The 72,089-nt window shown below is 46.0% G+C and overlaps 1 protein-coding gene across 1 annotated transcript; it reads left to right on the top strand.

Moving 5' to 3' along the window:
* The first annotated feature begins 44,394 nt into the window (after positions 1-44,394).
* VTCN1 (V-set domain containing T cell activation inhibitor 1) lies at positions 44,395-71,771 on the top strand. The gene is made up of 6 exons (XM_081122124.1): positions 44,395-44,647; positions 60,043-60,107; positions 66,014-66,361; positions 67,060-67,338; positions 69,732-69,901; positions 70,201-71,771. Exons 1-5 carry the CDS (start codon positions 44,616-44,618, stop codon positions 69,854-69,856), a joined length of 849 nt encoding a protein of 282 aa, XP_080978250.1. The 5' UTR covers positions 44,395-44,615; the 3' UTR covers positions 69,857-69,901; positions 70,201-71,771.
* The last annotated feature ends 318 nt before the right edge of the window (positions 71,772-72,089 follow it).

Genomic DNA, 72,089 nt, shown 5'->3' with positions numbered 1-72,089 from the left:
TGCCCCCAGCTTTCCCATCACTCCTCCAGTGCCAGGCTATTGTCTTATTTATCTTCACACCCAGATCCTAGCTTAGTCGCTGGAACAGTGGTAAATGCCCAATACACAGTAAATGAATGCTGTCTCTCTCACCCGTTTTCTATTTGATCACGAGAAGGGCTGGGACAGAAAGAACTGGGCTGCAGAAGAAAATGGGAGGAAGAGCTCTGGGGCCCAGGAGCCGGGCAGGTCTGGATGTGGGCCGCCAGCCCGGCAGCTGGGCGAGGGCGGGAAGGCCTGCGCGGAAGGCGGATTTGTTAGCATATGGATCGCTGCGCTCTCCCACTGGCCCAGCCCCTCGGCTCCTTGGTACACAGAGCTGAGCAGAGCCCAGGGGAGAGATAACTCACTCCACCACATTCACTCCTTTTTCCTCTCCTGTTTATCTTAGTTGCTGCTACTCATGTCATATCTGGAAGTTTCTTTCACTGAATGCCTTTTTGGTTTAAATCTTTACGTTATTTTTTTTCCTTCCTGTCCCGGAGATGTATGAACGGGAGCCGATAAAAGAAGAGCTTTCTTTTTCCTTAATGGCTCTGAAGGCTTTACATAAGTGTTTCTTCACTTCTATTTTATGGCCAGGGCCAGATGCAGAAGTGCTAAAATATTTTGATAAGAGCTGTCCTGGCAGTAGTTCTTGCTATTACAGCTATGCAGAGAGAGAGAATCAGCTAGGAAGTCAGCCCACAGAGAGGAGAGGGAGAGAAGCTAGGAAATCTCCCCACTGGCCGAGATTCTCAATTAGTTTTAAAATCAGTTGGATGGGGGGGGGGGGATGTTTAGGACATATCACTCTTTAAATGAAAAACACTAAATTTTATATATAATCCCTGATACTTATGGGGTGGGTTTCTTTGAAGTTTATAAAATGCTTTAACATGCAAAACTATCCTGAGATCTCTTGAGTTAAATACATACTCCTTGACCCCACAATACCTACTAGGTAGGAACTATTAGTATCCCCATGGAAATTTTGAAACTAAGGCCCAGAGACGTTCAGTGACTTGCCCAAGGTCACACAGCTGGTCAGTGGTGATGCTGGTACTTAACCAGTACACTCTACTGCCTTTCCTCTGTTGTGCAGGGAAGGAGTCAGAGGTGCAGGGAGTTCCGAGTGAGTTGCTCAGTCACCTAGAACAGAAGCAGAGGGCTTCAGTCCTCTTTGCCAGTCTGCAATGAGGTCATTGCCTCACCCTGAGCAGGCATCTGCCTCACACTCTTTCCCATCCTCTGTGTTTCCCTTCATTCTGCCCATTCCTTTGTTTCGCTCCATTTCATTCATGCATCCTCTTTGTGTCCTTTGGGGGCTCTGTTTTGATCCCTCCTGGGTTCCACACCCATGGCTGTGTTTCAACTGATGTGCCAGAGTCCTTACCGTATGCCAGGTACAAGTCCACGCCCGTGCAAATATTAACTCACTCTTATTGCCCACAACAAACCTATTTTTTTAAATATATTTTTATTGATTTCGGAGAGAGGAAGGGAGAGAAAGAGAGAGAGAGAGAAACATCAACGATGAAAGAGAGTCAATGATCGGCCGCCTCCAGCACTCCCCAGACTGGGGATCGAGTCCGTAACCCGGGCACGTGCCCTGACAGGAATTGAACCTCGATCTCCCAGATCCTAGGTTGATGCTCAACCGCTGAGCCACACCCGGCCGGGTGAAATCTATTTTGCAGACATTGTGATTATCCTCATTTTACAAATGAGGAAACCAAGTCACCTTACTTGCCCAAGGTCACACAGCTGGTAGGGGAAAGAGCCAACCAAGATCCAAGGCTGAGAAGTCTAACTTCAAAACCCCATCCTAAAGCACATAGTGACAGCTGCCTCTCGCATGGGCCTGGAATGTACGTTCACACCTAGGTTTGCGTGGACACGTTGTTTTCTACTCCTTAGGCTCTACGGGGCATGTAAATGTAGACAGCGTGAGCTGGGACCCTGGGAAGTGGCTGTGGGGAAAGGAATTTCTAAGGTCTAAGATTCTCTAAGCCGAGATGAGATTAAAATTCAGGTTTTCCGAGTCTCAGTCTAGGATTCTATTTTTTCGTTAGCTTGTTCATTCATCAGCCTGCTACCTTCTGAAGAAGTAGCCACAAAAACAAACTCAACAATGAAGCTCCTTGAAGGATTGGTCCATAATGATGAAATAAACTATTTGTTGAATAGGCCATGATATGTTGGCAACCAGAGGAGACATGCTGTTTTCTGAAGGGAGAGAGGCATTTAGCCTGACAGAAGGAAGGATAACCAACGTGGGGATAGTAATGAAATAAAATTCTGGATCCAGTTTCCCTTGGTGAGACGTATTAGATTTTAATTATCTAAACCAAATGGCTAAGGCCCATTTAAAGCCAAATCAGCTACATGTTGCCGTGTATTTGCTGATGTAATACCTCCCTTCATTTGCCACTAGGCTAAAAAAAGCTCCTTGTATATGAAACTGAAGGCTCCTCCTCTTGGTCTCCAAAATGCCTGGCACATAACAAATGCTCAATAAGTGTTTATTGAATTAAACTAAAAAGAAAACATTCACCACTTATCAATTCTGCCCTCATCCCAGGAGAGGAAAGCATAGAGGCGACGCCGTGCTCTGTTAAGTGCAGACATGAGAGCAAATGCCGTGTCAAGGTTGGCAATTTAAGAATATGGGGACTCTGGGACGAAGCCTCTCCGCCACAGGGAGCTGCTTACAAAGCATTTTCTATATCAAGGTTTGCTGTAACAATACCGCAGAACAGCCCAAAGCCTTTCTATTTTAATTCCAACTTTTCCAGGATCAAAGAATAAAAAACTCTCTGAAAACCACAAATAGTCACGCATGATATTTGATCTCAACTTAAAGTTTGTCTTCCAACCCACTCCTATTTGAGGTGGAAGAACTTGGGGATTAGAAGCACACTTGTTCCATTTTCTGGATCTGTTCAGGGGTTTTTTTTGGGGGGGGGGCTGGGAGAATGCCCCCCATTCACAGGCAATATATCATATCCCTTTCCTTCCCGCTGACAGAAGCAATTATGTGAGGCACACAGGGGTCAGGCAGGTGCGAAGCGAAAATATAATCTTTATTTACTCATGAGGAAGGTGGTTTACTTGGAGAGGGTGGTTTCAATCTGCTAGCAAGTGTGCTCGCTGGAAGCCTGGCCCGGGTTATGTTTGCTGCCCCACCCCATTCTGCTACTGCGGCCTGAGTTGGCCAGGCTGCTGATATAGGGGCCTGGCCCTTAAAGCTCCGTGGCAGGGCAGAGCGGATGGGTCTGAGTGCATGCCCCCTGCAGGCATGCAGATCCAGGGGAGGAGTGCCATGGGCTGATCTGAGCACACCCAGTTTGGTCCTCTACATAGAAAGTCACTCCCCTTTCCCCGGTAGTGGGAAGGAAGGGGTCTCGAAATGCTACTCGAAGGGCGGTCCCTCCCCACAGAACACGGAAGAGCAGGGACTAACTGTTCCCGTTCAACTTATAACACATTTTACAACGGATGTCCTCTATGGCCAGTACCTTGTAGGTAATTTGAATTTTACCTTTTAGCAATGATTTATTAAGTCCTTTGTGCCGGGCACTGTACTAAAAGCTTTACAAATGTGTCAGCTCATTTGATTCTGAAAATAACCTGATGAGGAAAAACAGTCTGGTGTTTCCTGAATAAGTTAGGTTAACCCCGTGACCCAGCAATTTCACCCCCCAGTATATGCCCCAAAGAACTGGAAACAGGTGTGGAACTGAAAACTTGTACACCAACGTTCATAGCAACACTATTTACAATAGCTAAACGATGCAGACGACCCAAATGCACACCAACAGAGGAGCAGGTAAACAAAATGTAGTGCATTCCAATGTCCTATTACTCAGGCATAAGAGGAAAGAAGTACTGGTGCATGCTACAGATGGACAGACCTTAAAAATACTGCGCTAAGTGAAAGAAGCCAGACACAAATGGCAACAGACTGCGTGATTCCATTTATATGAAATGTCCAGAATAGGCAAAGCCATAGAGACAGAAAGCTGGTTCATGGTTGTCAGAGGCTAGGGGAGGGGAAAATGGGGAGTAATTGCTTAATGGGTACAGGGGTTCCTTCTTGGGTGATGAAGAAGTCCTGATCAGGATTTATTCCACTCTTTTCAAAACTAGAGCAGGTCTGAAATGTTTCCTTTGTTAACCCATTTCGCTTTACTTGGAAGGTTAACACTACAGACCATTCAAATCCCCAGCTCCTGAGAATCATATTAAGACCACAGCGAGGTCATTAATGATCTGCCTGCAGAAAACCCAGGCTCTGCCTCTCATCCCCAGTGCCCTCCTCTGTGACAGGGCCTTGACTAATCGTGTGAAATAATGTGCCGAGGTTTGGAAGAAAACTGAGTTCTCCCACAGGCTCTCTGGGCTGAGGGGATATTTCACTCTCCTGAATGGTATCTCTGCAGTGGGGACCACTTGGGACACTGCCCCGCTCAACAATTCCCCTGGGCAGCAGGATGGGAAATGGTGATTAAACCCGGGATAGGGGGACACATCACTGGGATGCTCAGCACCCAGTCCAGAGATGTAATCAAGATAAGTACATCTATGGTCTTACAGGAGGAGATTGTAATTCAGTGTAGTACTTGGAGCCGAGTTATAATTATTATAATAGAAATTCACAATGAATTCTTAATTAGCTGATAACAAAGTTCAAGAGAGGACACCAGAAATTGCAGAGCACAGATAAAATAAAAAGCTCATTTCAGATGTATGTTCTTTTTCATCCAACGTTTATCCAGGGTAGTGAATTTACTCTCTAATGGTAATAATAATTCATATTTGTCATCAAAAGAAGAAAAATTTTGTTCACTGTGTATGATGACAGGTGGTTAGTAGACTTATTGTGGTGACCGTTTCATAGTGTATACAAATGTCAATCATTATATTGTACACCTGAAATTAGTATAATGTTATATATGTCAATTGTACCTCAGTAATAACAATTCATGCTTATGCATGGCCCTTTCATGTACATCAGCGGTTTTTAAGGATGTTTTTCACAGCAGATACACAGTTTCAAACAAAACGTCCTTTGGAGCCTCAGTATATAAAGCAGATAAAAGTGGAGCTGCCCCGGTGTAGCCAGGTTGGGGGGCACAGCTCCCGTGGTACACCTACCTTCCTTCCCCCTTGTAGCTGCAGCTTCTGAGGAACCTCTGTGGAACTCTGGAGCCTCAAGAACACAATTTGAGAGCCACTGACATACATTAGCTCTTGACTCTCATGTGCCCTTGACTCTTACGTGCCCTGCGAGGTAGATGGATCAGGGATTGACATCTTTATTTTACAGATAAGAACAGGTTCACGGATGCTGTGGCATGGAGGCAGTAGCCAGTGGGGCTGAACCTTGAACTCAATCTTCTGATGCCAGATATAACATTCTAATTCCAGGTAAACCCTGCCTCTGCTCACTTCCTCGGTCTGCCCTCTCATGGAGGGACGCCATGAGAGGACTCACCAGAGGAAAAGGGAAAAGGGACACGCAGTCAGTTAAACAGAGAGAGAACCTCCGCACTTGGTGAACTGTCCTTTCCCTGCTCCAGAAGCGACAAGTCAGCCAAGGCCTGACGATGGCGATCAGGCTGGAATGAGAGCTGTTCTCACTCACCGATCACCTTCAGTGATTGGAATTTCAATTTCTTAATGATTTCTGTCACTGCTTGGTCATGTCTAAATATTTAGGCATATCTGTACAGACTGGATTTGTCTGTTTGATGTGGTACATGCATTTATGCATTTTGATTGTCAGTCAGTGAGGAAGCCATGCCCCAGGAAACAGATGTGATCTGACAGTCGCCAAGGTGCAGCTCTCATTTCTCCCAGCATTGCCTGCACCTCTCGAAGGCGGAACTGAATCCCCTGCGTTGGGCCACAGACTCCTGCAGAACTTGAGCAGCTGACATTTACCTTCCGTACTCATTTTCTTTGAAATCTTAGGCATATCCATGGATTCAATCACTGTCCCAAACTCTGGTGATTCTCAGGTCTATGTCCTGCTCCCTAACCTCTCCCTTAAGTTCCAGACCTACATTTCTAATTACTTAGACTATGGGGACAAGATCGCCTTCTGAGAAGGCAGAAATCAGGGGTGGGATAACCCAGATTCTGATCCACTGACTCTCTTCTCTGGGGTGCCCTCCCCATTTCCCCGTAAAGCACCAGGAAGGACACAAATGAGAGGCTGAGCTTAGACCTCTTCCTGATGAAGGCACATAAACAGACAAACAGCTGATACCTATAAGGCAAAAAGAAAAAAAAATCAGAAATAAAAGTATCCAGATAGCTGAGGAATACCACTGCTAATAAAAGAAAGGTAATAAGTGGAATTACCCAAACTACAAGAGACAGGCAGATAAAAAACTTGACATAGCCCTGGCCAGTGTGGCTCAGTTGGTTGAGTGTCATCCCATGCACCAAAAGGCTGCTGGGTCTATTCCCAGGCAGGGCACATACCCAGGTTGCGGGTCCGATCCCCGGTCGGGGTGTGTACTGGAGGCAACTGATCGATATTTCTCTCTCCCTTCCTCTCTCTCTAAAATCAATTAAAACACACACACACACATTTTTTAAAAACTTGAAATAAGTATAACACTACCAAAGAGGGACAATAGGATATGGTTAACATGAAGTGAATATAATAATTTTTTAAGAGATCAATATTTTTAAAAATATCTGCTAGAAAAAATATAACAGTCTAATTAAGGAACTCAATTGAAGAGACCACAGAACAGATACATACAAACTTGAATTAGTGAGCAAAAGATTAGGCTGAAGAATATCTCATGAGGCATCAGGAAGAAATAAAGTAGAAAAAAAAATGTATTGGAAAAGGTAAAAGTAATGAAAGCCAGAAATAGAAATTTTAACATCCATGTAATAGGAGTTCCAGAAGGAAAGAAAACAAGTTATCAGAGGGAGATGTGGTGGATTGTAACCCTTTGGCGCCGGATAAGTAACACCTCTCACAATGTATAGTCCATTCCCTCTCGTGGACTTTGACCAACGGGACATCAATAAACTCATGCTTTTAGGGGGAGGGGTGCACATGTGACCATGTGACTCATCCTGACTAATGCAACATCAGTAAATCTGAAGCAAGCAGAGACTTCATAGCTCTTGGGCACACTTCCCTGACCCCGTGAGGAAACCTAGTCCGGTCTTCTTGAGGATGAAAGCCCTCACGGCTGGGCATCCCAGGGTTGGTTTTTATAGGGGTTTTGCTCCCTTGACAGGAAGCAGAAGAAGAGACACCGTAATCTTTGCTTTTGTGGCTATCCATTTCACGCCTCCTCGCAGCAGGCTTCTAGACCCGCATCGTGGTAACACACCAACCCTCGAAAGGGGAGTTGGCCACACACTGCCATACACACCGTTCAGAGCCTGCACAGACCCCTCACGTTCTTGGCTTCAACGCCTTTGTGAAATTCCCTCCTTTTGAGGGCAAATACTTATTAGCAGTTAAACTCTCTGGCTCTTAGAACTGCCATATGTTCTTTGTCTTCCCTCCGTAGCCTTCTGGTCCGGCGGCTTCCTTCTTGTTGGCTCCCTTTGCGGTTAGTTGTCTCTATTTTTGTTGGGGGGGGGGCGACAGGGAGATTAGAAATCACACCAACATAGCCACCATCTTGCCTCGATTCTCCCTCTAGCTCCATTAAAAAAAGAAATCTGCCCTAGCCGGTGTGGCTCAATGATTAGCACGTTGGCCTGAGGACTGAAGGGTCCGGGTTTGATTCCCGCCAAGGGCAAGTACCTTGGTTGCAGGATCTGCTGGAGGCAACCAGTCGATGTGTCTCTTTCACATCAATGTGTTTTTTTTTCTCTCTCTCTCTCTCCCTTCTACTCTCTGAAAAGCAATGGAAAGAATATACTGGAGTAAAGATTTAAAAAAAAATCTTATCTACAGGGCAACTTTTAACACACTAAACTGATGAGGAGATTCTTTCTCACTCAAATACAATCCTGAGCTTTCTTTTCCCTACTGGACAACAACCAAAATCCCTGAGACCTTCCACTATTCCAGGGCCCTTCCTAAGCGACCTTGTTTCTCACGTCACGCACAGCCTTCCCTATCTTGGAGCATAGATGAGGCTCCTTCCTGCCTCTGCCTCGGCCTCTGCTCGGAATGCTCCCATAGCCCGTCCCAGCCTTCCCCCCTAGCTATCTAACTCCTCACCACTCTCCAGGGACCAGTTCAGGGCTCGCCTTTGCCAAGCCTTCCGCTCCCATCCTCGCCCCTTTCCACATCTCATCACTGTGAACAGTTACACTGATTGAGCACTTAAATCTAAATGCCAGGCACCGCAAGATGCTCTACATACATTATCCTGGTTCATTCTGGCAAGAACACTATGAGCTACAATTACCATCCCATCTTAAGAAAACTGAAACTTAGAGGCTAAATGTAACAAGGAAAAGGTAACGTGGCAGAAATTGGGATTTAAACCTACATTGTGTCTTCAGACTACACTCTCCATCGCTTTGCTATTCAGGTCTGAGAGATGGTAGCCATTAACTTTTTTAGTGAACATCCTTCCAGACATTTCTTTCTTTTTTAGAAATACATTCTCTCTCTCTCTCTTATAGATAGAAGGTTTTGCATAAATTTTATATAAAATTTGCGTAAGTCACTCCCTTGATTCTGAAAGTTATTAGCTATAGAATCAGGAGCAGTCCTGTCTAGTTTGCCTTCCAATTAGATTTTAAATGCCTTGGTGGCCTCTTGCTTCTGGATATCTCCCTTCACTGCAATTAACTCAGTACTGAGCACTTCACAGGTGCATTATAAATGCTTGTTGATGGACAAAAATTTGCAGGCCAATTTTTGGGATGTAACTGAAACAGGCCAATTTGCAGATACAGTTACCAATAGGTTGTCACAAAGGCCTAAGGGGCCAGGAGAAATGTCTGTTACCCTTCTCCAGTCCTGCATTTCTAGGTGGCTGTAGGCAGAGAGTTAGGTGGGGAGGTTAGGAAGTGAAGCTCCTATCTCTGCAGCTGTCAAGGAAGGCCAGGCAAGTCCATCATGGTCATCAGCCCACCCCCCCAAGGAGGGAGGTTCGGGGAGAAGGGAGGTAACATCTATCAATTGCTCAGATCATTTGGCAGAAGCCAGACCACACAGGTACCGAGGATAATTGCTGGGGGTGGGGGGAGGCAGGAACAGGAGCCAGTCCTTGTGCTCGCCCAGCAGGATGTGAAAAATTCAGCTGGGTTCTTTTTATAGCTTCAATCATCCCTGGTAATGAAGATTCTGCAATTAGAACTCAGCTGGCAGTTGTGTTGGGGATGTGTGAGGCAGAACAGAATCCTGGGTCTGCAGGAGGGCAGGCCTGTTCTCAGGAAGTCTTGAAAGAGCCGCTGGGAACAAGCGAGGAGATATAAGGACAGGAGCTATTTTTATGGGCCATTTTCTAGCCATAATCACTCCTTAAATAAGTTCCACTTGGGCATTACGGCTCTCACATTTTATTTTGACTACATCCAGCTCTCAGGTATCTGCACAAATGGAGGGGAGTGTTAGCACAGGTAATAGAAACAGCAACACTGCGTTTATTTAAGCCGCCACTAATTTGGAATTTATGATCACTTCGCCTAGGCTTGATTGGAGTTTACTCGTATATATTCTGTGAAGAAAGCATTCATTGGAAATGTTCAAAGGTGGACTATTATCCTATTTAAGAGGACATACTGCTTTCAGATAATGATAAGGACATTTTTTATTGAACGCTTATTCTGTGTGTTAGGTGCTGTGCCAAACCGTTCCCCCGTATTATCATCCATAATCCTCTTAATTGCCTTATCACATAGGCGCTGTTCTCCACCCCATTTTAAAGAGAAGCGAACGGGCCTCTTGTCCCAAGTCACACGGTCGGGAAATGGCAGATCCTGGCTCTGAGCCCCGCCAAACCTGCCCCGGCCTCTCTTGCTTTCAAGTGTGAGGCGGCACGCTGGTTACAAGCCAGGCGCCTCGAGTCACCGAACAGCGCTGGTGGCCTCTGCGTGGCATTGCTGTGAGCACTGGGAACTATCGTCCGTGATTTTCAAAATCTTCCCAGAAAAGGGAAGATTTTTGCTAAATTATGAAACGCCCTTCTCGCTCCTTGCTTGTGAATGTACCTCCTGGTTCCTTCTCTATTGAATTTAAAACTCTCACTAAAACGCCTACACTATGACAACCGTTCCATCTTTCTGAATTGTGTTATAAAAACAGAAAACACATCTGCTCAAACTGACATTTCTATCCTGACCAGCCTATCTGGTGAGCTAGGCCCCTTCCTCCTGTCCCTTCCTCAGCTGGATCTCTGGGCCCCCTGGTAGAGCACAGGCTGCCAGGCGCAGGGCAGTGGAGGGGCTGGGAAGGTGAGAAAACAGGACAGAAAGAGCACGTCCTGCTTCTCGCCGCTGCAGGAGTGGGAAACAATGGCCTGCTTTGTATTTCAGAGGAGGGGTCACGTAGACAGGCCAACTCCTGAACACTGGGACTTCATTATCTTATGGGAGGAGCAGCATTGCTCTGTGGACCTACGTCACTCTGATAAAATGTGCCGCTATCCTGGATCAGGCACACCCACAAAAGAGGAGTACGTGCACACACACGCACACGGCTAGTGCACAAAATCAATACCTTGGAACAGCCCATTCCCCTGGTACCCTAACCCTGAAAGTCAATAGTCAAGATGTGACATTCCATTTACGTCTGCAGCAAGGACCGTGCAGCAAGCCTTTCTCAATGGCATTTAGCGCCAACCCTAGAAATCCCTAAACTAATGATGCTTCCCTCTGAAGATGAGACCGGAGAGAGGGGTCGCTCCTAAAATAACAGGCGATTTTGGACACCTCGTAAAATCAAACTCACTAACACCGCACGCACACACGATAGTTTTACTAAAGAGAAGAAAGCATTGTTGAAGAAAGGCTAGCTTGGCATAGTTTGAATGCTTAGTTTTGCAGAAAGGCCGCTGCATTGCAACAGAAAGAGAGACCTAAGTATGGATTTGAACGTGGTGAACTCAGCCCCTCCGCACACATTATCCAGAACAAATCTTTAGCCTCTGGTGGGTCTGCTCTACCTCCCTTCCGTCTACTACATTCAGTGGATGAAGAATACAAGTTATTGTAATTCAAGCAAATCTACGGTGGAAAAAAAATCTATATTTTAAAAACATCACCAGTTACATTCCCAACAGCTACCCCCAGCCCTCACTCTGTGATGATCATCTGCTATTCTGAACATGTGCCAACAATCGCTGTCACTTGCGTGACTCATCGAGAGCTGACTGTCCACAAGTCGCTCCCAATAAGTGCTGGCATGCACACGTGCAGGGGCCAGGAGGACGAGAGTGCCTTCAGGCAAGCAGGAGGCGCGCTGGAGTCCAGGCCTAGGCTGGCTACGGTGGTGGACAGGTCTGGTGTTTCACTGAGTCCTCGGCTCGGGGTGGGGGCCAGGAGGTGAGGAATGGCCTGAAGAGGCAGGTCGAGGGGGGAAGGGAGGCGAGGAGCAGGCCCAGATCTAACCGGGCTGCAGAGGGAGGGCTGCCAGCAGCGGGAGGTAGAATGCAGAGCCATGTGGTGTGTGCAGCCTGGCGCCAGGGTTCCCACCTCAGGCTGGAGCTCAGCCCCGTGTCCCCTAGGCCGGTGCTTGTGTTCAGGACACAACCTGCACAGGCAGGAAAGGTTGCTCTTGAGTCAAGAGAAAGAGCCTGGAGAGATCCTCTGAGGGATGGCCTTGGAGACTTTGGGAAAATGTTATAAAAATAAAATTAAGGGCAATATATGGGTAGCATTAAAAACATACGGGAAGAGCCCGGCCGGAGTGGCTCAGCTGGTTGAGAGTCATCCTGTGCACTGAAAGGTTGCGGGTTGGATTCCTGGTTGGGGCACATACCTGGGTTGGGGGTTCGACCCCAGGTTGCTCTCTCTCTCTCCCCTGCCTCTCTCTAAGCGTGTCCTTGGGAGGGGATTAAGATATATACATATATATTTTAAAATCTCTACCCCAAAGCAACCGCTTTTGAAATTTTCATGAACATTCTAGAAAAAAATTTATGAATACATACACGGTCACACATTTTGAATTTACACACTGACCTATTATACATACTTTCTGCACCTCGTTTTCCACTTAATGTATGTTGAAGTAACTTCCTATCAGTTATGTTAGATGTTAGCCAACCCCTTCCTTTTTACTGGCTGCATGGTATCCCATTACAGAGAAGCACTGTTGCTTAACCAGTGTTTTGCTATCAGATAGTTAGATTCTTTCCGATCCCTTACTATTTTGGTGCTTCAGTAGGCGTCTGTTATATCTCCCTTGTGTACTGGTTGGGTGAGGAGACGGAAATGGAATCCCGGTGCTCTGTCCCCTTCGGGGCACTGTGACGTAACAGCCACAGTGGGGAAGCCGGCCAGAGAGATCTCTTGCCTTCCACAAACTTGACCTACAGAGAGTGGCCGACGCTAAGTGCTCAGTGGGCTCTGAGGGTGGACTAATCGGGCAGTGCATGGAAACGCATATCTTGTTTCTCGTGGGTCAGTCTCGAACTGCAGGTCCTTTCTTAAAGAGATCTATGGGTGACACATGAGCTCACCCCTGCAGTGCCCACCCTCACAGCAGCCATGAGACAGAGGACACCCCCCCTCTGCTTAGCCCACTGGATGGATGGCGGAGCAGGCACAGCTGCCAGAACAGCACCGAGGAGTTCAGACCTTGAGGAGCGGCTGCGGAGCTCCACGTGGTGAACATATTTCCATGCACCCCAAAAATGCACGTTGACATCCCGCATGGGAACTGCTGATTTAACACCTTCCTCCAGATCTCTACAGTAGAGTGGATGCCAGGGCTGCCTTAGTGACAGTGTCCATGAAATGTAACGGTGTTATCTTCCCTTGTCCCGCTTCCTGGGTGTATCTTCTTGTGAACTGAAAAGTGATAGTTTGGAGATGATGCTTTGGTTTTATGACTGGGAGGCATTGTGTTACACCTTTCCCTGAGCTCTAAATGGCGATAAAGACACTCTTCAACTGACCAGAAGAGGGAAGCAGAGGATCTGGGAAGGCATCTGAGGCCCCTGCCGAGACTTGGGAACAAACCTAAGATAAGGCGGCAACGGTGGCGGAGCTGCCCTGACTGTGTGGTTCATCTCCACTCGCAGCGAGCCATTCACATTTCAGCCACACGCTGCAGAGAGAGGCCCCGGTGCTGGAGACCATCATCTCCCACCATGGTGTCCTTCCCAGAGCTTCCACGGGAAACAGGTTTCCTTCGAGTTGGGGAGCACCCGGAGATCCGTCAGAAGGAGACTGATGGAGACAGCAGAAAACCGAGAGGCACAGCCAGCAAAGGAGCAGACCTGGAAGTCACAGCAACAGTTCTCAAGAGCTGAGGCCTCCGCACAGTTGTGTTTCGCTCCCTCTGATCCCTATGAGCAGCCGCTGCTCAGCTGGGCTCAGAGCAGAGCAGTCACCTGCCACGGCATTAGCCACAGTGGTCTCAAAATGGCAGATCTACGATCACCTCTGTTGCTTGTTTTGGGTGGCATGGGATTCCTCTGGGGCAGTATCAGGCTCGGGCCCAAGATTCTGAACACCGAATCCATTCTGCCAGAGCTATGCCCCTGCCCATGGGGTCCACAAGAGAAACAGCATAGGCCAAACAAATGCATGCATTTTATTACGGTTTTTTGGCCTCAAACACTACTCTCAGTTATTGAGAGGCTGGGAGTAACCACTGAAAGATTCTTTTTTTTACTCCAAAGACAAAACTCGACATTATATGTAGACCAAGTAACCTCCTGACACCTTTCCCCCTAAGTTTATCCCTGTTTCTTGGGCTTCTGTATTTTAACTTTCTGATGGCAAGAAAAGCTGAATCCAAGCCTCTAAGGAAAGGAGAGAGAAAGCAGTTTCTCCTAAAGATCTAGATCAGCGATGGTGTGAGCCCGACTGCAAACCCGCCCAGCACACAGAGGCATGGGGAGAGACATTCCTGAGACGCTCACATTCGCGGGCATGACGTGGCCGATAAAAACCCCTTTGAACTTGACTCATCCCTGTACCCGAGTAGCCCCTGACGGTCTCTTCCCCAGGTGAGTAGGCGGGAGCTACCGTGTGGAGGGGTGAGGTCAGGAAAAGGGAGTGAGGAGCACGGGGGGGGGGGGGGCATTTCCTTAGCTCTCCTTCTTTCCCGCCCACACCTCTCCTCCTCTCTTTCTGTCCTAGTCTCCCCGGTCGGAGCCCCCAATAATGAGCTTGCGGGTCACTGTGTTGAAATGTCAGCATCGGACGGTTCCCAGCGCAGGGCTTCGGGGCCTGCGCTGTGCCTGCCCCAAGTTCATACGCCCAAGCCCTAAACTCAGCGTGACTTTCCTGGAAGACAGAACCTTCCCGAAGGGTAACTAAGGGTCAGTGAGGTCATAAGAGTCGCACCCTAATCTGATAGTACTAGTGTCCTTGTAAGAGGAGTAAGAGACATGAGAGATCCCGTGTGTGTGTGTGTGTGTGTGCATGTGTGGGTGTGCACACAGAGGAAAGTCCACGTAGGGCCCAGGGGCGGTCTCCAAGCCAGGAACAGGTGCCTCGCCAGAAACCGCCCTGCTGGCACCTTGCTCTTGGACTTTCTAGTGTCAGAACTGTTAGAACACAAATTTCTGTTGTTCGGCCACCTAGTCTGTGCTACTTTGTTATGGCAGCCCTAGCAAACTAATGCAGTGCCATAATCACCCATTTGCTTTGTCCCAAATGCACACACAATAATACCACTGCTACCCACTACTAGTATGATTACCATAGTTTTAAAAAAATTCTGTTATTTATTTTGCCCTTAGAGTATATACCACTAGAGATATACAGTCAAATTACTATGTCTTAAAGTCACTTTGACTAGTTTCTTTCCACGTGGTTGTGCCACCATTTAAAGATAAATTAAGGCCTTTTTCCTTTGCTTTTTACTTTTAGGGGTTGCTTTTTAAATTTCAAATTTTTTTCTTAATTATGTAAAATATTACATGACTCTAAAGTCAAATCTAGAAGGCATGTTTTATTTATAGAATTCTATCATTAGCATCCATATGCCAATAACGACGGTGTTGTTCCAGAAGATTTAGAATATATTCAGGTGGACATATAGCAACCTTTGCTACAGTGGTAATCTGTGTTTTCTCTCTGTTTACTGCTAATTTTTTCTCTTCTTGGTGTGTGTTCTATAATTTACTGTAATGTATCTAGTTGATTTATTTTTTATCCTGATGAAGACTTAGTGTGCTTCTTGCATCTAAGGATTTATGTTTGTATCGATTCTGAAAATAAATACCACAATAAGTTTCAAATATTTTACCTCTCATTTTCTTTAATCTTTTCTTTTGGAACTATAACTAATTGCTCCTTCTCAGTCTCTCTCTCCTGACTCTTAATTTCTTTCTCATATTTTCTGCCCTGTTACACTTCATGTTACATTCTAGTTTTCTCAGATTTACTTTCCTAAATTGTGTTTAAATCTATTTAATTTTTCCTTTGAATTTTAATTTCAATCTTTTTACCATCTAGCTGCTTTTATCATTTAATCATTTAAAAATACTTATTTTTATAGCTTCTTCAGATTGTAGATCCTAACTTGTGGATGGTTTTGGCACATAGTGATTTTTTTCTTGTAAGGATATCTTTAATTTTCCTCTTTTGAGCTTTGTTTGTGTTCTTGATCAGTGCTGGCAAGCTTCTCTTTCTCAAAAAAAAAAAAGCCAGACAGTAAATATTTTAGTCTTTGCAAGCCACATACAGCCATCCAGTCTCTATCTCCTTTCCTTCTCCTACCACCCTCTGAACATGCGGAAAAATCAGTCTCAACCCAAGTCAGACAGAAACAGGCCATGGTGAGGGTCCTAGGGAGCTGTTAGCCCCAAATCGGTCTTACATTAATGTAGGGGGGGGGAGACGCCTACACCACCTGGGTAGTGAACATCTGGGCTCTACTCTTAGGCAAAGTACAAGCTCGAGGTTTTGGTTTCTAAAGAAAGCTCTTTCTCTAATCAGAATCCTAAGAAGATTCACATTTCCTTCTCTCTTTTCTGGTCCCGGGAATGGAGTGTTTGCTTCTTGTGTCTGGTTCAGTGAGTGGAACCGTTCTTAGTTCACTCCTGGAGACCCAATTTTATAAAATAATCTTAGTCACAGCCTTCCTCCTCCTGCAGGCCCCACACCCTACATTCTATCCTTTAATGGACCCCCCAAAACAGTGCTGATTTGGGGCCATTAGAGCCAACATTGGGATTTGCTACCCCCATCCCACCCGCACGCCCTAAGTCATCACAATGTCGGCTTCTGATTCTGCCTTTGAGTTCCTTCGCCGTTTATGTAACTAGTTTTTTCTTTCTTTCTTAGGAACCCAGCTATTATTTAAGTTGTGTGTATTAGATATCAGCTAACATTTCTCTGTGTTGAGAGACGCAAGGGGTCCAAGTTTAGATTATTCTTCCAAGTTGCCAGCCTCTTAATCAGGAAAGTGATGAGTTTTATCAGAAGCCCTCATTCGTCTATTGTGATTGTAAAACAGGCCTGACTCACTGAAAAGAAAAAGAAAAAAATCCTGTTCTATTTTTTCTCTCAAATTTTAAGTTATCCCTGCATTTCTGGAATGAAGCTTTCTCCGTTGTGAACATGAGTCATTTAACAAACTGTGAATTCAGTTTAGTAGGTTTATGATTCCAGATGCATAAATAAGATTGGCTTAAAGTATGACACGCTTTTCCTTCTTTCTGTTGTCAGATATAGTGTTAAAATTATCTGATTCTGTTAAAAATTTGGGTTGCCTTCTATATTTATTTTTATGGGGTTTTTTTTAGTCTTGATTAGATGCTTATCTTTCATACTTTTCCTCCCAAGCAACTACACCTGGATTTTCACATCAATCCTGCTCTTTACGGTTTTCTTTTTGCATTGATTTCTTTTTGGTCGTTTACTTGACTGTGCTTTTCTTCTCTCTAAAGACCTTATTAACCTTAATTCTAAGTCCCTGAATTAAATGAACAATTCAATTATTTTCACGCTTCCTTCAATAATGAGAAAACTTGAAGTTAATAATTTCTGCGTTGGCTGCATCCAGCTCTGCGACTCGGCTGCAGAGTGTAGGCCATCCCTCTGCTGCCCTGTGGCCTCCCAGGGATTCGGATGCTAAGTGCCTCCTGTGTTCAGAGCTCAGCGTTGGTGCCACTCAAGAGGCCTTGCAGACCAGAAGCAGTGCCACCCCCACGCTGAGCCAGTCGCTCTCCATCAATTCATCCTGCTTATTTTTATTCAAGTAAGTATCACTCCCTGATAGTTTCTTGTTTTATTTGTGTACTTGCTTGTAAGCCGTCTCCCCCAATCTAGTGGGAGGGGTGTAAGCCCACGAGGACCTTCTCCCTTCAGGGCTGGACCTTTAGCTCTTAGACCCATGTCCAGCATCTAGTAGTGATCAGTACGCGATTATTACATGAATATGTGAAAAGCGCCCTCAATTCCGTTATTTTAAAAATAGCCTGTATCTATCACTTTTATTTTACTTTGCGGTAATAACTATTTGGAAGTTTGCCCTTCACCTCAAGTGGATGGTTTATTTGTTTGTTTAACTCCCGGTTGTATCTCTTTGTGATGTGATGAAATGGCTCATATAAATTTTATGCTTTAAAACTGAGAGTTCATCGGTGTATCTCATCATAAGATCACTTTTTGTAAATGTTCCACAGAAGTTGAAAAAGATGGCATTTTCTTCTTTGTAAAAGAAGAATTCTATTCATGATTCGGATTTTCTGTTCTCGACAGATTTTGTTTATTTTAGCTGTCAACGCTTGAGATGTGTGTTTGAGTCTCTCACAAATATTGTATTTCAAGCATTCCTTTTCTTACATTTCTGACATACTTGTTATTGTCACAAAAAGGTTCCAGCTGTTAGATCTTTACTGTGAATTGTGCCTTTGTTCAGTATGAAATGTTTTTCTTTGACCCATTTAACCATTTTGACATGAATCCTATTTGTCTGAAATAAGCCACCCTCCAGCTCCTTTTTGGTCGTGTTTGCCTGAAGCAGAACCTGAGGACCTCCAGCCTAGAGCTCTATGGGTCCAGGAGCCCCTTTCCTGATGTACGACAAAAGGTTAAAATGCTACCCCCAGGGCCAGGCGAATTCAAAGGGGGACTCACTTCGCTGTATATTTCAAATGCTTCTCTTATAGGGGAAAAAAAAAGATATACTGGTGAATCCTTCAGCAGTGCTGAAATTACGAGTTCATTAGAGCCAGAAACTGGATACCTGTCATAGCTTAGAAATGTCCTAAATGCCCTCAAGATTGTCTCCAAAGTGGCCGCAGTTGGGATTCACCCTGGACCATGTAATTGACCCTTTTTTGAGGATGTCCCTGGCGCTGACCGTGATTGGAGACAGCCAGACAGGCTCCTAAGCATAGCTGAGGGAGCCCGGGCACTGGGCAGGGTACAGGAGGGCCCGGTGCTGGCCAAGGGTGCCATTTCCCTCGGGCTCCCTCGCTTAGCTCTGTGAGCCCTGGTTTGGGACACCCTAGTCACTCCCGCCTAACCTTAGTTCTGGTGCTGACTGTGGGCGTGGAAGATGCTTGAGAAAGCTCATGATGCCCTTGCGACGGGGCAGAGCCCTGAGGAGTCATCATTCCCCCGAAAGGAAACCAAACGCAGGGTCCAGATTGGGCTTCACACCATCTGGGCAAGATAGCAAAATACGAAGCAGTATTGTAGTGGCAGAACCAGGGCTGAATGGCAGAAGACCCGTGTGTGACTCCCCGTCACTGTCCCCGACTTGCCATGTTCACTTTGCATCATGTGAGAAATGGGCATGAGCAGGCCCGGAGCACCTCCCTTCCTCAGAGCCTTCTGCAAGCGTTTGTGCTACTGTGTGAAGTGTTGGGAGCCTTTTGCAAGAAAAATGCAGTTAAAATAAAATAAAAAGACAAACAGTACTACTGAGCTGCAGTGAAAACTGTGATCTGCCGCCAGATGCCCCTTCCCTCTCAGAGAAGGGCTGGCTGCTCAGCTGCTGGGAGAGTTGGCAGATGACCCTCGGCTGCCTCCTGCAGGGAGCCTCCCACCCAGGCTGGCCCCTGTCTGCGGGTGGCCCACACCCAGCGACTGATCAGTAGAGGGTATAAAGGTCTTGTCATTCTGTCCCAACTCAGGAAACCCTGAAGGTCCATTAGGTCCAGAGCTCCCAGAGGAGCCTTCTGAGGCCCTCACTGAGAAGCCCAGACTGCCCCGAGAGAGAGCCCAACTGCACCAGGAGCTGCTAGAATAAAAGGGATTCTTTATTTCTTCGATGTTTTTCCTCCAGAAACTTGAGCACATTTTAGTATACATAGACCTCACTTAAAGGAATGACCGTTTTTGAAAATGTGAATTTTTTTAAAGAGTTAAAATTGAAAGGAAATTTTAACAATTGCTACTGTTAATTTAGTACCTAATATGTGTCAGATTAGGCCTAGTAAGTGCTTTAATCCACTGGCTCACTGGATTCCCAGAATTATCTTCTGCCGTAGATAGATATTAATTTAGTTCCACTCCATAGCTGTGGGAAACTAAGGTTAGGGGTTAAGTAATTTGCCCAAGTTCACATATAGGAAGTGGTAGGGTAAGATTTGAAATTGAATTCTAGAAGTCTGATGCCAGCAAACTGGCTAATTAACAACAACACAGTAAATACCACCTCTTAACACTATACTCCAGACCCTTCCCTGTAATTCCTGTAAACGGCTGATTCATTTGTAGCACTGAGAAGAGATTTGGATTTTCCCAAAAAAGGGTGAGGAGAAATGCTATATTTTCTAGGGAAAAAAGGGACACCAGGCATTGCATCAATATTAAACCCTTCCATGTCCATGAAATGAACCGGAAATAGAACAAGAAGCATTTCTCAATATTCAAAACCATCTAAAATTTATAAAATATTCAGGACAGTAGGGTCCACAGAAAATAGGTCTTATCTGTTGCCCAGAAGGTAAGAGGTTATTTGTATTGTCAGTGACCTCTTTGGTTTATACAGTGTTAACTAAAATAACTTTTAATGCATTTTCTTTTAAAACTTCTTCAAAGAGAGGTAATTCTATCAAAGCCATTTTCAGTGTTTCAGTCCCTCCCACCCGAGCCCTGCACGTGTTCCTCCAACCTCCACTCTCACGGTGCCCACTGTGGGCTATGCCCTTCGAAGCCCTGCTTGCTTAGCAGCTGTTCGATCTGCTGAAGAAATCCACCTCTGACCTTCAGTAAGGAAAGCAGATTTGCTTGCATTTCCACAAGAGCACTAAGACCCTGCACCCCAAGCACCATGGTCAGGTCAGCATCTCTCATTCTCAATTCCGTCCATCCTTGCTGGGAATTTAAGTAACACCCAAAGCACTAGTTGGGCAGCATTCCAAAGAGTTTTCAACCATGTGTTAACACTCATGTCCCCCTGTCTGGCACTGCAGGCCAGATCCCAATCTCAGCCACATCATTCATCTACGCCTGGCTTGGCTAAGAAAGAACAGAACAGAGCTCTTGGGTCACAGGCCACATTCTTAGATCAGATCATCTGAGCTGTTACTGGAAGGGTGTTCACGGCCCAGACCAAACCCCACGGGCCTCATGACTGAAGCCGTGCCTTCCTCTGCATATGCTCATAGCCCCCGGCCGTGCCCTGGCACCTTCACAGGCTCTCCAGAGTGGTCTGAGCAGCCTGCCATGTTCGCTCTTTCCATCTGTCCAGCCCCAGAGACGGGCTGTGCTATATGCTACCCCAGAACTTTCAGCAGGGGTTGGGGAGCCATAGAGGACACTGGTCCAGAAACTGGCTGCGAGGGATGAGGCGTGCTGGCTCTGCTTTAGAGAGCTTTCTGCGTGGAGCTCTCAGGACCTTTAGGCCTTCGTGATTCAGTGTTATAATAATGGCAGCGCTAACTTTTATTGAGTATTGATTATGTGCCTGGCAGCATTCTAAATGCTTCACCTACATTATGTCACTTACCTTCCCAAGAATGTTATGAGGTAGAACCAATACTATCCTCATTTTATGGATGAGGAAACTGAAGGTTAGAGAGTTGCCTTGCCCAAGGTCACAGGGAGGCGCTGAGCCAGGATCCCCACTGGTCTACCTGGCTTTGGTGTCCACTCTCGACCCCGAGCCACGCTGCAGAGGCTGTTCTGGCAGCCCACGGGCTGGACTGTGTTCAGCCTGCCAGTGTTTTAAAAAGCATTGAAAAATGTGAGCCAGTATTTAAAATGTGAGAGGTTTCACTTATAAACACACACAAAATTCTAGTATCTCTTAAAAAATGGATACGTCTGCCATCACTGGGTCTCCAATCCCAAAGACTCCTATCTACTGGAGGAATTAGCCTCCTCGTTAGATGGGGCCTGTGCTCCCCAGTTCCCACAGAACCTAGTGCAGCAGGCTGGCTCTGTTCACATTCCTGCAGACTCCCACGTGCTCCTGAGTCGCCCAGCCCTACTATACAGCCCCTATTACATGATTTTGGGGCAGTAGGTATACCCCCAACCTGTACTACCCTGGAAACAGAGTTTGGGGCTCACACTCATGTGTCTGGTTGGTTAGGAACAGAGATGACAAGTGTAAGCTGGTGATGGTTTGGAGCAACATGGCAGGTAATTAGTTTATGGCTGATTCCAAAGTTGATCTCCAAAGGGAATGGCAGGATGAAGGGGTGACGTGGGAAATGCTGGGAAGCGGCCGTGGACCTGGGATTTACTCCAGGTTCTGCCGCAGGCAGGCTGCGTGCGCCAGGCTGCATCACTTTTCCTCTCTGCGCCTATGAAAGGGAGAGGCTGAAGTCGATGAAGAGATTGAAGCAGGTGCCAGCTCTAAAACTCTTCGATGTTACTGCTTGTAAGTCAGATCTTCACGTGAGAGGGACTGCCTTTGGGAGCATATTTTCCAGAGGGGAACAAGTCTCTGTAAATTGCCTTCAATGGGTACAAATGAATGGGTGAGGAGCGCACAGCTTTGGCTGGCTCAGGTCAGAGCAGCAGAGAGGCCAGGGACACAGCTAGGGCAAGAGAGGTGTGGCCCGAGTCACTGCAGCAGTTTCGGATGCCAGGGCTTTTCTGTACATTAGTTCAGGTCAGGTCGGGCTGGGTTCTTTATTTAGAAAACATCTCCTGCCAGAGCAAACATCTCACCCCAAACAATCTCACTGGGAATTACATTAGAGAAAATTTCACAATCTCGGTGCATTCAGAGGAGCTCACAGGAACTGTATTGTTTTCACTCTCTCTTTAAAGCACGAACCTTATCACAACAAAGTGAACCTGTTTCTCAAATTAGAGTAGCCGTGAAAATTAACAGTTATGCAAAAGACTGCACTAAAAGAAATCAAGTTAAGTCAAGAGATCAGGCACAGGTCTGAGCAAAAACCCTCATGATACATTTTTCTTACATGCTCTTTCACATATCTGTGGGTCTCCCAGTTCCCTCTGGCCCATCACCATGGTGAGTGTGAGTTTCACTGGCTTCGCAGAGCAAGCCCTATTTTCTCCTTGGCAAAGGTGGTGGTTACAACCTGAAATTCAGTTACTTATCTGAAAACTTGGTCTCAGGTATGACTTCCCAGTATCCCCCAAGCTTGGGCAGGTAAGAGGGTGGGTGTGGGAACCTATAGGAGAGATGTGGCTTCTCATGAGAGCCAGATAGCAACTGAGGCTCTTAGAGGAGGCCAGCTCAACCTGGACTGAGCCTACTGGCTTGATCTTTTAGAACCCTGCCTCTGTATCTGGAGCTGGCTGACTTTCCAGCTTGTGCTGGAACAGTGGGTCTTCTAGAGTAGGCTTCTCAAACTTTAGTATGCATACACATCACTGCTAAGTGAAGATTTGGATTCAGTAGGCCTGGTGATGCTGGCCCATGGACTGCATTTTGAGTTTCAAGGTCCTACACTACTGGTTCTTAGAGTTTTCCGGCAGCTACAGCACCACCTGGGAACTTATTAGAAATCTTAGGCCCCACCCAGACCTACTGAATCAGATATGGATACGTGGCCCAGCAATCTGTATTCTAACAAACCCTCTAGGTAATTCTGGTACATGCTAGAATTTGAAAACCACGGTTGACATACATCATTGTTCTGGGTTGAATTGTGTCCCTCCCCAAAAGATATATTGAAGTCCTACCCTCCAATACCTGTGATGGTCGCCTTATTTGGAAATAGTCTCTGTGAACTTAATCATGTTAAGGTGAAGTCGTTAGGGTGGGCCTTAGCCCAATATGACAAATATCCTTATAAGATGATGGCCATGTGAAGACAGATACACAGGGAGAAGATGGCATGCGATGGCGGTGGCAGAGATTGGAGTGATGCATCTATAAGCCAAGGAATGCCAAAGATGGCCAGAAAAAACTGGAAGCTGTAAGAGGCAAAGCAGGATTGTTTTCTACATGGTTTAGAGGGAGCGAGGCACTGCCAACACCTTGATCTTGAACTTCTGGCCTCCAGAACTGTGAGTCAATAAATTTTTGTTATTTTAAGCTGCTCAGTTTGTGGTACTTTGTTATGGCAACTGACAGGGACACGAAACTAAATTCTTGCTATTGGAATGCGAGCAACAGTGATGTGAGCAACATCAGCACCACATTCCTTACAGAGAAAAAGGCTGTGCTCGCTCCATTTCTGTCTCCTACCGTGTGGGAAACGGCAGCAACTGCAACAGCCACCTGAGACCGAAGGTGGCAGCCACCACTGAGGATGGAAGAACTGCCCCACTGCCTGTCTCTCGGATGACCTTAGGGGACAGCCTGCATCTCTGCTCTCGACCCCCAGCCCACCCTTCCAAGAGGGAGCATCTTCCAAGAGAGAGACTTCAACGTCTATGTTGAGCCACTGTATCTTTTGGTCTCTTCATGTATCCAGGGTCCACCTTTTGGCCTGTCTTTGGCTTAGCTCAGGACCACAAAGGCATTTACCCAATTTGTCATAATCTGTGTGTAGTTACAGAATGAGGATTCTCTTGAGTGACGTTTCAGTATAAATATATCATGACTCCCATCGGACTGTCATTTCCTTCAACTCTTCCTTCCCCCTTTCTCTGCTCACTCGCTCTTTCTTTCAGCGTTCAGGTGCTCTAAATTTTTGAAAAAAAGCAAAAATCATGAAGTCATGGGGTTTTTTGCCAGGTCACAATGTCTTGGGGAGGGTGGACTAGGAGAGAAAGGGTATGTGAATGAGGTTCTGAGAAGAAGATGAAAGACTTAATTACCTGGAACTTGGCTAACCACAGCTCTTACTTAATGAGAACGGTTCTGCCACATCTTTAAAAGGAAGAAAACTGCAACCAAATAAGCTATTTGAAACCAACTGACTACTCTGCACAGCCTGGTATGATGTGGGGGGATCTGTCATCATGGCTGTGAGGCTCTTTCCAATCGGTGAGGCTCTTTCCAATCATGTTCTATTCCTGCTTTGTCAAAGTGAACATGTACATATTATGGAATGTCCATTTTAAGGAATGATCCTAAAATGCTATGGACTGTCCATTTTAAAAGCCAATGTCCATTTTAAGGAACTTATGCTAAAAAGTATTCTACAAATGTGCAAAGCTAACTGTACAAGGATGTTCATTTTGGTATTCTTTGCATTATCAACAAATTTGAAACGACCTCATGTGCACCAAAAGAAAGAAGATTAAATTTAAAAGTTTGGTTTATCATACTATAGAAGGCAAAGGCAGCCACATCAAAGGAGATAGGTCTGTGCGGACTGACTTGCAAAAATGTACATTATATATTTTTAGCAAACTGATTGTACTTCTTATAAAAATGAATAGCTTATGTTTATGTATATATTTTCATATGCTTAGAAAAATAGTTTGGAAAGAAACACATAAGATTATTAATAAAGGTTACCTCTGAGGAGTAGAATTAGGGGAGATGGAATATGTTTTCCTATTTTACTCTACATGATTCTATATTGTTTGAATGTTTTTATAATAGTAGGACTTCACTAGGAGGCAGGGATCATGTTTATCCTGGTCACTCACCTTTCATGGAGCGACTACAGGAGTGACCAACAATAATAACAGCAGGTCATGTAGCACCTACCATGTGCTAGGCATTGTCCTGTGGACTTTACATATGTCAATCTATCTAATCTTCCATAAACATCCTATGAAATAAGGACCGTTATCATTTCCATGTTACAGAAGAGGAGACAGAAGCACAGAGAGGTGAGCAAGCTGCCCAAGGTAACGGAGTGATGGAGCTGAGACTGAATCCTGGCAGCCTGGCTCCGGAGACTGCTCTTAACCACTATCCCATGTTGTGTTACTTGTTGGACTGAGCAAATTCTAACGTTTAAAAAGAGTTTTCTGGCTAAATCTCCACTAAGGAGAGGAATCTATGAACCGGTAAAGCTCATTCCCAGAGGATTCTGATTAATCAAGGTTCGATAATTTATTTTCCCTTGCAAGGTAATGGGCTGTTTATACGCAGAGCCTTCCTCATGCTGAAAGGACACTGATGTTAACAGTTGTTGATGAGTGACTGGGAAAGGGCTGAACATTTTAATTTAAAGTAAGTGAAAGAATTAATTGCCAGCAAATTAAAAGGCTTCATCTGCCATTTCTCTGCTCCTCTCTCTCTGCCTTCCACCTGGAACAATAGCAAGGGCTTTGCGAGCACAAGCATGACAGGCTGGCTCTTCCTTTCCAAGCCGCCTGGTTTTGCAACCGGTGCTTACATCTGGGGATGCAGGAAAGACTTATGTCCTCTAGAAGCATCTCTATTCCTTAAGAGACTGATGGGACTCTCCCCTCAGGGAAAAAGGCTACAGTGTAGACATGAGTTCCTGAAGCAGAGAAGTGGATTTCACCCCATTGGTATCCTCGGCAACTGGCATATTGCCTGGCACATAGTAGGAGCTTTCCATAGGACGGGCCATCAGCACTGTTAGATCAGTAGAAATTGTGATGATATAGAGGAAATGCTAAGGAAAATAATAAATACTCCTTGATTGAAATAGTGTTTTCTAAATCTACAAGTAACATTCATTCAGCAAATAGACACTAAGCACATACTACGAGCAAAGCACTGTGATACAGAAAAATTCAAAATAGTCCCAGTCTTCAAGTTCATAGAAGAATCTGAGACACACACACTATGTGTCTTTAGAATAAGGAGAATTTTGTAAATTTGAAGTCAAGAGAAAGCAACATCTCTTTCTTGCTCTCTTTTTAATCTTAAAGGTTACTCAGGAGTAATTTGGTGGGCTTTTGAAATGCACATACATGCCAAAACGGAATTTTAGTAGTACATGGGGGAGAAATAGATCACTTCCCTAGGACAACTGAACGTTGCTTCCTGGCAGAGAGGGGGTTGGTTTAACTGTGCAGAGTTCAGTTAAGGGTAGGTTTGCAGGGTAGGTTTGCAGATGAGCACTCTTCATGGGAAGTCAGATGAAAATCCCACAAGGAAAAAATCTAACCTGTTTGATGAGACAAATGGTCTATCTGGAAGAAGCCGAAAGGGGAGGGGAACTTAAATTCACTGTGCTGGCTATTTGATCCTTAATGACCTTAGTAGAAAGGGCCTAGAGCACTAAGTAACTGAGGCACAAAGCTGTGGTAGAGCTGGAAAGGTATTTGGACAAAATGTGGACCACTCACTTCTGTTTTTCTCAAAGTAGATCTGCGCAAGCACTGAACCCCCCCAGCTGCCTAAAATGACAGAGTGTGAAACCCGGAGTGGGGGGGGGGCAGCTGGGGCCTCTAATCAGCCCCCAGATGCTGCAGGATAAGGTGACTCAGCTCTGAGATCTGCTGAGTCAGAGACCATTGTCTCCTTGCGCCGGGAACCTGTAGCAGTTGCAGCAAAGGAACTTTCAACTATTTCTGTTGAAAAGAGGGCACGGAACCTCTTTTCCCTTAGACTGTCAGATTAAAACAATGACAACAGCCAACACAATAGCTGTCCAGTGTGAATGAATTAAAATTAAACCTATTTTTTGTTAGTTCAGCAAAAAAATTGTATTTTTTGGTGTGCTGCAGAACTTTAGTAATTCGTTTACGTGAAGGCAGAAAATCAGATGAAAGACAAGCAACAAAAAATTTAAAAGTCATTCAGTTTTTAAGTAGATACATTACATGATTCAAAATTAAATAAATATGTATACTGGGTGTGATAGGTGCTCACGATCCTGACTGTGATGATGGTTCCATTTCAAAACTTAACACAATGTACACTTTCAACAGGTACATTGGTACCTCAGTGAAGCTGTTTTTTAAAAAGCACACGTGAAGGGGGCGGATTAGCACAGGAAGAGGCAGAAGGAGAAGTGTACGTTTCGGAGGGAGAGAAGCCAAGAAAAGGAGTGGTTTTAGCTGGTATCTCGATCTATTGATGTCCAGCTGCATCTCCAGTTTGCTTCCTCAACCCAAACTGAGATTCTCAGGATGAGGTGTTGACGGCGTTGCCCAAGCTGAGTGTCCATCCTTTGGGGACAAGAGCAGCCCTAAGATCCCATTTTGGCTCCTTCTCTCTCTTGCCTTTCACATCCAGTTCCTCAGCAAATACAGCCAAGGCCACTGCAAACAGGTCTTGCACGTGTCCTCCCCAACCCAGGCCTGCTGAGGGTCCAGCCGCTCACCCACCTCCAGGTCCACTCTTTTCAGGCCTCCCAACCGGGCTTCCTCCCTTTTCCGCCCTCCATTGCTTCCAAGGCTGCATATTTAAAGCACAGATCTGATCCTTTCATCCCCTTCTTAAAACAATAATATCAACAACTGGGGACCACTCAGCACGCCCCTCCCAGAGCATCTGCAGGGCTCCCTCCTACCCTGGCAGGCAGCTAACTCCAACCGCACCCGGCATGCTTGCCCTTGAGGAAACCTGTCCTATTTGTCCACCTGACAAACTCCTAATGTACTTAAATCTAACTCAAATGTTACCTTTTCATAGCTTTATTTGGCTGTCTCAGGCTGAATTAATTGCTCCTTCGTCTGTGTTCCCCTAGCTCTTATCATCTCGGCAGCGGTGACAGATGAGTCTGTCTTTCCCGTAAGATGATAAACTTCTGAATAGCAGGAAGTGTGTCTTAATTCATCTTTATAAACCCAGAAACACCATCATTCACAAAATGTAGCGGGTGCTTAATGAACGTCTTTTCATTGATTTAAATTGAGGGAATCAAAATCGATCAATGGTTTTCAAGTCTTTCTGAACGCCCCTTAATACAACTCTTTCTAGAAAGAAAATGTTACAAGGAATCTCAATATATAATTCAGGTAAAGGAGGGACGATCTGGTTGAAGAGTAAATGAGTTTGATCCAGAGGCTATTGGATCACTCCGGCTTTCAACAGTTTTCTCTCTGCACCCATTTCAGAGATTTGCTTTTATGCCACCTGCCTCCACTTCTTCTTCTTCTCCACCACCTGAGGAAGACTCCTCTCACCCTCTCCAGAAGTATCCATAACCGTCTTGGATCACAAGAGACCCAAAAAGACAGCTCCCCTGTTTTACCAGGCACCCCTGCTCACAGCTTTCCTGTGTCATACGAAATTCCCAATTGTGGGCAGGCGGAGGGGGCAGGGTTTGGACAAAGACATCCCTAACCACTAAGACAGTCCTCATAAAGAGGCCTCAGGCCATTTGCTCCAATTACTAAGCTAGTTTCCAAAAAGTTGCATGAAAGAACAGGCATCTCTCCAAAGGGCCGAGGAGTCGGGGAGCTAAGCCATTGCCGTTGGGTGTTTCTCCCATTTATTCTTCCCGCATGCGGAGTCTTCGCTTAAACTTGGTATCCGTGGCCTTTTATTTCCAGAGATTCACTTTATAGAACTGATTCCGATATTATTTCCTCCTGACTTGTATTAATCCTCCCTGTGGTTTTATAAACAAAGCTGGTTCGATACAAAGCGCAGCTGGCTACAGTGGGAACCCAGAGGAAGCATCCACTCCATGTGTGGCATATAGAATTTATGATAAAGAGAAAACTGAAGCAATTTCATTGTGTTTGGAGGAGAAATGAGGGCACTGGACCAGATGATCTCCGAGGGCTCCTCCAACCTTGCGAGTTTATGATTTCCAGGCAGACGAGAACACAGCATAGGTTTCAGGTGAATTGTGTGAGAAATAGATTGTTCTTTGCACAAATGAATAAAATCTAATGGCAATAAATCTCAGAAAAAAACATTTCGAGAATCATCTTCAAGGCCTCATTTCGGTTTTATATGATTTTTCTTACTTTCTAAGAAATGCCACTGCCATGGGGTTTCAAGCGTGATTGAGTAAATGGTATGTCTGCTTGTGAAATCTTCCAGATGCCCCAGGACAGGGGCCACGGGACATAGAGCCACGATGCAAGGTCAAGAGGACTAAGTAAGAACAGGAGAGGATGTTTCCCAGCTGCTAAAAATGTACAGAAAGAGGGAGTTTCAAAAGTTGGTCTGCTGGTTAGAATTCAAAATGCAATTGCCCAAGCCATTAAGGTTTTATGGTTAGGTTAACCAGGCCTAATTCCAAGAGCCATTTAACCCAAAATATAAGAGGACCATTAAGAACTTTACTTTGATATATTTAGCCTCATTTATAGCATCATTTGGGGGGGGGGGATCCATTTCATGTTTCCTGCTACAGTGCTGTGAATATATCTCCCTCAGCCCAGCAATGGACACAGACCTGCAGTGTTGGGGGCAATTATGGGCAGGTGGTCCCAGCTACCTGCTATTCACGCAAGCTTTATATCCACCTAAGAGAAGGCAAAATTGTTCCAAACTGAGAAACAAGGAAAAGTTACCTTAAAGGGTGGAGTTCTGAATGTCAACTCCTCCGTTCTTATTTAAATTATTCTATAAATCAAATATTCACAAAGAATTGCTTATCTTTGCATTAACTTAGAATCCTGTTTTATGACCATGATTGAGGACTGAAAGGCTGTTTTGCTCTTTGTTATAATTACTACATGGTTTTATGTTCCTTGATTATAATAAATTTGTTCTCAAATTTCAATATAATCTCTAAATGGATCATTATCACAAATAGATGTCAGTACTCGACTGTCAGTGTTTTTCTTTTAGTAGAAATAAATGACCCAAATTTTTTTAATAAACATCTTGTCGGTTTCCTTCTTAACTACTGGAAGACAGAAAAAAGAAATACAGAATGATAAAGTGTATTTTGAACCAAACACCAGCTCAATCATTCACTCAACAAACATTTATTGAGTACCAGCCACTGGGCTGGGTCCCACGGAGTGCGCAATAAATCACACTTCCTGCCTTCGTGGAAGTCATGAATTACAGGAAATGAGACATATAAATAAATAACTCTGCTAAAGGTAAAATGAATAAGTACTGAAAGAAATGACAAAGTTCTTTGGGCAACAAAGGAGGGGGAGAGGACATTCAGCTGCGACAAGGGACATTTCCTGGAGAAGCTGGTGTACACACTGATCCCTGTAGAGAGGCAGGATCTAAGCGATGCGAGGGCATGGAAAACCACAGATGGATGGTGTAACCCAGCAGAAACCTCACTTATTTAATATGACCTTTTCTCTTTCTTTCTTTCCTTCTGATTCAAACTGGCCTTGTCCGGCCTAAGAGCACCCTGACTCCCCAGCCTCCCCTCCCTTGCACGTCCACTCGGTCAATCATTAAGCCCTCAGGACAACGAGGTTCTGGTCAGCATCAAACAATCTTAGGAACAAAGCCTCGAGTCTGTTGACCGCTAAGACAGAGTTTCAGTCAAACTGGAGATGACATCTAGGCCTCAGTTGTGCTTAGGCTCCAGAATGACCCCACTGTCCACATCCTTGAGAAGCCAGGCGAAGTGACGCCATGGCTGATGCAATGATCAGCTACCCCCTACCCTAGAGACCACGACCCTAACACTCTTGTCCCCTCTATAACCCATCCCCTAGAAGCCATCAGGGAGCCAAGTGTTTAAGCACCAGCTTCCCTGTGACGCCAGGCTTGGCATCATTCCCTCAGACAATAAACCTTTACTTTCTTGACCGCAAACTCCTGCTCGAGCTTAACTGGGCTTCGATGCACGCAGGCAAACACGCCCCTTTAGTCGAGTAACAGTCACAACTACTTTAGAAAGAGGAGGTGACAAGGGTTAGCTGAGTGATTTAGAAAGCAGACAGATACTAGCTCTGTAACGACTGTGGCGGATTCAAATGAAACTGAGATGCCTGAATCATAGAGACTGGTGTGAACAGTGAGGGGGACCAAAGTTTGCTACCCCAAAATATGCCTCTTGGAACATTGATTATTTTAAGCTGGTTATTTTTAAGAAACAAAAGACTCAGAACCTTTGACCCTCCCCCTGACCGACCTAAAGGAATTCGGATAGAAAAACCTGCTTAAAGGAAAGGAGCCATTCACTCTAGCTACTCGTCTTAGCAACTCACCTTGGCATGTACGTACAAGTGTGGCAGACAGGGAAGAATCTAGCAAAGCCTGTTGGTTAGGCTCCCCTCTGTGCCCGTTGTCTCTGGGTGGCCCAGCAAGAATTTGCTTACCGTATGTTTGCGCTTTCTCATCTCTCTGCGAGCTGCCTTCCTCCCCTTTGAACCTTTGAAATCCAAACCACCACCCCAGTCCCTCCTCCGCTCAAGATGACATATAAACCTCAACCGCCCAATTTGTCCTCAGGGTCCCATATTCTTACCGAGCTCCCATTACATACATATGCAATAAATTGGTTATTTTCTCCCGTTAATCTGACTCGCGTCAATTTAATTCTGAGGTCACCCAGAAGCGCTAAGAGGGGATGCTTCCCTCTTAGCTGGAAACCAAGGGAAAGAGGGCTGTCTTGGTACCCCTAGTGCCTCGAACCATAACCACGTAGTAAGCTCCGAACAAGTATTTCTTGGGTGAATTACTGAAAGACTCAGTGCTGCAAATAACTAAGAAGTTGAGGAGTGTGCAAAGCCATTAGGTGGCATGAGGAAGAGGTCGGGAGGAGATGAGATGCAGGGTGGTGTCAGGGCCACAGAGGACGTTGTGCTTCGGAGTCGGGAGATAACTTTGGGCAGAGGCAACTGGGGAGGTCAGCAGTGGAGCCTTTGGCATGGCTGAGCTGATACAGACGACAGAAGGGAGGAGCTTGAGTCCAGGGTGGCACTAAGACAACTGAATAATACCTAAAAGCACCACCATAATAATATGCTAAATGATATTTTCAGCCTCTTATAGGGATGTGTGTGTAGATGAGTGTGTGCTTACACATTTGTGTGGGACTGGGTCCATGAGGGTAGTGTTTGTTAAAAGGAAATAGTGTTTATATCTATAAGGATATATAGTTGTGCCAGTAAACTGTAGTTGCTTGAACAACTTTCTCCCTCTCTCCTTTCTTTTCTCTTTCCCTCCTTTCTTCCATTCTTTGCCACCCAATTTTAAAGATCTTGACTCAGTAGGCTAAGATACTCCCCTGGGGAAAGGTTCTAATTAAAATATCCTAGTCATCAAAAAGGGAATAAAGGAATTCTGACCAATGCCATACCTTAACAGGGCCCAGGGACAAATGGGAGCGGGTGTTTTTCCAAGCTGAATTGGTAATGTAAAGTGTTTCAAAAGAGCCTGAATCCGCTTTCTAACATACGCGGCACTGTGTCGGCGCAGGTAGCTCGGTATTAATAAAGGAAGGGAGCAAAGGGAGCCAGACATTGAGAAGCATAATCAACTAGGAAGCACAAGCCTGCTTTGCTAGGGAGCTGCAGCTTCACACACTCCCCAGGGTACTTCTAAGTCCCTGAAGTGGCAGGAAGGGCCGCTTACTGGTCATTACTGAGGGGAGGGATGGAACAATAAAGGGAAACTCCTCTGCGGGGTGCACACCCAGTAGAAGTGAAATGGCCGGGGGTGGGGGGGACTTCCACTTTGAGGCATGCACAGCAGGAACTAAGGTGGTGACCATAACGGGAGTACCTAGCCTAGGAAAATGCATGGATTGGATAAGGGACACAGATCCCTGGAAAGTCTAGGAAACAGATTGGTTAGGGAGAGGATCCAGCACCAGCCTGCGAAGGATTGGGAAGTTGACTGGTTAGTTTGAATAGATTGGTTAGTCCTTCCCAAGCCCAAGATAATATAACCCAAGCTTACCAAAGCTCTCTCTCTCTCGCTCTCTCTTGCTCTTTCTCTCTCTCTGTCTCTCTGTAAAAGCCACCATGCACTCCCCCCATTCTTTCATGTGTTCTCTCTCCATAGCAAACGTGTGGCCCTAGTGGCCGCCTACGCCCCAGCAGCCAACTACCTGGCCCAAGCACAGGCCTGGGCACAGCACTAGCTGGGGCACAGCTGGGAAAACAGACTAAGCTAGTCAGAGAGGAACAGAGACATGGACTGAACCACTGGTGCATAGTGTCTCCATACGGGCCCTATTTCTGGGCCTGATGAAGACAAGGCTGAACTTTTTCCATGGCAGAACAAATGAAGATGAGACACTGGAAACCTGGGGGCAGCCTTCTATTTCCACCCAAGTAAATCTCACCACGCCACTCCCCCCATACATGTGTCTCCTGGAATGCTTTTCTTGCAACTCCGTGAAAAAAACAAGCGTTTCCACTGGGAAGAAGTTGCCTGCCGTTCTTGGGAGTGTGTTTCTAGGCAAAAGCAAACTTTGGTTTCCCTTCCATCTGTGCTCCCTTTGAACGATTTTGGTCAGAAAATATGGTCTCAAAAGGCTTTTCCCAACCCAATCAAGAGCATTCATTATCACTTAATGGATAGGATCCTAAAGAAGTAGTTCAATAAGTGTAACAGTTCATCTTTTTCAGAGCGGCCCACTAGATTAGTTTAAGTATCTCATAAAACAAGGCCACATTCTCAATCTGTGTTGCTATAAAATTATCTTTAAATAAAATATCATAAAGACTTCTTGTCTTGACATAAAAACTATCTTCCTGCCCAGATTTTAATAACATTTCCTGAATTTCAGTACATGCCATATTTAATAGAGTAATGACTTTTCATTAATCAAACAATCTGCCTGTTCTATGCAGACTTGCAATTAGCACAGCTAACTCCATGCCAGGGTAATGCCTCACCTGTTTTTAAATGACTTTGAATCAACTAGCTAAGCTCCTCCCTTGAAAATAGTTCTAATTAAAATATCCTGGTAGTCAAGAAGGGCATATTTAAGTTTAATTTAGAAAGTTCCCAACGTCTAAGTCAGCAGTTCTTGACTATGGACATGCGTGGGGGCACTTCTGTCGTCACAATGACTAGGAGATGCTATTGGCACCAGTCACATCGAGTCTCTTTAAGTCGTGCACCAGGCCATTTCAGGTCTACATGCATTTGTTCCCTCTTCCTACAATGTTCTGTCCCCCTGGGACAATTGTGTTTATTATTATTACTATTACTATAACTATATTATTATTATTATTATTATTATTATTATTATTGTAATGTACACATGACATAAAATTTATCATTTTAACTATTTTAGAGGGTACAATTCAGTGACATTATTACATTCACTCATTGTGCAACCATTATCACCACCTATTTCCAGAACATTTCATCACCCCAAAAGGAAACCCTGTAACCACTGCAGTTACTACCAAATTCCACATACAGCCCCAATCTTCTGGCAACCACTAATCTGCTTTCTGTCTTATAGATTTTCTTATTCTGGATTTTTATATAGATAGAATCATGTAACTTTAGGCCTGTGTTTAGCTTCATTCACTTGGCATAATGTTTTTAAGGTTCACCCATCATTTCATATTATGGGTAGTTAATATTCCACTGTGTGCATATACTTTATTTTGCTTATCCATTCATCCATTGATGGGCATTTGGGTTGTTTCAACCTTTTGGCTCTTGTGAATAATGCTGCTATGAATATTTGTGTACAGAGTTTTTGTCTGCACCTGTTTCAGTTTGGGGGGTACATACCCAGGAGTAGAATTGTTGAATCATATGTTTATTTTATGTTTAGCTTATTGAGGAACTGCCAGCCCACTGAGCATCTTTTTTAAAATCCTCACTTTAGGATGTTTATTGATAAGAGAGAGAGAAACATTCATGCGAGAGAGAAGCATCAACCACACCCTGACCAGGATCGAACCCGCAACCTAGGCTGCACCCTGACTGGGAATCGAACCTGCCCCTGTAGTGTACAGATGATGCTCCAACCAGCTGAGCACCCCGCCAGGGCCAGCTGAGCATCTCTGGAGACATCCTCTCTGAAGTCTCCCTTGGCCTGTCCTTTCCCCATCCACCCAAGAGCCTTCCTTCTATGTATCACCACTGTTCGCAATGTACACGTCCCTCCTGGCACCTGAACTTGAGTTTAATAACCTTATATTACCTGCCCCGTTAGTAGATTGTTAACTCCTTGAGGGAAGAACCCAGGCATTATTTTTCTTTGTATTGTTTACTGCAATTTGGTGAATTGCAAGCTCTCAATGACCCTTTGCTGGGAAAAATGACAGTTCTCAGAAAAGACTTAGCTTCAAAGAGGGTGACTTCTCATTTGGGGGACGAATTACTTCAGATGCTATAAAGTGGTAATTGCTGATTTAACTTTAATTGCTGGGGCTGTGTCAGCACACCCAGGTTGCTATTATATTTATTTAGGCAAAGAACAAGAGTGTGTAAGTATGTATATGTGTGGGGAACGGGGCTGTATTTTTTATACTACAGCTTTTGGACAGTAAGCTGCATTTGCAAAATCTACTTACTAGCCGCCAAGGGACCTCAACAATGTGGGAGGAACTTCTCACAACTTCTTCAGTGGTATCTGAAAATGCTGCATTTTATAAGCTGTAGTTTTTGCCTAGAGATAGTTCTAGAACTTTTGGCAATCTTGCAAAACTCACAGGGTTTTAATTAAATTGCTTTCAAAGTAGCTTTACTTAATGGGTCATAGGATAAAATGTTGAATTAACACAAAGAATTTCCTAATGGAGTGAAAACAAATGGGAGGTGGTTTCTCATGTGAGCTTCCTGTAATTGGAACCACCAATCAGAGGTGTGGCGTGAAGGCTCCCTGCTGGAATGATTTTTGTCTCTAAGTCAGCATACAAAATTAAATGCTGAAAAATGGTTGACTTTCCAAGTGCAAAACTGCTGAGGGTCAGGCTGAGAAGTATAAGGCATTGGCTTCTGCTTGCTGAGAGCGTATAATCTAGCTGAGGAGGTAAGAAATAGACACATAAAAGATAATTATCAATTTAGGAACTTGTAAGAGCTAAAGGAGTAATATAAACAATTGGTGGTCTTAGGTGGTAAGGGGGATGGGGGAGTAGGGAGAGATGCTCCTTGAGCAGCCCATGAAGTGTGGAGAAGCCCCTAAGACTGGCAGATAGTCTGTAGCCGTCCAAGTGAAGAGAATGATGCTTATTAAGAGCAAGCAATGGTTAAGGACCATTGAGTAAATTAGTCTAAGCGGAGCAGGATATTCAGGTAAGGGGAGGTGGGGATACGAGGATGACATGGGTAAATTGGGAACCAGATTGAAAGAAGCATTGAAAATAAAAATTAATTTAGATTTTAATTTTTAGGAAGGGAGAAACTGGGCTTCTGAGTGGGAAAGTGACTTGCTGACAGTTACAGTTACAAATAAGTAATGTAACGAGGTTTATAAACTGGCTTACAGGGAGAAAATAATGGAAAATAGAAATAAGTTAGGAGACTATTGGGATAGTCCAGCTGAGAACACAGAGCTTGAACTAGAGCAGTGGCAATGGGGTTATAAGAAGCTTGGAAGTTGGAGGTGGGCTAATAAGGTTGGGTTCTCATTAGTTTTAGACAGGCCTTACAAAATGTTGGTTTTTCTGTTTAATTTATCTATTTCTACCTCATATTTTCTAGGCACTGCTCTGTAGGAAATCAGGACTCCTTAGCTGATGAAGGTGATCAGGATATGCTTCTCCACCACATGCCACTTTGGCTTAAGGATTATTTTGAGTTGAAGACAATTAAGAAATAGGAGGAACTGTCTGCCCTCCCCCTTACTGCCTAAAAGCCAGGCATAAATTTCCCTCTGTAAAGGTGGCTCCTTCTCCAGCACCTGGAAGAGCAGAACACTTTTAATCACTGGGGATGGCTCTATCACTGAAGTCAGCATTAACTGAGTCTGCATAATAAACCTTACTGAGCAACCTTTATCTACCAGGCATTTCCCAGTCGCCGTCCCACAGGTTCAGAGAAATGCGTCAACATTTGGTTGATGACACACTCATTTTTTGTCAATGCTTGGTCTTCTTTTTAAATTTTATTTATTTATTGTTTTAAATAACATAATAAATACCTACGAACTCACTGCCCAATACAGAAAATAGAAAGTTGGCCATAATGAAAATTTACTCTTCCTCTATCCCATCCCCATACCACGCCCACCCAGTTACCCCCGTTACCGTCTCCATTCCCATAATCATCCAAGGCACCATTAGTTCTCTCCTGCGCAATGCGACTGGTCTCCGCTTCTTCGTGTGCATCCCACCCCCAACCCAGACCAATCCACTCTTCATTACAGCCAGAGTGATCCTTCAAGGTCAGCTCGTACAAATTCTCTATTCTTAACTTCCAATGGCTTCCCATCTCACGCAGGCTAAAATCCAAAATCCTTACAATGGGTTACAAAGCTCTGTACGATCTCACTCCCCTGGATCCTATCTGCTGCCACTCTCGCCATTCCTTTGGCCTAATATCGTTGAAGTTGTTATTTCAACTGCCTACAACACTCTTCCCGAAGTATCTCCATGTCACTCTCCCTTATTTTGTTCAGTTTGTTACTCGTCAGCTAAGCCTTCTCAACTAACCCCTTCATTAAGAATCGAGTTCCTGCTCTCCGAGCAGGCGGCAGTGGCCTGTGCCCCCATGGCCAGGGGAAGGCTGGAGACCAGCGGGAAGCAAGAGCTGCTGAAACAGCTGGAGGACCTGAAGGTGGGCTGTCCCAGCTGCGCATCGCCAAAGCCACAGGCAGAGGGGGCTTCCAAGCTCTCCAAGGTCCGAGATGTTGGCAAATCCACCCTCCCTCCCCACTCCCACCCCCGGTCCTCACTGTCATTAACCAGGCTCAGAAGGAGATCATCAGGGAATTCTGTAAGGGCAAGGAGGACAGCCCCTGGATCTGCGGCCTAAGAAAATGGGGTCCCTGTGCCGCTGACTCAAGCAGGGAGAGAGCCTGAAGACCAAGCCGCAGCAGATACGGCGCCTGTACCCGCCCTGGAGGTACAGGTTCAAGGCCTGAGCGTCACGGCACCGACACAGCACAAACGGCTGATGTATAAAAAAGAAGAGCATTCATCCTTCATTTCCTGAGTCACTTTCCAACTCCCGTATTGTCCACAGCCCCCTTTGACTTACATGTGTATTTGCTTATTGTGTTTCCTCCCAACAGAACGAAGGTTCCATCGGGGCGGGAACCTGGTCTCGCTCAGCACTGCAAGCCCACAGCCTGGACCAGTACCTGGTGCACAGTGGGTGCTTGTTGCAGGTTAGGTTCCTCGGGAGGCAGGCTCTGAGATGGAGTTTGGTGTACGTGATGTCTATTAGGGGTGCTCTTGGGATCAATAACCGTAAGAGGAAAGAGCAGAGGGAGAAGATGGGTGGTGATACAGTCTTAATGAAGGCTCCGCCAATTCCACAGTAAGCTCTGAAGCTGGGAGGGCCCTTCAGAGTAGTACCAAATTGGGGTGGGAGGCCTGGGCCCTTATAAACTCAGGGAAATCAGTCATTTATGGGGTTTGCCCTAGGATGAGGGGCATGACCTTGGAGGAGGGGCTCTCTTTAGCTAGGCAATTGTGTAGTGGGCTGATAGCTGAGCCCTTACTACTAGCAGCACTCCCAGGAGCTGGGGAAATAATCGCTTCATATCTGAACAGAGACCTGGGAGGCAGATCACAATGCCCATCATAGCACTTAAGAAAGTAGTTGAAAAAATGAACTTATTGAGATTCAAGAACAGAACAGATGGGATAAGGGTTTATGACATACAACAGAGGAAGGGAATGAGAACCAGGTGAGTGAGTCCTCCTGCTCCAGCTCCTCCATTTGCCTGCTTTGTTCGAGCGCTCTCTGGGATATAACGTTGCAGACAATGTGACCCCTGTTCTCCAGAAAGAGAATGGAGCCTAAGCACAAACATCCATGGTACAGAGCGGTGTGTCACAACAAAGGAGCGCTCATAGAGGAATAGAGGAGGGGGGCCCCTTCCAGCCAGGGGAATGAGAAGGGAGGACGCCCACACGGGAGAGGCCCTGAAAGAGGGACAAGGTTTTGCCGGGCCAAGCAGGGGGAAAGGCGGCTGGCTGGCTAAGAGGTAGTAGATCAAGGGCTCAGAAGGAAGACATCCTGAGCCATGGGGTCAACAGTCCTCTTTCCTCTCCTCTGATATTCAAAGTTGGTATCTTCATTGCACATGAATCCCTCAAATGTCACACAATATGTGAATTTCAAGTTAAATCCTAAAAGAGAAAAGTGTTGCCTCTTTGCCCACCAAGTCTATCAGCCTCAGGGAGGCAATTAGTAGGCATTCTAAGTGACTTGTTCTATTTCTAAACTGCAATGAGCCAGTAAATCCAATCATCCAAATTATTACACTGTGCATTGTATTTGGGAAACAGAGTGTAATATATAAAGAAAAAAACACACCTTTCTGAAGAGAAACCAATGGGGCGGGTAGCTGAGTCCCTGGTTTTAAAAGCTTAGAATCAAGTGGGTGTAAAATTTTCACTAGTATAACCTTACAGATGAGGAAACTGAGGACAGAAAGGTGAAGAGCCTTCCTCAAGGTCACACAGCAGATCAATGTCAGAGGTAAAACCCAACAACAAACACTTAGCTCCCAGGCCCCTTAAATGACCACCTAGATCTTTAGCCAGGGCTCCTCATAGGATGCCTGTTTTCCCCCTTATTTAATTAATAGCAACAGGAGCCACTGGCCCACCCAGGTGCTTGGTCAAGTAGCAGTTCTCACAAAATTATAACCACTGCGAAGAGGAATTGTTCGCATAGGTAGCTAGAAATTAATAAAGGAAGGGACCAAAGGAAATCAGACATTATTAAGCATAATCAAGTAGGGAACACAGGCTTGCTTCCCTAGGAAGTTGCAGCCTCACACACTCTCCAGGGCATCCTCTGCCCTGGGGGCCTAATCCCCCAAAGCAGGCATACTGGGGGAGGAACAAAAAACGGCAGGAGAATCCTCTGCTGGGCACATGCCCAGCAGAAGTCAAGGTGGTGCAGGAGGAGGTACTTGCACTTTGAGGCATGCACAAGATGAGCCCAGATGGAGACCTTGGAGGCCTGTCAGTCCAGCTGGGGAAAGGACTGGATTGCACAAGGGACACAGATCCCGGGAAGATCTAGGAAAGTGTTTGGTTATGGGGAGGAGCCAGCGTCAGCCTGCTAAAGCTTGGGAAGTTGGTTGGTTAGTTTGAAAGGAGGCCTAGTCCTTCCCAAGCCTGAGATAACATAATCAGCTTAACAAAGAATCTCTGTGTGTCTCTGTCTCTGTCTCTCTCTCACAGCTTGCCCTGTTCGTTCGTTTGTTTTGTAGAAGCCTTGTGGGTCTAGCAGCCGCCTGAGACCCACCGCAGACCGTGCAGGCTCCAAAAGACTAAGCTCCAAAGGACTATGGCACAGAATCTCTGGACACAGGTCTTCGTTCTGGGCTTGATGAAGACAAGGCTGGACTTTTTCCACTGCTGGACAGAAGTACATGAGACAACAGGAACCTGGGGGAAGCCTTCTATTTCCACTCAAATAAATCTTATGGGAGACTGCCCTGCCCAGTCTCCCATATGGAGGTCTCTCAGAATGCTTTCCTTGCAATCCCATGAAACGACCCTACTTCCAACGGCAAGAGAGTGACATCAGCTGAGTTAGTTCGGAGTCTGTTTTCCTGTAGTTCATGAACGGCAAGCTGAGAAATAAACCATGGGTTTTATCGTTGGGTAAGAAAATGACTTATAAGGCCCTGGCAAAAGTCACTGAACTTGGCTCTGATGGAAAAAAGAAAATAAGGTTGTGATTTCAGAAAGCAAAAAACAGTCACTTGAAACCATGATTCCAGCTTGAGATTTCCACTTGGCCTTGTGTTTTCCTGACAGCTAACTCATTTCTGTTTGCATAACCTAATCAACCTGAATAGCAACTTCCTCGTATGCTCCTAAAACAGCCTCCTCTCCCCCTTCTTATACTATAAATGGATCCACTATTTCTTAAGTAACTAGATCCCTTTGTTCAGTGGCAATCTCAGACTCAACGTTGGAATGTGTGGGATACCGTGTGACCAGACCAGGGACAAAGATGAGGACTGGGTGCCAACACTGGTCACAGCAGTGTTTGGCCCTAGAGTCAGAAACTTGATGGGAAATGGCATGGTCAGAAATTAGGCATGAAAAATACAACAAGCCTGCATATGAAATTATACAAAGTCTGATCTCAGGTCTTAGAAAACTTAAAGGCAGGTAGAGGAAATAAGAGAGGGGCACCCCCAATCTCTAACAATATATGTTATTTAAAGTCAGCCAGTGGTTGATGGCCTTACTCATAGGTCTGGTGGTTGCGACTGGCTGTTGGTAGAGGTAACGGAGGTTACTAGCCATCCAACTAGTCCTGTCTTCTTCCCACTGTTGATGTAAGAAACATCTAACCTGTAAGAATTTTTATGAGTTTATTTGAGACAAACTGATGACAATTGCAGGGAAGCAAAATCTCAATGGATTGAGAAAACACTGCAGAGAATGGTAGTTTTACCACTTATTTTATACATCAGAATAAGGGAAGGCGTAAGGGGGTTACCTAAAACCCATTGATGATAGATTAGGGAGTTGGGGGGGTGGGGAAGCAAAGGGGGGCATCTCTGGGATTGGATGAAAAGTAAAACGAATAGACACATATTTCTTTTACATAGGTGGGTATAGGAGAGTTAACAATTAACAACTAACATGATAACAGTAACAATGAGGGGCTGGGTGGTCTCCTGCACTGGTGCAGGGAGGGGTCTGGAAAGAGGAAATGCCCTGACCTTCCAAAGGTATGTTCAAGAGCTGGTGAAATCTTTATTTTCATGACTATGATCCCATCTATACAAGTGGCAATCTCAGACTCTACGTTGGAATGTGTGGGATGCCATGTGACCAGACCAGGGACAAAGATGAGGCAAGGCCGCCTGAGGAAACTCAAAATATTAACCTTGAACAAATCAGCCAGCATAGGCTACGAGGGGAGCTCTCAGCTGGTGCACAGGGGAATGTACAGATATTCAGTGAGAACACAGAGTTCCAGGAGAGTGGGCTGTTTAAACCACTTTTTAAAAAAAATCAAGAGAAGACCTTTCGGTTCCAGATAACATTAAGTTAGTGTTGGTCTCTCTGCTCTGTCTCTGTCTATCTCTCTGTCTCTGTCTCTCTCTCTGTCTCTCTCCCCCAAGACCAACAAAGAGAAAACAGATTTTGTATTTGTTTCACACATCTGCTTTACCTTTTGTTCTGACCCTAAACTGTTTCTCCATCTCATATGCAATTTGTTCTCTCCTGCTTCTAATAGCCTCAACCCAGCTTACGAGACGTCTCAGTTTACGAGGGTTTGATGGATTACACTCCAGGTTGATCCCTGATCGCCCATCCATCAAATATTACCAAGTCATTTTTATGTATCTGGCATGGTGCTAGGACTGGGTGCCACGAAGATGGATGAGGCATAGTTTCTACCCTCTAGGAGCTCTCAGCCTAGTGATGAGATGGATGCATAAGCAGGAAACAGTGCTATTATCGTGTGCTATGGAAGGAAAATGTGCATTTATTCAACAAACGTGTTAATGATCCCTTACTCCGCTAACGTGCCTTATGCTGTTGGAAAATACAAAAATGAATAAAACGCCTGTCTGTTTTTAAGGAGCGTCCAGTGAAAGAGCTGGACAAGTCAGCAATCACAAGTTAGGAGCACAGAAGTAGGCAGGAGGTTCACATGGAAGCCCAGAGTGCGGCACCTGTCAGATTGAAGTGGTGGCCAAAAGTTTTCCACAGAATTCATACAAAACAAGAAAAAGGCGAGCGATGGATTCCAGGCAGACGGAACAGCATGTACAAAGGCGCAGTGGCCCGGGAAAGCGTGACATGTTGGGGAAACCCACAGCAGCTCAGCATGCCTCGTATACAGAGTGAGAACGGGGGGCCTCGGAGCAAAATCTGGCCCATGCAGGGGCAGACTGGGAGCAGGCAATGAGATAGGAGACTGTTGAATAATTCACTTCGAATGGGAAATGAGGAGGGACTGACTTACGTGATACCATTGGGGACAGAGAGAAGGGGGTAGCTTTGAGAGGCATAGAGGAGCATTATGGGCAGAACTGTATTCTCCTCTAAAAAATTCTCATGTTGAAGTCCTCAGTCCCAGCACCTCAGAATGTGGCTGTATTTGGAGATAGTCTTTAAAGAGGTGATTAAGTTAAAGGGCTCTAATCCTATATGACTGCTCTACTTATAAGATTTGGACACAGAGGCATACAGAAGGAGGACCATGTGACAACACAGGGAAAAGACAGCCATCTACAAGCCAAGGAGAGAGGCCTCAGAAGAAAGTGACCCTGGTGATACTGTGATCTTGGACTGCCAGCCTCCAGAACTGTGAGGAAATAAATTCCTGTTGTTTAAGGTACCCAGTCCGCAGGACTCTATTATGGGAACCAGAGCAAACTAATACAAGAAGGAAGAGTCAGGGAACTTGGGGAGCACTGGGATGTAGGGGGCAAGGGGAGGGGAGAGTAGAGGGAGACGTTCAGGTTTCGGACTTGAGCAATCTGGCATGTGATGCAGCCGTTTTCCAAGCGGGTTAGCCCAGGGGGAGCAGGGGTTAGAGATGAAAGATGGTGCGCTCCAGCTTGGACATGCTCAGTCCTGGGGTCCCTGTACCCTTTCACTGAAATAAAACGTCTCACCTTTTCACTGACATAAAACCTCTCACCCTTTCACTGAAATAAAGCCAGAAGAGACGCACCCACCCTGCTGGGCAGTCTCAGTGCCTGATGCAAGTTCGCTCTTGGGTGACAAACTCAGCACACTTGTCACTTTGACTCACAACCTTTCTGAGGTCCCTAAGTATGACTCTCCTCCAAGAGAGGCCCCCGTTGGGGACCCGGCCTCTTTGCAGCAGCAGCCCGCAGGCATGGGGATCCCAGCCTCCCAGCTTCTCGGCACAGCGCTGACACTCTGACCTGTTCCAGTCCTTTCTCATTTGGAGATGGCATCTCCATCCCTGCTGCTCCCCCACCCCAGCGGGGTCAGGAGGAACAGGCCTGTGCTGAATACCAGCCCTGGAGCAGGGGGCCTGGGAAGCGTTTCTCTGTCACTCTCTCACCAGGTCAAGGCTTGGAAAGGCAGCTCCGCACGCCTGCCCCCCGGCCAGCTGGGAGCAGCAGCCTCTGCGCCTGCAGGGACGTCTGCAAGCAGTGCTGTTTCCTCATACCTGAGGCGGCCGCTGCACGCACCACTCCCGGCCTGAGCTCGTTATTTAAGACCAGCGCACCCCAGCTGGCTGTGAGTCACGGCACCGGGAGGGCAGAGGTGGCTCCACTCACCCAGCACCCAGCGCACTGTGGGAAGGGACCCTTGCCCTCGCCATGGCATCCCTGGGGCAGATCATCTTCTGGAGGTAGTGCACAATTTCTCTATCCTTACAGGTGAAGGGCACAGGGTGGGGCTTTGGGGGGTGCTGAGACTGCCGGGCTGTCCCATAGGTCCCCACCTGCACCCTTATCTGATCCAGCATTGGGCTGGCAGGAGCCCAGCCGGCCGGACAAGAACCTAACTGAACCTGACTTAACATCACACCCCAGACACTTGGGACACCTGTTTAGGGTCACGCTGGTTTTCTGCCAGGAGGGCTGACACCTGCTGGGACAGCTCTGGAAGGAGGAGTGTGTGTGCCCGACTGGGTGCTCATCTTAGACAGCAAGGCTCTTATGGGGGCACCAAGCAGGGTGCCATGGGTGCTTGGTGAGAAGGAAGGGAACCAATGACTGATGGTGGCCGGGATGCAGGGGACCCTCTGTATAGCCCCCAGGATGAAGGGGGGGCTATATATGCTTTGATGTTCTCTGTGGGTGTGATATCTCTCTACTGCTGAGTAATTCACACCAACACCCTCCTCCACTCCCGGCTCCAGGATGGGGTCTCTGGTCTTCCTGGGGGCTCCTTAGGGAGTAGACCCTGCTGCTGCTGCTGCTGCTGCTGCTGAGAAGACTGACCTTGTAGGAGGCCAGAGTCAGCCCACCCTGGGCCTGGGATGGGTTGGGGAGAGACGAGAAAGCAGCAACAGGCGAGGAGCAAGTGGGGCCCGTGGGAAACGCTGCTGCGCGGCCTCTGCTGGCGGGGAGGAGGGAAAGCTCAGCTGGCGGAGAGGAGGGCTTATGGGACCAGCCTAACTCCCAGAGGTGAACGAAGGAGGCCCCTCCCTGCCCCTTGCTAATCCCTTAGCTACCAACAGTTGCCTCTTTCCCCTCCGGACATCACCTACCTTTCTGCGAGGAAAGAGAAGGGAAGTGAGGGGAGCGCTTTCCCGACATGGCTGGTGATTCAGTGTCGCCCCAGCTCCTGACAGTGTGTAGGGAGGCTCCTGCTTGTTGGTTCTCGGGCTTGTTCGTGTCTTTTCCAGTGAAAGGAAGAAAAGGGGAGAGAGGACAGAAAACCCCAGATTGGAGAGAACATTACCTCCCAGGGGCAGCCTAGAAAACTCTCTCCCTCGTGTGTGTCCAGCTGAAGTGGGCGGCCCTGCAGCAGGCGCTGGGGGGCTGCGTGCGGGGCAGGGCTGTCGGGCAGCACTCCCCACTCCCTGCACACACTGCTCACTAGAAAAGCAGCAGGGGGTGGCGTGGGGGAGGGAGGGAGGTTGGGGCTTTCATTTGGACTTTTCTACTGTCCCCAAAAGCACCTCCCTCTGAGGAGCTAGTGTTTTGCCAGCACCTTCTGTCTCTATGCCCTGGGCTAGATGCCTTACAGTAGCCTCCTTTAATCCTCACAAGAGCCTGTGAGGGGGTAATTATCACCTCAGAGAAGTTAAGTCATGTGCTCAAGGCCACACAGCCTGCCAGAGGCAGGGCGGCAGTTAAATCCACGCTACCTGACTCTGAAACCCACGCTCTCTCCCTGGTGCCCTGCTTGCCCCCTCCTGCCCTGCCCCTCACTCCTCCATACCTTGGTCCCACAGATGTGAAACTCACACCCTACAAGTGGCTGTGTTGTTCCAGGGACACGGATACGTGGGCTTTCTAATAACACGTTACAACCAGCCTGACTGGTTTTGCAGGAGGGTCAGCAAGAGACCCACTGGGATCCACAGAGGCTCATCTTGTTGGCCCCGGTTTAGCTATTCATGCTCTCCAGTTGCAAAAGCAGTGATGAGCCAGGAGGGCAGCAAGGCCTTTGTGCAGGGGTCCCCAGGAAGAAGGTCAATGGTCAGGGTTGGTAGGAAGCAGGGTCTGGAGAACTTGTCTCAGGGAAGCAGGTGGAGCCCACCTAGGGGAGCCTGGTGTCCACTCTTGGCCCTAACAAACCCTGTCTCTGCCATAATTTCCTTAATTCATAATAATACCTTTTGTTGAGGTGATCATGACCATTGGTGGTGTAGGGGAGCTCATGAGAGGGCCTGCCGTGCCCTGTAGGCCCAGTGGATTATTCTCGTAAATAATTACTAGAGAGCTCACCACCTTCAAGTGTTGTGCTCGAATGCATGCCTCTCAGGGTTGGAATGCTGGAGTGCAGTTTCTCCCGGGCCCGGCCTTTGTGGTACGTTTGTGAGCCGTGTGGTCAAACCTCTGCTCCCCTTTCCCATCATGGCTGTCACTGGGCACAGCACCCACTCAGGGAACGTTTGTTGAGTGTCTGCTGGGAGTCCAAGGATGGAAAAGTCATGATCTCTGCTCCGAAGGGATTACATTCTGGTCAACAACATTAACTGAGCACCTACTATGGGCACTGCACTAGGTACTTGACTCCTCAAGCGAAGCACAGGATTTAACCCCCACAGGGATGAATTTCACCCAGAAAATTCATCATTCCACATTTCTCCTTTTGAAATGTTCTAAAGAGGGAGCAGATGGGCCCTGGTGAAAACAAAGGGGAAAACATGCGGTTCCCGCAGGTAAGAAATCCAGGTGTATTTCTCTTTGTATTAGCGCCCCACAACCCCAAACCACCTGCCTGGCATGTGTCAGCTTTAGGAGCACGGCACTTCCAATGCCTCCCACCGCTCCCAGCGCGGCAGGGACGGGGCACAGGCAGGCTCGCTCCCGCTTTCTTTTTCTGATTTAAAATGAATATTTTCAGAGAATAAAAACCATGAAAGATCTCAGAAGCAGAGACAGCATCCATAAAATTTAAGGGTCTACAACCGTCTCTTTCAGCTCCCTATGGGCTGCCGTGTATTCCCCGCATCCCCCCAAAACGGCCCTCTCGCCTCTCTTCCCTCCGCCCCCCGCCCCCGCCCCTGCCCCGTCCCAGGCGACTGTCTCGCCTTAGCCTTCACTGAGAAAGCGGGAGCCTGCAGGCAGGTGCTCCTTCATCTTTTCGCGTCCAAAACTACCTGCTACCCTCCTCGGTGCCCTTTTTTCTCTGCCTCCCTTCCCGGTACCAGAGGATGAACCTGGCTCTTATCCAAAGGCAGCCCCCGGTGCCCTGGGCCCACCCCTCCTCGGCCATCGCCCTTGAGCCCTCCCTGCCAGCATGCAACCCGCACTTTCTATCTCAGAAGAAAAACCCTCTCTCAGCCCCGCAGCCCCCCCGGGCTACCCCCCTTTGCTCTTTTCCTTCTCAGCTCACTGGCTGCAGCTCTGATCTTACTGGGCATGTAGAGGGGGTGGATAGGTTCCCAGAGCAGACTGGGGCCAGGCTGCCTGGGTGCAGCGTCAGCTCTGCCACTTTCTCACCAGGCGGCCTTGGGCAGGTAATTTATTCTCTCTGCTCTTCCTCTGTGCAGTGGGAATGATATGAGAACTTACATCCTCAACGTATTAGAATTATGAGTTAATACACATAAAGCACTCAGCAGACACTTATCGTCAGCCATGTGTTCTTCTATTATGACTCTCTCCTTAACTTCAGCTGGATTTTGTGAGAGGCAGGGCGGCAGTTAAATCCACTCTACCTGGGGGGAGCAGAAGCAGTTCCACAAAGCTGCTGGCCTGGGAGTCTCTCCTGCAGGCTCTACCTGAAGGCCTGGGCAGAGGAATTCCCTGACAATGACCACCTCACCCTCTACCTCTAGCACCAAGGGGCTGGCGGGGCAACATCCTCAGCAAGATTAGGAAGGCGTTTTCCCATGGACGCAGCTTTATAAATGAGAGCTAGGTTCCCAAGTTAGCCCACAAAAGTCTGTGCACTCCCTCCTCAGCTGTAATTGTGTGCTTATGATAGCAATGTTTCTGCTAGTTTCCTCTCCCATTATAAATGTACACAGTATTTGTGAAGCATTAGGACTGAAGAGGTTTTTGAGGCCTTGCTGAAAATCGAGTTGTCATTTACAAATAGTGTTGCTACAGGATCCTGTTCAAAACTTTACATAACCAACTGAAACGCAGACTTTACAAAGAATCCACTGGAGACTGGAAATGCCTGTAGATTTTGGGATCTAAGTGGATGGGCTAGTCCTTCCTCTGGATGGGCAAGTAGAAGGATCATTCAAGAGGTATGGACTCTAAACTTAAGGAGCAACTGGTATGATTTCTTTTTCACTGTGAAGCAATATAATAACATTTGAGGAAATGGCTATTTTTTGATTTTGCCCTTTTCAAAGCCAGCTGCAAATAATTTTTACATAGTTATTATTAGTGTATCCTTTCGTATTCTGCTTTTTCCATGGAAACTAGGTCTACGAACCTAAATATTTTAAAGCAATTTTATAGCTAAAAAAAATCCTTGCACCTTAATATTGCAACAGTTGTAACTCTGAACAGTAACGTGCTTCTCCATACTTTTACTGGGTTGGGAAAGTCCGTATTGGGCCATCTTTCCTGGAAGCCCAGCCCCACGGCCTGGCAGGATTCCTCCAGCTGCCTGCCTCCCATTCTGCTCAGTCCATTATCTTGCTGCATCTGAACATCATGGGGTCCCAGCACTATGCATGATTCAAGCACCTAACAGTCTGCACTTAAGTGTCTAAGACAGTGTTTCCTGAAGTGAGTTCTGAGGACACTGCAACAACATTTTTTCCTGCAGAGTTCTGCAGTCAAGCAAGGTTGAAAGTCCTGAATAGTAATTGATTGGACCATATGAACTTGCCAACAGTCGATTGATTTTGACCTACAAAAATGATAATTTCAAACGGTTCAACCTTGTATATACTCCTATGGGACATTCACTATGCAACGAGCGTATTAAAGTCCTGAAGTTAAAGAAATCTATTTGATTGTGGTTGACCCGAAGTTATGAAAATGTAATCCTTTAAAAAATAATACTTATTTATATACATCAGGACACACTTTTGGAAACTAGGGGCTGGAGTAATTACAAAAGAACAGAGGTGATGAATAGAAAAAAAGCACATTAAAGAGGGAGCCCAGAGCAGTATGAAGGGCTGAGCAAGGCCCGGGAGAGAAAGGCAGGCTGGTCTTTTCCTTCCCAGGGATGCCTGCTAACCTTCACTATCCAAAGTCATCATATTTTTCAGGGCTCCCTTTCTATAGTAATTCTTCCATGATTAACCTTCCTCCAAACAGGCTTTTTTGTAATGAACTTCTGCCCTTTTCTCCCCTGTAAACATGTAGGGAGGGTTCAGGAGGTGACATCAGTGGCTCACGCCACATTACTCAAGTGACAGTTACTAAATAAACACGGGTATTATTATGACTGCCCTCACATCATTGTAAGTATTAATTAGTTCATCTTCTCAGGGTATCACCCTCGTTCATAGGTGTCCATCTAATTTGCTTACAGCTTCGAGGCCAGCTAGGCTAATCTGGTCGCAGGGGGAGGCTCGCCCTGGCTGCGGGGCCTCCGGGAGCGTCTCACGTGCTCTATGATGAACGTGGACACAGAGCCAGCTTTGAATTTGGTGTTCTCCAGGCACCAGAGCCAAGTGGCCCAGACAAGGAATGGGCTGTTGTCAGGTTAGACTCAGGGAGTACAGTGAGGCAGTGGCTGGGCCAGGACTAAGTCCTCGGTGCTTCCACTCCCGCCCCCACCACCCTCCAGTCTCTAGAATCCTTCCCGTGACAGAGCCTTTAATAAACAGGGCTATCTGTCATTCACATGCCACTTAACGCTCATCAGAGTAACTGACTCTGCGCAGTGACGAGGCATTCTGACATCACTCGGCACCTCCCGTCATTAGCAGGTGTTAGGTGTAGGTAGGAATTACCTACTTCTCCAGGGATGTGGACAATTGAGGGGAAAGGTAGAGTGTTGCTTCCTGTGAGAGCTTGGAGTTAATTTAATTAAAGTTGTTCGTTGTAACTGGGTGGAATTTAAATGACATTCAATGGGACCCTGGCGGTTTTGTGCCCTGCAGTGGAAGGCACTGCCCAGAGCAAGCATGCCTACGAAAGATACCCCTGTCCTCTCAGGAGCACTACAGCATGCGATTACCAGGAAGGGTGACCACGGGTCTTTCGGATTCAGCAAACATCGATGAACCCTGAACAGACCATGTCTGTCGCCTTTCAGATCCTCACGTCTCATTTGTCCTCTGTCCCATTAAAGTCAAATCATCTTAAAAACACAGGGGCAGGCAAAAGTAGGTTTGCAGTTGTTCGTATGGAAAAAGACATGCAGGTCGTGATTGTTCCAGTAGCTTTAACAACTCTGCGTTTCACGTACTCACACTGAGAGTAGTGCAAAGGGAAGGGGCTTGGACACTGACCGCTGCTCCCAGGCCGGATGGGGCACTCAGTCCCTAACATAAGCTGCCTCTAAGTGTCTCTGGAGGAGGCTTTCTTCCCCTAACTCTACCCTCCATCCCCTTTGACCTTGAAATAAATCACACTCTGTATCCACAGTCACCCTGGCTCCTGATGTGGGCCTTAGCGTCTCGGTCGCAGGAGAGGAAACTAATATTTCTAGCGCTTCTGTCCGGCACTAACAGAAATTACACGCATCGTGAAGAAAGGCACCAAGTAAAGAAGGGAGCTCCCTCCCTGGCCCTCAAACGTTTCTGACCCTGAGCTCAGGAATGATGCCCCAAGCATGAGAAAGATGGTAGTGGTGCCCACCGATGTCCCCGCCAGCTTGTATGTGGTTTGAAGCATACAGAACGCAAGCCCATAAAACCACACACAAAAAAAGTATACACAAGTCCAAATAGAAAACACTTCTTTCTGGCTTCCTGACTGTAAATTTCTAGATAAGAACCTTAACTTTGATCTCTGCCCCCTTTCCTGCGAGTCTGTAGGTCCGGTGTGGGAACGGCAGGTTGCCAGCCCTGCTTTTCTCACGCCGCAGGACCAGCTGAGCCGGCCCGGTGCTCCTGGCCCAGGAGAGTTTTCTTGGGCCCATCTCCTGAAGTCCCTGATAGCCTGGGCCCCTGGACAGCAGGGCCTTGTCTGCGGCTTGTTTCTCCACGTTTAACAGGCCTGAAAAAAATTCTCGGGATGGCCACTAAGGCTGACTCTGCCCTGTGGTGAAATTATACATCTTTTAAGTCTTTACAGCACCATCTAGAAGTCTACTGGGCACGAAGCCTTAACCGTGGGGCCGTATTTTCTCCATGTCACACCTGTGCCCGTAGCGCCTGCTGGGCGTAGGTACACCCATGCCTCACATTTCCTTTTCTCTTAGCACTTTCAAGGTATAATTCCATCATTTTTCTGAATTCCCATTACTTTGGAAAGTGAGCTACTAGTCTAACTGTCATTAATTTCTAGGCAATCCGTCTTTTCTCTCTTACTGCTTTTAAGATTTTTGCTTTCCTCTCCTTCAATTTCACCATGAAGTGCCTCGTAGTTTTCTTTTTATTTACCCTACTTGCGATTCATTGAGCTTCCTGAATCTGGAGATTGGGATCTTTCATAAACACTAAAAAATATTCAGTCTTTTTCTCTTCATTCATTGCCTCTCTCTCACTCTGTATTCTTTCTGGACCTCTGATTAGATATAAATATTAAAATTTCTCATTGCGGTTTTCGTGTGTCTTACCCTCTCTTTAATATTTAATATTTCAACTCTTTTGCTTAACTAATTCTCTTTCAGTTGTATCCAACCTACTTACTTAATGTGTTCAGTGAGTTTTAAATTTCAGTTATTTACTTTTCATTTCTTAGATGTCCTGTTTGGCTCACTTTCAAATCTTTATCTGGCCAGTTTTTAGTCTTTTGTTCCTTAGTCGAACTCTCTATTTCTTACTCGTTTAACGCATTAAGAAGGCTTATTTTATATTCTGTGTCTAATGGTTTCAATATCTGAAGCCTTTTCATTTCTTCTGTTCATGGTTCCTTTTCCCCTGTGTACTTAGTGGTTTTTCATTATGAGAATATATCTTTGGGAGTTTTATCTGCTGAAGTTCTTTGAGGCCTAGGTGGAGAGTCCACTTCTTCAGAGATTATTTGCTTTTGCTCCTACTAAGCGCTGGAACTTTACCAACGAGGAACCCTTTAAACTTAATTCTCGGGCCCGGCCTGTGTGTCTCAGCAGTTGAGCATCGACCTAGGATCCAGGAGGTCGAGGTTCGATTCCCGGTCAGGGCACATGCCCAGGTTTCGGGCTTGATCCCCAGCAGGGGGTGTGCAGGAGGCAGTGGATCAATGACTCACTCTCATTGTTGACGTTTTTCTCTCTCTCCCTCCCCCTTCCTCTCTCTGAAATCAATACAAACATATAAAATAGATAAATAAATCAACTTAATTCTTGGTTTAGGGTTCTTCAGGACTGGAGGCATTGTAAATCCAGACCTCAGATCTTAGGGAGTGTTTTTTCCTTCACCTAGAACTAAAACCAAATGAGGTTCTTGTCCTTTGAGGGAGTGGGGGCTCCAGCGTATGTGAGTCTCTAAGCAGATTCTCCCCCTTGGCTTTGTGTCTGATATTCTTCATGGCTCTTCAGACAGAAGCGTTTGTCCCTGGAATGCCTAGACAGCCACTGTGTTCAGTTCTCTTACCTGTCTAGAGTCACGTTTTTGCCTCATTTTCAGCCTCTGCAAATCTCCCTATTTTTCTTGCCTGCAAAAATCAAGTGTTCAGAAATGTTTGTGTGGTTTTGTTTTGTTGAATTCTGCATTTTAAGCATTTTTAGTAAGATTTTTATTTCTTTTAAGGATATGTCTATGCACTAGTGCTAAAAATTTAAATTTTCATTCCCTGCAAAGTTCCTTTTTCCTTTTAGAAAGATGCTTCTGTGTTGTAAGTCATTTGTGGAGAGAAGTGACTGAAATGGCTGAAGTTTAGCAAGACCTCGAGCACAGCTGTTATCAATTGATCCTTCTGCAGGCTCCCTTCTTGACCCCAGCCAACCAGGTCTTCTCCTATTTCCAACCCTCCAGGGCATTCTGTAATAATTCATAGTGTCAGCAAGACTTCACCCATCATAACTTATAACAGATAATTTTCCTTCAAGGAGGAAGATGAATGAAAATTTCTCCCATAAGTGGCTGCTTTTGAGTTACAAACGTGTTCATTTCCCTTAGTAACATAGCTTGGCTATTTAATGTATTCATTAATTCAACACGTGTTAAATACTATCTGCCAGACACACTGGGGGAAGCATCCTCTAAGGTGGAGCATTTATTCAACAGACATTTATTAAGTTCCTACCATGTTGCAAAAACTGGAAAAACAACATAAACACAGCACAGAGGCAAGAAACAGCCTGATATATTTAGGGGCCCAAAGTAGTTAAAAACAGACGGAGCAGGAAGGCAGGGGGCCAGAAATGGGGCAAAAATAGGATAAAGTAATTACAAATTTATGTAAATTTTCCTTGAGCCTCTATTTGTGTTCAGAGTCTTTAAGCTTTTAGAATTAGTATACATCCTTCACATTTATGCTCAAATCAATACTTTAGATTTAAATCTCGAGCTTTGACTAACATATGGTATCTGAATGTGTAGAAGTCTTAATCAGAAGACACAACAGAATTCTGTGATTTATAGTAGCCCTGGAACCACTTCCTGGGTACTGGGGGCCCGGGTGGCCTGCTTTTCCCTGGGGAGAGGTTCTGGTGTTACCGAAGTAAAGAGAGTGAATGGCAAGCGCCTCGGAGCATACAAGTAGGACATTGTCTCCCATTTCAGGACACAAGGGCATCCGACTGCTAAGACAGGTGTGTGCACCTCGGTAGGGAAAAGCTCCGAGGGCGACATGTACTTGTTTCCAGCTTTATTAATGAATAAATGACAAACGGATCCCAGGGCTAGGCTTTCTGAAAGGAGACAGCCCAAGTGCTGTCTTTTAATGTCTTCAGTGACAGCACCATCTCCTATACGCATGAAAAGGAGGAAAAGTCAGTCACTGTTGCTCTAGGGTGTTGCAGAGGTAATTTAGATTACAGATCACTGGAGCTCTGTGGGCCATCCATCTGCCCGAGGCCCAGATCACGGTGACTGATGGGGACAAAGGATGAGTGGAAATGTACTCTCCCCAGAGAGAGCGGGTCCTGTCCTTCCCCATCAGAGCTTCTCAGTTCCAGCTCCTGCCTCCCAGCTCCTGCCTCCCAGCTCCCACCCCAAACTCCAGGGCCTGGCTCTCCTCTCTCATTGGAGCCCAGCCTTCTGGGATCCACCTCCCTACCTGACTCTCTTAAATCCACTAAGAAAAGAGAAAGGGAGTGTGTTCCAGCTGGGTCTTCAGGAACAATGTCAGAGGCAAGTCAGTGCCAAGCCAGGCTGTGAATGGGACCCGCTTTCCACAGCCAGAGAGGAGGTGGAAGGATGTTGTAGGCAGAGGGCAAGAGGGGTCAATACAGATCAGTCTGACCAGAATACAGGTCTCCAGAAGGGGAGAAGCGTTAGACAGATAGCTTGCGGTATTTGGGGAGAGTCTTAGCTTCTAGACTTAGTTTGAACTTTAATCTACAAGCAGTAAAAAGTCATTTAAATTTGGGACAGTGAGAAAGGGTAAAAATAAGAATCAACATTTATAATTCAAAATACTAGCTAATATTTACACTTTACAAAAGCACAGCTTGTTTCTTTGGCCCTTACAACAGCCCCGTGGAGACAGCAGCGTTTAATCTGGACACAGGTATGGGGCAAATTGCAGCACTGCTCAACTGTGCAAGTCCCCTGCTCCCATCGAGGCTGCATCAGGAAAAGAGCACGGGTTCTCGGTGGAATTGATGGGGGTTGGGGGGATAGCAGCGCCTCCTCTTGGTTTTGTCCATCCCAGAAATGACCAGGCTGTCCCTGAGCAGTGCTTCCGCGGGCCAGAGGAAGGTGGGGAGAAGGGCTGAGGGCAGCAAGGTGATGTGAGACAGGTGGAAGGGGGCTGTGTGTCAGCAGCCCCAACAGCAGCAGCCAATTTGAAAGGGAAGTGCTTATTAGCAGCCAAACCTCACCCCAGGTCTGTGAGCACCCCTGGGAATCTTTCCTAAACTCCAGTTTGGGAGACTTACAATTAGGCTGCCTCAGTTCCGACCGCACAGACTGCTTAGGGGATACTCGGCTCTCCTAATAGCACAGACACTTCGTGGGAGGCTCATAAAGGGTTTAACGTGTGTTTGTTAGTACACACAATGGGATGTTATACTGCAGAAGGGATCTTCTGGAAATGCTTTTTCTCTGCAGTGAGGATAGGAGGAACGGGAAATACAGGTATGATTAGGAAAATGACTAGTCATCAACCTTGAATTGACTTTTGTCTCGCTTTGCCTGTGCCACCGGAAAACAGTGCGACGAGGCTGATGAAACGCTCGGGGTGCTTCCCGGGCTGCTAGGAACACTTATAAATAGAACAGACTTAGGAATATAACAGAATGGCTTTGCTGCAGGGAAAGGTGTCTGTTTATTAATATTTTGTATTTTTTAATATGATTTTATTGATTTCAGAGAGAGGAAGGGAGAGGGAGAGACAGAGAGAAACATCAATGATGAGAGTCATTGATCGGCTGCCTCCTGCACGGCCCCTGCTGGGGATCGAGCCCGAAACCTGGGCATGGGCCCCAACCGGGAATCGAACCAAGATCTCCTGGTTCATGGGTCGATGCTCAACCGCTGAGCCACACCGGTCGGGCTAACATTCTGTGTTTCTCCAACTGAGCCACCCGGCCGGCACTCTGTGCATTTTTAACATCCCCTGAAGCGGCTTTTTAACATCCTACTGAGCTTCCTGCTTTAGCTGTCCAAGTTATCTCCCAAGGTACCAGTTATTGCTTCTGTTAGAGACCATTACAAAGGCACATAGGTTTTCAGGGGTCTGCCCTTACCTTCGCCTTATTTTCCCCTAAGCCCTGTTACCTTTATTGTGCAATTTTATAGAATGTGAGGTTTTTCAGGAGCAATATATCATTTCTCAACAGAAATGCCTAATTTCTTTCAAGTGCTGCAGAAAGCGGCAGCAGCTGGAGCAAAGACACGTAAAGGAAGTAAGCAGGGCCACCCGTGGGTAGTTTGATGTGTTTGGCAGAGTCCAGGCTGCAAGGCTGGTCCCTCCCGGGAAGGCTCTGAGTTCTGTGTCCCCTGAAAGCACCGTTTCCTAGCCCTGCGCACTAATGTGTGGTGCTTGGGTCCTGACCCCGTCCAGTGCAGCAGAAATAACCACCTTTTTCTGTTTCTGCTCTGGACAGAGAGTGTGTAGCAGCACAAATTAGCTAAATATATTCCTGAATAAAGCCTTTCTCTTCACTTTCTTTGAAACTTGTCCATGGAAATGGACTTTGAGTCTCCTTATTTCTCTAAGGCATGGGTGGGGAACCATTTTTCTGCCAAGGGCCATTTGGATATTTATAACATCATTCATGGGCCATACACAATTATCAACTTAAAAATTAGCTTTGGAAACAGCTCCCAGATTTATTGAATTTCAAGTCCTGCCTGTGGTTGCCTGGGCAGGGCCAGACCAAATGATTTCGAGGGCCATATACAGCCCATGGGCCAGACATTCCCCACCCCTGCTCTAAAATTTAAATACTTGCTACCAACCTAGAATCCCCAAGAGAACATTTTCCTCTCTTTACTGAAGCCCTGACCACATTCTGTCTTGTGTTATTACAGTGCCATGTATATGCATGTGCATGCATGTCTGTGTGTGCTCTGTGTGTGTGTGTGTGTGTGTTACCTCAATTGCACTGTAAGTCTTTAAGGACAGGCACTTGTTTACTTCCTCTCTGTATCTCCTCCACATTGCCCAGCTCGGTGTCTTTCACATAGTAAGTACTAATAAATATGTGCTAAATGAACAAATCCTCCACAAGCACTCACTTGCATCTGGGCCCTTCTGTGAGGAGCAACAACTGCGCACGGTGAATTCCAATGCAGTGGTTAGAAGACATAGCTTTGCATTAAAAATTTCCTGTAGCATCATTATCGGAAATTATGCTGGGGAAGTAAAAACCAAAAAGCAATGTAAGAACACCTTATGTGAGATATTTTATTCATGTTTTTAAAAAATTAATAAGCAGCAGAGAGGAATTATTTAATTTGGCTGCTCTGATAGTGGCTGCTTTGCTTCCCAAGGTGCTGGGAGTTGAGCTGTTTCCTGAGGGCATACCAGTTCAGAACAAAGCTCAAGGTGATTGCTGTTTGAATGGGGAACTTGCTGAGAGAGGCAGGGTTCTGCTTCCACAGTGGGGGGAACACAGGCCTGGGGGTGAGGGAGATGGGCTCAGCTGCTCTAACTGAAACAGCAACCTCCACTGCCCCATTCCTATTGGTGAGTGTCCAGGTATCTCTCCATGTCTTTGCTGTCCAGCCCCCCACTGAGAGAGGGTAGGGGACAGCATATCTGTGTGTGTGGGGGGGGGTCTATGATGATTTAATGTGGCTGGAGTGCGGGATCCCCCTTTTATAAGGACACTAGTCATATTGGTTTAGAACCTACTCTATTCCAGTATGACTTCATCTTAACTAATTACATCTGCAACAAACCTATTCCAAATGTAGTCATTTTCTGAGGTACTGGGAGTTATGACTTCAAAACATGAACTTTAGGGGGACACACTTCAACCCGTAACACCTTTATAGCAGGTAAAGCAGGAATTATTCTTACTCCCATTTTAAAGATAAAGAAACTAAGTCTCAGAGAGTTGAAGTCATTTCCACAGGTAAGTGAATCCCTGGGTCATAAATGCAAGTCCACTGTCTGACTCACTGGTTAGAGTCAGCGTGGCTGGTGTGGCTCAGAGGTTGAGCATCGACCTAGGATCCAGGAGGTCATGGTTCGATTCCCAGTCAGGGCACATGCCCAGGGTTGCGGGCTCGATCCCCAGCAGGAGGCATGCAGGAGGCAGCCGATCAATGACTCTCTCTCATTAATGTTTCTCTCTCTCTCTCCCTCTCCCTTCCTCTCTCTCTGAAATCAATAAAAACTTTTTTTTTTTTTTAAAAAGCTTGCTTTCCAGGCAAGAAATAATACTTGAAAAAGAGAGAGAGAGCCAGACAGTGCCTCTTGCTATGAGTTTGGCTAGCTGTTCTCACACACTTGGACCAGTAAGAACTGAGGCTGCACTGAGCTGTGCAAACAGAAGTGGTCAAATGTGGTCTTCTCTTGGAATCAACTGCAGATGCCCTATTGTTAAAAGCTTCATTCTGCTTATTCAATTGCTGCCCCTCTGGCTGTACCTCATGAGGGCTTGACCTCCAGGGGAACTGTTTACTCAAACTGTTCCTTGTAAGTCTGCTGTTTCTCTCTGGTGGGCCCATCCCTGAGCCAACGGGAGCCAGGTACAATGAACCTATTCAGGACGGAAAGTAAAGTGCCCGTGCTTCCCTTTCTCTCTATAGCATCATTCTTTGCCTCCCTGCGCCTTTCTTTTGTCCTGCCTGTTGAGTAACATCAGTGCGGGAGCCGGCAGTGTGGGAGCTGCCAGCAGCGAGGGAGTGTCGCCGAGGACACCGGCCAGATGACTTATGCACCAGGGCAGGCAGCAATGGGCAAGCTTCCCGGAAACTGCTCTGCCACACACCAGCTCTGACGTGCGCCTTCTGCCCTGCCTGTCACTCTCACCAGCTAAAGCTGGTGGCCCCTGGGGTCTCCTGGACAGAAAGCAGAGCCCCCACCGTTGGGAGACAGCATAGGAAGTAGTCAAGTGCAGACTCCAGAGACAAATTCCAGTCCCAGCTCTGCCACTTACCAGCCACGTGAATTTAGGGAAGATGCTTAACCTCCCTGTCATTTCTCATCTGTAACGTGGAGATGATAACTTTCTTTACATCACAAGGTAAAGGCATGGATAAATGACAGAATCCACAGACGGTACCTAGAATGTGCCTGCCATATACTTCTAGCACTCGGTAAATGTAATACCTCCTTGTTTGTTTCCCAAATGTCATTTGTTAATCTGGTCATTGAAAACTGGCAGGATACATAACAAGAAGTTAACGGTAGTTATGTCTGGATGATGGAATATTTGCTCATTTGTATTTTCTAAACTTTACATAACAAATACGTATTAATTTTTTAATGAGAAAATAGCTCTTGTTGAGAATCTGTGGGGTGCAGTCGACTAGGGATGAGCGGGTACAAAGTGAACATGACCACTGTCCTTAGTGGAGTGTAAAGTCTGGGGGAGGAGACAAAACAGGTAGGTGGATACAGGAGGGATGGGCGGCGGTGCTCAGGGCGGGCTCGGTGTGGACCAGTGCTCCTCAAGTGGCACCTGCATTACAGAGAATCATCAGTTTTGCCCCAACAGTCTCTGGGCGTGGCCTTCCCTGCTCTGGAAACAGGAAAGTAAGATGACACATCAGTCAAATAAAAGGGCCACTCCTTTAATCTACCTCCATGCCCCAGGGGGACTGGGACAGAATCGCTGAGATTCCTTTCTAAGGTGCCTATTTCTAGGAAATGGCTTGTGTTGAAGAGAAAGTCGAGGTGCTTGAGGTAGCACCTCTTATGACAGGTCTGAGCCCAGGGTGCAAAACAGCATGTCAAACAGAATGAAGTAATTTCCTGTTTCTCTGTCTCTCCATAGCATTATTAGCATCATCATTGTTTTGGCTGGAGCCATTGCCCTCATCATCGGTTTTGGTATTTCAGGTACGTGATTTCCCGCATTACCACAATCCACCCAGCCCTCACCACTGAGCCCCGACCACTCAGTGTGGTAGAAGGGAAAGAGCACAGGGCGTGGCACAGGGAGCCTCAGAGTGGAGCACTGGTTCTCTTACTGACTGTATTCCCTTCACATCAACCACTAATCTCTGTGGGCCTCAGCTTCCTCACCTATGGAGTGGAGGCAGTAATGTCCCCATCACCAGGCAGTTGAGAGGATCAGTGTTCTATGCATCAGACAGGGCTGAAGATATTCTGGGATCACAGACGAATCGCGGCCAGGGCTGAGCCATTCTAACCGTGGTCGACCTGGGTAGATGATCCCTTTTCCATGAAGCTTCAGCTGGCGTGATAAAGAATATCAAGTCTCGCACATGGGGGTCTTAGGTAAAGAGAAGACTGGCCGTGACTGTTCCATGTAGGAAACAGGTCCCTGTGGCGCGGCTGGTGAGTTTCTGAATGCAGTAGCTGGTGTCAGCTGCAAGGAGCAGTCTTCCCTTTCCTCTTCTGCGTCTCGAAAGAATCTATTATGGATGCCACGTTAATTAAGACATTGAGTGAGCTGGGCTAGAAGCTGTCTTCTCTGAGGCAAGTTTTTTGCTCCATTTCCCTTACTCTGTCTGACTCAGGCTAACACATTTATTTCCACTCAGTCTGTGGCCAGAGCTGTCACTTCAGAACTTTAGTTTTATAGTTGCAGCTGCCTTTCCTCTGTCACTCTCCTCCAGCTTGTAGTGTTGCCATCCCGGGTGACCTTTTAAGAAGGAGGGAGATGCAGTGGAAAGGCCCCTGACCCTACTTAGGCCCTGTGCTACCTAAAGCTCACTCCCTGGGTGACTCAGAACAGCTCTGTGTAGTGGGAGAGTTTAGGTACCAGACAGAGATGTTCTAACATCTGGACTGACACCAACTATAGGTGCCCATTGGGATATAACTTAACTTTCCAGAGACAGTTTCCTCGTTGGTGTGGGGATTAAACGGCAGAGTGTTTGTAAAGTGCCTGGCCGGTGTGTGTTAAATGGCTGCCATTATTATTTATGTCAACACTATCAGCTATTAATAATTTACTGTTATTAATACATTCACACACCATCTCCTAAAATTTGCACAGTTTCCCAGCCAAACCAAGGCAGGCCCCCTCTGAAGTTAGGGAGGCCATGGCAGGAAGCCACAGGACACAGCCTAAGAAAGTCTCCACCTTTGGACACTGGGTAAAAGTTATAGTCTACTCAGTAAGCCAATCAGGCACCAAACCAGGAGCACTGAACAAATTTTGGGGGGGAAAAAATGATTATTTTCAAAGATTGTCGTCATCTGAGAAAATAAATAGCTATTGGCTTTTCTTACACTTGTCTTATAATTTTTCATTGTTTTTATTTTTATATGAGGTGGGGATGTTGTTTCAGTGAGTAGGTTCTCTGTATATCTCAGTCTGGCCCTGATATCAGCAGAAAGAGCACACACAGGCTTAGCACCAGATAAGACTACCGTAGATACTAGCTCCACAAAATGATAATTCTTACAACTCATGGTTTTATCTGGCTTAAATCGAGTCACTATAAGTAAAGCATTTAGTAAATTGTTCCTTTGCTCCGGGTACTCTAATCTGCAATCTTCCCAAATGATTCTAGTTACTAATGGTTGTCGATACCACTGATTGAAGGTTTAACATGTGGCAAATCAGGTACTATATTAAGCTCTTTACAGGCATTGTATCATTTAGACCGTTCAAGGACCCTCTGAGGGAACCACTATTATTAAACACTCCCATTTTATAGATGAAAAAGTTATGGGGTCAAGAAGTTTGAAAACTTGCCCAAGATCACATATCCAGTAAGTGGCGGAGCTGGGACTTGAGCCCTGACTGCCTGACACCTGTGCCTTGTTCTCAAACACTATGCTCTGCTGCTGCACCTCGACCTGGCTCCTTTATCTAGCCTGGCCCGGCATCCTTTCTAATTTCTTCTCACACAGGAAACTGCTACCACCAACCCTGCCTCTTCTCTGGCAAGAGTAGCACTCACGGGTGCCACCCCAGGATCGACGGGTGCGGGCTTAACCCTATGTGTTTCCACCTTTAAGCCATGTGCTGTGGTGCCCACTTGGACAGCTGGGTTCCAGCAGGTGCTGAGTGAGCGTCTGCCGATGGCTTCTAGTACACACTCCGTGCTACTGGGATCTACAGAACCTTACTGAGCCATTTCAAAGGGCAGTTCATTTTCCAGGTTTTATCCAGTGGTGTTGGGCATCCCAGAATCATAGTTTCTGTAAATAATCCTTGCCTTGCGTTACCTGTAACCCTACTTTCTAAGAGATTCCTGTTCCTACATCAGAGGGCAATCAAATAGCGCTGAGATTTTGCTTGCTCCCTTGACAGCTCCTCTTTTCCCTGCAGACCAGAGCTGAGATAGTAAGAGCTCCCACAACTGGAGAATTCATTTTCAGTAAGTGACTGGGCCTTCCAACATTAAAGGTGTGTGATGGAATCTTAGGGGCCAATGAAATCCTTAAAATCTGTGCCTGTTTAAATTAACAGAATTCTCTATTAATACACAGTTGCTATTAACTCATCTTCTGGGGCCCTTTGGCTCACCAAATCACACGAGAGCCCCTGGTGGCCAAGAGGCCTGGGGAGTCATATCAGACCAGTCTGTTTCCTAGAACAGAGCTCTTGGAGCCAATATTTGTTTGCACGTTTGTGTACGGATTTCCTTTGGTGAGCAGCAATATTTATATGCTGTTGCTTGCACATTAACTTTTATTTTGTCACTTTTACTCATTATTCACCTAACAAGTAAGTATTTATTGATTGCTTTCTGGGTTCAAAGCAATGGCGTGGTCCTCATGATTTTTAAAGATCTCACAGGCCTTTGTTCCTCCTCGTGATCTGATATGGGGAGGGTGGGATTTAATCAGCATTACACTCATTCCATCTGCCACATCTTTGATGAGACCTAGAGCCTGCAGCCGGTCCCTGGGTTCCCACAGCGGCCTGCTTTTACTCAGTAAGTTCTCTAAGAGATATTTCAACAAATCCTCCACCTGTGGGCTCAAGGCCAACACATTATGATTAATTCTGTAGCACAATTACCAAACTAAGATATGTCATTACCAATTCATTCTCTCCATAAACTGTGCTAATTATGTATTTTTCCTGAAAAGTAATTTTTCAAATCAACTTTAATGGCACTATGTAGACTACATCCAATTTACCCTTGCTTTAATATAGTTACATTTGCTCCACGATTTCATTGAGAATCTCTGTATTTTCATTGCCTTCTTTTTCACTGGCTCACATTTCCCCAAAATTAAGATGTGGTAATCCTGCCAAATGTTCCTCACTCCTGTAATCATCTGGGATAGAACCATTAAACAGTCTCTTGATTTCTACCGACTTCCATTCATTAATTCATTTACTCAACAAATATTATTTTTCTCTGTAGAAACATAGCACTAGGCACTTGTCTCAGTTTGCTCAGGTAACAAAATACCATATACCTGGTGGTTTAAACAACAAAAATTTATTTTCTCACAGTTGGGAAGCACCCTCAGGCCCCAGGTGGCCCCATTTCTAAGGCTTCCATCAGAGGCAGCATGATCTGCTTTGCTCCGTTTACACATTCAAATATTAATCTCATCCAGAAACATCCTCACAGAGACCCCCAAAATATCTGACAAAATGTCTGAGCACCCTGTGGCCCAATAAAGTTGACACAAAAAATTAATCATCACAGCAGTACAGGAGTTACAAATATGATTAAAACAGTTTCTCCCCTTGGAAAGCTTATGAATTAGTGCCAGATATAGGCTGGAGACAAGGTAGAGGAAAGCTTACAAATTAGTGCCAGATATAGACTGAAGCAAAGAAAGTGTCCAGGGAGAGTAAAGAGAGAATATTCATTCTGTCTTGGTAGATCAAAAGAGTGTTGCCATCTGAACACGGCTGTCATCTGAACAGCCTTGAATATAAGTAGACTTTGGATAACTAGTGATAAGAGAGGAGGGAACTATAAATTATAGGTGCAAGATGAACAGGGGTGTGAAAATAATATTATTGTTGTATAACCAGTACTAGCCTGGGATGTTTTGGGTATCAGTCTGTCAAGTAAAAATAATTAAAAACAAATTAAATCTTTAAAGCAGTGTTCAAGAACATGCCAAGGTGGGGTAAGGGGCGTTTTGCATTCATATTACACAGCAAAACTTCATACCATCCCCTTTCATAACTCCTCTCCCAAACCTCCCACATGAATGGCCAGTCTCTCTGTCCCCATACCACACCCTAAAGCCTCCAGACACCCTCCCAACCACCTATGCACATGTGTTTCCTCTGCCCTTTTTACTTACAATTTTTCTTCCATCGGTAGCTCTCTGTTCTTTCTAACATAAAGCCATCTAGCTTAGCTTCTTCAGGTCTGTCCCTCATCCATCACTTTCATCTACTTTATAAAGGCCTAGGACCCAATTAGACAATTCCAACCCCTTATGGGCAAGAAGAGAAAAGAGAAAATATCCTTATGTTCATAATGTTTACCTCTTACATTTGAAAAATACCAAGTATGCTTTGCTTATGTTTTTGTCCATTGAAAGCAGAAAATCAATAAATCACTTGATATGAATAGGCAGTATAGACTATAAAAGAATGTAGTGGGAATGAGGGTGGAAAGGAAAGGGTTTATGAGCATTTCCTATGTGCCATGCAGTATTTAGGTCTGACGGCCATGCTGGGTAGTCTGAACTTGACTCCACAGTCCTTGGGAGCCACAAAAGATTAGTGATTAGAAACCAAACATGTTCAGATTGTTTTTTGAGCTCTACCAGCTGGCGTGGCTCAGTGGTTTAGCATCAACCCATGAACCAGGAGGTCACAGTTTGATTCCAGGTCAGGGCACATGCCCAGGTTTCGGGCTCGATCCCCAGTAGGGGGCGTGCAGGAGGCAGTCAATTAATGACTCTCTCTCTCTCATCATTGATGTTTCTATCTCTCTCTCCCTCTCCCTTCCTCTCTCTGAAATCAATAAAAATCAGTCCTACAGGCATGTGCAGTTAGCAGCCCGCGTGCAGAAAGAACAGCCGGTCAGTCCTTTATAGACTGAGCGGGCTATCGGCTGGGCAAGTGGGGAAGAGGCAGTGGACACGGCTGGCCGCACGATTAATATTCTACTGGGGGGCGGTGTTTGGAGAGGTGTGTCTTCTGTCTTAGGCCAAAAAATAATTTCATTAAGCCCCACCCTTCACTTTGCCATAGCCAGCACCATAACCTTGACCGAGTCACTCACCTTCTATGCTTAGCTTCCCCATCATTCAAATGGAGACAAAAGTTAACAGTCCTTTGGAATTCAACATTCTTCAGGACTCCTGGTCACATTTAGTTAACACGAGGTTTCCCTTCCACACCACTTCTGGGCAACTAAGAATAACAATCCCTAATATGTATAATTACAGTTTGCAAATCAAGTCCATAATCATTTCATTTGGGCCTCACAGGAACCCTTTAAGGTAGGAAAGACAGATATCATTACCTTCATTTTTCTGAGCTCCAGAGAGGTTACATGACTTAGTCAAGGTCACACAGATACTAAGCGCCAAAGCCAGGACTTGAATTCGCATCTTCAAACCCCAAGGAGAAGCCCAATACGTTCTCCTCTTGCTGTCTCTCAAGGATTGGGTTGCTGGGTCCCCAAAAGCTCTTGTTTACGGCAGATCTGCTGTAGCTGTGAAAACTACTGTCTCCTCTTTCCATCCTTGTGTCTTCTTTTCCATGCCTTTCCTGTTCTCCCATATTTCCAATTCGTTATAGAGGTTTATGTCTGGCCTATTAGTAATGACGGGTTTGGCTGCAGAAGTTTCAAAGCTCCCCTTGGCATTGACCCTTGCTTTCTAAATGGCAGGGACACACTCCGTCTCAGTCACTACCCTCACCTCGGCTGGGAACATCGGGGAGGATGGGGTCCTGAGCTGCACTTTCGAACCTGACGTCAGACTTTCTGATATCGTGATTCAGTGGCTAAAGGAAGGCGTCGTGGGCTTCGTCCATGAGTTCAAGGAAGGCAAAGACGACTTGTCAGACCAGAATGAAATGTTCAGAGGCCGGACAGCAGTGTTCGCTGATCAAGTGAGAGTTGGCAATGCCTCTCTGAGGCTGAAAAATGTACGGCTCACAGATGCTGGCACCTATAAGTGTCACATCATCACTTCTAAAGGCAAGGGGAATGCTAACCTTGAGTATAAAACTGGAGGTAAGTTCTTTTTAGACAGAGGGGAGGAAAAACGCCAAAAGATAGTTGAGGCTAGAGAGTGTGGTTAGCTGATGAAATATTATGCGATTATGCTCGTGAGTGGCCAGTATCAGACAGGACCCTCAAAGTCTGTTAGCAGCCATCCTCGCCATCCAAGACCCACACCAACCCCAAAAGTAGTTGTTAATAATATTAGGTCTTAAGATCTTTTATTCTGAACTCTAGCTTCTTCTGAATGTTCGAATATATCCCTTAAAATATTTTGCCAAAATAAATATAGTCTCTTTTATTGTAGCCTCTAATATTGAGAGTAAAAGAAGAGTACAACCTGGCCTGAGGCTCTTCTATGCTAAGTAGGCCCTAGCCCAAGCCTGGAATCAGTACCTCCAGGGACACACAACAGAACTCATTATAGGAAAAGCTGAAGGGTAATTAAACAAAACATATTGTCCCATAAACTAATTAATCCTTCCCCCAATGAAATCCACTCTTCCTTACCAACTAAATTTAATATGTTTTCTGAATTTATGTACGAGGGACTTGGATAGATCCTATAAGGAGTAAAAAGATGATTAAGAAAACAAAGATGATTGTCCCTCCTCTAGCAGAGCTCACAGTGTAGACCTACTACTTCAAAAGCCATCTTGTCTTATCTTTCTGACCTTGACATGTGCCCTTTCTGACTTTCAACCCTGCAGCCTTCAGCATCCCAGAGATAGATGTGGACTATAATGCAAGCTCAGAGAGCTTTCGATGTGAGGCTCCCCGGTGGTTCCCTCAGCCTACAGTGGTCTGGACATCCCAAGTTGACCGAAGAACCAACTTCTCAGAAGTCTCCAATACCAGCTTTGAGCTGAATTCTGAGAATGTGACCATGAAGGTTATATCTGTACTCTACAATGTCACTATCAACAACACATACTCCTGCATGATTGAGAACAACATTGCCAAAGCCACAGGGGATATCAAAGTGACAGGTGGGTTCCTTCATGCTTTTCATATGGCTTCATTGGGGTGAGAAATCTAAATTAAAATCTAATTTCTATAACAGATATATTATGTACCAGGGCACAGAAAGTTCTAGTGTTCTCGTCACAAAGACCTTGATCACAATTCCAGGTGGGATTATACCACATAAGAAGAAGACTAACACAAAGCAATATTGATGGCATAACAGGTCAAAGGTGGCAATCAAGCTTCAGCGTCAATACCTCTGACCGCCTGGAGAGCAGTGTGTAGGATTCTGAGACCCTGTCCAACTCGGTAGGACTGCCTTGGCAGAGCAGTGGGAAGTGATGATTATTTGACATCTCTGATATGTTCAGCTAGTGATCTACATGCCGAGTCCCCCAACACTGGTGTGGTCCTAGCCTGCCTTTGAGAAGGCTTTCAATCTGAAGACGAAAGGTCTCAGAGTCGGCAGTAGTCTTATCCAGTCCTCCTCTCCTGTTCAGCTCGTGCTCCCCCTAATATTGGCCCAGGATTAGCCGACAGCTCTACTTTGAATGGCCTCCCAGGCTGAGAAGACGAGGACCCGGGGGGCCCAGCACTCTAGTCTCCCTGCTGTGTTTCAGTGCCTACAAAACCTAGGGCTGCGCTAGCATCAAGGAAGTGCATAGACTGAATTGTGACTTTTAAAACCATCCCCCTTGGAGCTAAATTGAATTCAACTTGAGTTAGTTGTAGGAGTTCTTTTGTATTCTGGATATTAAACATTTATCAGGCATATGATTTGAAAATATTTTATCCCATTCCACAGGTTTTCATATGTATAATTTTATTTATTTATTTAAAAATATATTTTTTATTGCTTTTTTAGACAGAGAGGAAGGGAGAGAGTGAGAGAGAGAAACATCAATCAGCTGCCTCCCATACACACCCTGACTGGGGATCAAACCTGCAACCTGGTATGTGCCCTGACCCTTTTGGTGCACGGGACGACACTCAGCCAACGGAGCCACCCAGCCAGGGCAGAAGAATGGCTTTGACAGAATAGGAAGGCATGATTTCAGGAGCCTATGTCAATGTCCAGGGGAGAAATTATGAGGGTCTTAATGGATAGCGCACTGCCCAGCATATGACGGGTTTGGGGAGAATGCTCATCTGTATTCTACATATTTCCTCCCATGATCAGAGATCACCACCAACTGAACCCTTCTAGCCTCGCTGTTGTCCCCTCTTCCATGCCTCACAGAGGAGGTGAGTTTATTAGAAGAAGCCAGACATAAGTAGTTGAGCTCCTTCTCTTTTCTTGTCTCTCTAGCTACCCTCAGGAAGTACAATTTCTCCTGTGCTCCCCCAAGCCACCAATTTTCCAGGGGCAGGGTCTGCCCTTGCAGGAGGAAGCCCGCCCCAGCCGGGGCTGCCTGCCCCTGGAGATGTCTGGGCTGCAGCTCGCTTCCGAGCAGACAAAGCTTCGTCCTTTATCAGGTTTATTAACAATCAAAGTGATATTTTGGTCTCCCAATCACCTCACTCTTTTTGTCCTACTCTTGAATTGATTCAGAACTCAGCTGGAAAAAGGGGTGTTGCTTATCGGACTCCTTTGAACCCCAACAGCAGATGCTCAAAAATATTTATTGAATAATTATGTTTTTCACTGACACGGTAGCAGCTGCAGCAACTGTAAACCCAGATGTGGAGCTCGGGACAGAGTTCAGCACAAGGAAGTGGGTTTGGAACTGATCAGCTTAATGGGACTAATGCTTATTAATTAGGCTTGAGCTGGGTTACTGGTACCGTTGTTTTTATAGCTAATACTTACTGAGTGCTTACTTACTTATTGAGCCAGGCGCTGTTCTAGCTCATGAATCCTCATAAGAATCCTAGGAAGCAGATGATTATCATTTTAATCCTATTTTATAGATGAAGAAACAGAAACACATAAAGATTAACTAAAGTCACACGGCTAGCAAGTGTCTGAGCCAAAACGAACTAAGTGAGATTGGACAGTCCAGGGAGAAAATAGAGTAATTTAATTTCTTCACTTCTCTTCCCTACTTCAAAATGAGAACAACACTTTCTCATCACTTTGCCCTGATGTCAAGAAAGCGAGTAACACAGAACCTGGAAAGGTCACTGGAGGGAAACAATGTGTCTGAAACCGAGGACTGGCCGTGGCTATTTGTTTAGCTTTTCCTTTCTTTGGTAACCACTAATTATCTCTTTACTGGTGTAGCTTTGCATTGGGCTGAGTGCTTACGGGAGTGGACCGCACAGTGGAACCTCCTTTGACAGAAAAATGGAGAATGGGTACAAGTCGTAGTAGGAACAACTTGCCGTTTTCTGGGTCCCTTTCTTTGCTGACTGGCCATGTGAAGACGACATCCAGTTTCTCCTGTGACCCTGAACTTCCTCTTCTCCTCCACAGAATCCGAGATTAAAAGGCGGAGTCACCTAGAGCTGCTGGACTCAAAGGCTTCCCCGTGTGTCTCCCCTGTCTTGGCCATCGGCTGGGTGCTCCTGTCTCTCTCCTCTTACCTGATCCTAAAATAACGTGCCTGGGCCGCCCAGAATCCCGCACAGTCATTGGTACAACAGGTGAGATGAGTCATGAGTGGTGTGGGGGATCGGTTCTGCTGTGCTTGTGTTCCTAGCAAGTCAGGTGGCCCCCAGCATTAGCTCTGAAGGCGATCCCCTCCCTCAAGGAAACACTCAAGCCATCTCCTTTCCCTCAGCAACCACATGGTACCATGTGGCCTCAACAGAACATCATCAAACACAGAAAACAAGGCCGTTCCTGAATAAGAAATACACTCACACAGTCCCAGGGAGATTTTCAGTTCTCACTAAATGTTTGCTGAATGGCTGTAATGGTATCTTATTGCTGTTATTTTCAGAATCCCAGGAATCTGCAGAGCTATTTCACCACAAGATATGACCTAGTTTTATATTTCTTGGGGGAAATGAATTCATGCCTAGAAGCCTGGAGCGAACATATAAGACCAGGAAGCAAAGAGAAGCCAAAAGCAACCCACGGAAAACTCCAATATGAACAAGACAAATCTATCATCAAAGACAACGTATTAAAAGTTGGGAAAATAATTCATCTGAACTAGGGAAGTGTGTTGACTGCTAAGTAAAATGCACAGGGAGACAAGTGTATCCCCCATATCTCAGGGACCTCCCCTTACCCATCCCCATTTGGGGAGTGAGAGGATGGGATATTGCAGCTCCCTGTCTCTGAATCTTCAGTTTTCCTGCTGTAATGTTGCTCTGAGGGAGTTTCCATTGCAATATATTCACACTTAAACTTTCTGAAAACGGTAAGAAGCTGCTAATCAGCTGCCAGTTCACAATTTCAGAGGTGGCTGCATCCTAGTGATGGGTCAGATGATTTACTCCTCATTATGATGCTTCCAAACATGCCCTGGCTCCTCCTGCCACCTGACAAACGCTGAAGAAATGTGGGACACGACTGTAATTTTAACATAAAACACATAGTTGGGTGACACACTTTCTAAATTATCTGAGCACCTTCTTTTTAAAAACAAACAGGTGCCATTTCATTTCTCAGATGATGTTTACCCTTGAAGGGTCTCAGAAAGGCCTCTCATCCTGACTACAGGTGGCAGTGAGTCATCACAAGGTTTCGGGCTGGGACTTTCCAGCCTGCGTGGACTGCGACAACCTCAGCTTTCGACAGCACCTAGAGCAGTGAGACTCACTCAACTGGGGTAATTTTGCAAACCCCCAGGGACATTTGGAAGTGTTTGGAGACAACTTTAGTTGTCACGATTTTGGGGGAGGGGTGCTACCGGCACCTAGTAAATAGAACCCAGGACGCTGCTCATCATCCTACAATGTATAGGACATCCGCCCACAACAGAGAATTATCCAGCCCAACATGTCAGTCATGCTGAGGTTAAGAAACCCTGATGCAGAATAGAAAAGGATTTTTAAAATACGCATTAGCCTCTGTCTCTTTGGCTGCTCGTAGCCCAGAGAGCCAGAACTCAGTTTGGGGCAACCAGGAATTTCTGATGGGACTGTCTGCATCTGGTTGAGCTTCCGAGTTCCTTTCTCTTAATTTTTCTGTACAAATAAAGTTATGTGAGAGAGCTGCTTGAGTTCTATCTCAAGTTCTCTCACCTTGAACTTAGGTACCAGAACCGCGCCCGGTCAAAATTCAAATTAATTTCTCAGCTGGTTTCCAAAACAAAAACATGTACCTTCCTTGAAGCACACAGAGGACTCTGGAAGCAGGGACAGTGAACCTTTGGAACGAGGCTCTGAGGAGTGGAGCTTTGATAGGAAAGAATATTCTGTTTCTAGCCCCCGCCCACACCTTTCACTCACTGACCACTGCCTCCCTGGCACTTTGGACCCACCATGACTGTATTACATTTTGTTATAACTTGACTTTATAGTTCTGAGCACTCGAGAATGATTAAATACACATTTCCTATACTACTGTCTGCCTGGTTTGTCAAAGAAAGTGAGCAAAAGGGAAGGGAGATAAAAAGTCATCGATCAGGTTCTAAAGCCTAGTGCCTAGCATATACCAGGCCTTCAGTGTCTGCTGAATGAATGGATAAATGAATGGGAGGACATGAGAGGAGCCTGTGAGCATGGGCCGGGGGCTGGGTCTAGTTTCTTGAAGTAACTCCACTGGGCTCACCAACCTGGCATGTCTCTGTCTGGGAAAATAAGTGGCGACAGAGGGCTTGAAGCAGATAAATGTGGCAGAAGACATATAGGTGGATAAACCCAATGCTCCAGTGTAAAA

Source organism: Miniopterus schreibersii, assembly GCF_964146895.1.
Source record: "Miniopterus schreibersii genome assembly, chromosome: 19".
NCBI lineage: Eukaryota > Metazoa > Chordata > Mammalia > Chiroptera > Miniopteridae > Miniopterus > Miniopterus schreibersii.
This window is presented reverse-complemented; position numbering and strand designations above follow the sequence as displayed.

Coding starts and splice junctions, on each gene's coding strand:
- VTCN1 (XM_081122124.1), top strand. CDS start 44,616: ATGGCATCCCTGGGGCAGATCATCTTCTGGAG. Junction 60,108..66,013: donor CATCGGTTTTGGTATTTCAG/GTACGTGATTTC, acceptor TCTAAATGGCAG/GGACACACTCCGTCTCAGTC. Junction 66,362..67,059: donor CCTTGAGTATAAAACTGGAG/GTAAGTTCTTTT, acceptor TCAACCCTGCAG/CCTTCAGCATCCCAGAGATA.